Source organism: Lactuca virosa, chromosome 1, assembly GCF_052849685.1.
Source record: "Lactuca virosa cultivar CGN04683 chromosome 1, Lactuca_virosa_CGN04683_v6, whole genome shotgun sequence".
In the NCBI taxonomy this organism is placed as follows: domain Eukaryota; kingdom Viridiplantae; phylum Streptophyta; class Magnoliopsida; order Asterales; family Asteraceae; genus Lactuca; species Lactuca virosa.
In genome coordinates, this window is record NC_136426.1 from 95,555,511 (window position 1) to 95,627,599 (window position 72,089).

A 72,089-nucleotide genomic window follows, 5' to 3' on the forward strand; every position below is an offset into this window, starting at 1 on the left:
CCCGAATCCTCATCTGATGATACCCCGACCGAAGATCAATCTTAGAAAACCACGACGCCCCCTGCAGTTGATTGAACAAATCATCGATCCTTGGCAACGGATAATCGATGCACATCATGTGCACATCATGTGCGATCATGTGCGATCCATTAGTTTATTCAGCTCCCTATAATCGATGCACATCATGTGCGATCCATCCTTCTTTTTCACGAAGAGAATCGGTGCTCTCCACGGGGAACTGCTCGGACGAATGAACCCTTGGTCTAGCAGCTCCTGGAGCTGCGTGGATAGCTCCTGCATCTCCGGCGGTGCCAACCGGTAGGGTACCTTTGCTATCGGAGCGGCACCTGGCACCAAGTCAATGCGAAACTCCACCTGCCTCTCCGGAGGCACTCCTAGTAACTCTTCGGGGAAGACGTCCCGAAAATCCTGTACTACCGGCACACTGCCCACATCCGTCACGGTATCTACTCTCGTATCCGAGACATAAGCCAGAAACCTCGTGCAACCCTGCTATAAAAACCTCGTAGCCCTCGCTGCCGAATAGAGGGCCGGTCCATGCGAGGCCCTCTCGCCCTGAATAACCAGTTCTTCCCCACTTGGGGTTCGAACCCTGACCAACCGGCGCTCATAATCGATCATGGCCCCGTGGGCCCCCAACCAACCCATCCCGACAATCACTTTCAACCCTCGCAATGGTATCAGAACTAGATCAACACGGAACCTCTCGCCTAATACATTCAGTACACAGTCTCGATATACCCTCGCAGCACTAACGGTGCGGTTGTCTGTAATCTCCACCTCGAGCGGGGAATACAAGGTCCCTGGCGCGTCTCCGAACTTCTTGCTAAGCACAAGTGATACAAATGATCGGGTAGCACCCGAATCAAATAGGACGTGAGCAGACACACCATTGACCAAAAAGGTCCCTATACAAGCATACAGTACACATAAGTCATACAATTAATAATAATAGAGAATAATAGATACGTACCAGCCACGACATCTGATGCTGCCCGAGCCTCCTCGGTGGTCAGCTGAAATGTGCGACTCTTTACTGCCGTAACATCCGCCTTGGCAGGGCGGCCATCGTTGATCCTCAATGTGGAAGGCGTAGGTGCTGCCACTGCTCCTCCCCCTCCTTGCAACCTCGGACAATCGGCCCGCTTGTGGCCGGTCTGGTTGCAATGGAAGCAAATCAAGCCCTTCTTAGGGCAATCCCTGATCACATGGCCTGATTGGCCACAAGCATAGCATCCTGAGCCCGTCCCCCAGCAAGCCCCACTGTGCGGTTTACCGCACTTGGCGCACCGGCCACGGCCCTGTTGGCCCCTGCTGGAAGTGTCTGAGGTCTTAGGCTTTTTAGCCTGACCTATCGCTGCATGTGCCTGCTCAGGCTTCCGCTTGGTGCGGAAGTCCAACTCCATTTCCCGCTAACGGGCCTTCTCCACCATCTCATTCAGGGTTTTGCACCCTATAAAGCTCACAAACTCACGTATATCATGATGGGTTTTAGGTAAAACAAATAAACTAGAAAACAATTCCTAAGTTCACATGCAACCTACTTTGGATCTATGTTTTAACTATTGAACATACAACTTTGAATTGCAAAATAAGAACCCTAGAGGAGAGAGGCTAATTTCGAAATTAACAAACTAGGGTTTAGGGTTTACATACCTTTCAATTGTTATAGCAAACAATTGACAATCCTCTTGATCTTGGTCTTGATCTTCTTGGAAGCTTTAGCACCACAAGTGTAATGCCTCTAATGGAATCACACCCAATGACTAGCAAGAAGGAAAGTAGAAGAGAGAGGGGAGAGGGAGTATGCAAAATCTCGGCCTTAGAGTTTCTTCAAAAGAAAGAGTACACAAAATGTGAGCCAGGAGGCTCCTTAAATAGTTGAGGGAACTAGGGTTTAGGGAAAACCCTAGTTATCCTTTGCTTAGGGCCTAAGCAAGACCCAAGGCCTTATCTTGGAGCCCTTGGACGAATTCTCTAGGGTTTCCCCTAGGGTTTTCGTCCACCCCCTTCCAAGGGGGTTCTGGAACCTTCCACTCAACTATTAGATAATTGCAAACTAGTCCCTGCACCTTATAATTAATTCTTTTAACCCCAAAATCAATTCTGATTAATTTCTGGCTAACAATTAATTAAACATAATGATTTCTAATTAATATATTAATCCATTAACATATTAATAAATCATTTATATTAATTTATTAATCTTATAAATTAATATCTCTCCTTTCATAATTTCCTTGTCCAGTTGCTAGGTTGAGGGCAACCCAAAAGGACTGTGCTGCTATCAATTCAAGTACATACCAATTATAGTTATGGGCTTAGACACCTAATCTAACAGTCTCCCACTTGGATAAGTCTGTAACTATAATTGCTAGTATGCCTTCTAAATTTGACCAGCAAATTGTAGCTTCCAAAAAGCTGATGCCGAACTCTGACCCAGTCAGTTACGTGTCCTAAGATAAGTGATCATATAACCCTTCGTTCTGCTTGATATCCCCAGACAAAAGACATGGAATGTAATCAATCTGTTTGTCCAGAATCTATGTTTCCCGATTCCTGATTTGTGATGATGTAGGACTTCTAATTGAACACATCAATTTAGTCCTGGCTGGGCCCAGCACATAAGTCAACACCAAATCATCGAGGGGCCCACAGATATCGCTTTTCCTGTTAGGGCAAAAGGAACGAATAAACGTTGACTCATATGCTTGTATCTTTTACTCATCAAATTATGCATGACAATACGTTTTATAACACCAAGTTACTGATGCGTTTTCGTATCACCAATGCACAACCGACTTGTAAATTACAACTCATATATCTTCGTTTCAAGATTATAAGATATTATCGTCTCAGTATTACTCGTGATGAATTCCATGAAGTAATACTCTGAGCGAGGGTTTATCCAATACTCAAATCTCAATTTCTGAGTACTCATGAACGTTGCAGCAATTCTATTGCCATGTCTATCCTTAGACAATCTGCAATCCAATTCATGACAGTCTTAATTCACTACTTACTTCCAAGAGTACGAGCGACTGTGGAGTTTGAATAATCTCATTATTCAGGAAGTAAAACATGCAAAAATGAAACACAATAATAAACAATTGACAAAAGGCAGTAGCCAAACTTATAAATAATACTTTATTATTTAATCACCAAAAGTCAATTACATTTACTTTGTTACAAGTTTCAAAAACTAATCTAACTACTAAAACTAATATCATCTTTCAGTCCTATGCTTCGAGCATGCTGAATATGCTTAGCCCTACTCAGACCCTTTGTGAGAGGATCTGCTGGGTTATCTTCAGATGACACCCTCTTTACTATAAGATGGCCTTCTTCTACTCTATGTCTGATGAAATGGTACTTTCTGTCGATATGTCTGGTCTTACCATGATCTCTCGGTTCCTTTGTCAAGGCAACAGCTCCTTCATTATCGCAGAACAGTTCCATAGGCTCCTGGATGGTTGGAACAACTCCGAGATCCCCGATGAAGTTCCTCAACCAAGCTGCTTCTATCGACGCTTCACTTGCTGCTATGTACTCTGATTCACAAGTAGAATCAGCCACCGTATTTTGCTTGGAACTCTTCCAAGTAACTGCTCCTCCATTCAGTAAAAATACCCAGCCCGACTGAGAACGGAAGTTATCTCTATCCGTCTGAAAGCTGGCATCACTGTAACCATCTACTCTCAAAGTATCACTGCCACCAAGCACAAGAACCCAGTCCTTTGTCCTTCGCAAATACTTGAGTATATTCTTAACTGCTATCCAATGAGCTCTACCTGGGTTTCCCTGATAGCGACTGACCATGCTCAAAGCAAATGCCACATCAGGGCGAGTACATGTCATAGCGTACATGATCGATCCGACAGCGGAAGCATAAGGTACACGACTCATGTCATCTATTTCAACATATGTACTCGGGCATTGAGTCTTACTCAATTTGGTATTGCTCTGGATAGGTAGCTCTCCCTTCTTGGAATTTTCCATACTAAACCTCTTTAGTACCTTATCCAAGTATGTGCTCTGACTAAGTCCAATTAGTCTCTTCTTTCTATCTCTCAATATTCTAATCCCAAGAATATAGGCAGCTTCTCCAAGGTCTTTCATTGCAAAACACTTTCCAAGCCAAGACTTAACCTCTTTCAAGGTTGGAACGTCGTTACCAATGAGTAATATGTCATCGACATATAACACCAGAAAAGTTACTATACTCCCACTAGCCTTGATATACACACAAAACTCATCTTCACTTCTAGAGAAACCAAACTCTTTGACTTTCTCATGGAAGCAAAGATTCCAACTGCGAGATGCTTGTTTCAATCCATAAATGGATTTCTCAAGCTTGCACACTCTATTGGGGAACTTTGCATCAACAAAACCCTCTGGCTGACTCATGTAAACATCTTCAGCCAACTTCCCATTAAGGAAAGCAGTTTTGACATCCATCTGCCAGATTTCATAATCATGAAAGGCAGCTATGGCGAGCAATATCCTAATAGATTTAATCTTAGCTACTGGTGAGAAGGTCTCATCATAGTCAACCCCTGGGGTTTGAGTGAAACCTTTTGCAACCAGTCGAGCCTTGAATGTGTGCACATTTCCATCCATGTCTGTCTTCTTCTTGAAGATCCATTTGCACCCAACTGTCTTACGACCTGGTGTACTATCAACCAAATTCCAAACTTGGTTGTCATACATGGACTTAATCTCGCTGTCCATTGCCTCTTTCCACTTGGAAGCCTCTGGGCCTGCCATTGCTTCCTTATAAGTGACTGGTTCATCTAAGTTTACCAGTGTTCTGTCACTTATGAATGTGTCACCATCTGAAGTAATATGAAAACCATACAACTCAGGTGGCACACTCACCCTAGTGGATCTTCTAAGAGGTAATGAGTTATCGATTGGTTCAACAGGAACTGTTTCCTCTGGTTGAGTGCTAGTGTCATCTAAGGTTCCTTCATTGGCTGACTCTTGAATTTCTTCAAGGTCAATAGTGCTCCCACTGTCCTCTTTGAATATGAGCTCTCTTTCAAGAAAGACTCCTCTTCATGCTACAAAGACCATGTTTTCACTAGGCCTGTAGAACAAATATCCAAAAGACTGCTTTGGGTAACCAATGAAAACACATTTCTCACTTCTAGTTGCTAGCTTGTCGTGAGTCTCTCGTCTTACGAAAGCTTTACAACCCCAGACTTTAATATGTGCTAACGAGGGAACTTTCCCTATCCACATTTCGTGAGGTGTTTTGGCAACCTTCTTTGTAGGGACAAGATTGAGGATGTGGGCGGCTGTCTCTAAGGCATACCCCCAGAAGTGAATGGGAAGCGAAGCCCGACTCATCATAGAACGAACCATGTCTAACAAGGTTCGATTGCGCCTCTCAGCTACACCATTTAACTGTGGTGTCCTAGGAGGAGTCAATTGTGAGACTATCCCACATTCTTTCAGATAGTCGTTAAACTCGATACTAAGATACTCCCCGCCTCTATCGGATCTAAGTATCTTTATCTTTCTGCCCAATTGATTTTCGACTTCATGCTTAAACTCTTTGAACTTTTCAAAAGTTTCTGACTTATGCTTGATCAAGTAGATATATCCATATCTGCTATAATCGTCAGTGAAAGTCACATAGAATCGATTAGCATCTCTTGCAGTTGATCTGAAGGGCCCACACACATCTGTGTGTATGAGATCCAACAGACCTTCACCTCTTTCACAAGACCCTGTGAATGGTGATTTTGTCATCTTTCCCAAAAGACAAGATTCACACATATCATCTGACTTTAGGTCAAATGATTCCAACACTCCATCCTTTTGGAGTTGGGCTATGCGTTTCTTGTTAATGTGTCCAAGACGACAATGCCACAAGCATGCCTTGTCTACACTATTAGACAAGTCAATATTAAGTACACTATTTCCTAGGCTATCAACACAAGTCACTGTTTCATACACACCATTACAAGGCAAAGCTTCAAACATAAAAACACTATTCTTATAAACAGAAATTGAACCATTCAAATCATTAAAAGAATATGTAAAACCTTGTCTGAACAATGCATGAAATGAAATAATGTTTCTCGTCATCTCAGACGAATAGCAACAATTTATTAAATCTAATCTAACATCATTACTAAGCAGAAGCTGATAAACTCCGATCTTGGTTACTGGTGAAGACTTTCTGTTTCCCATGATCAGGTTTATCCTTCCTCGCTCTATCTCCTCACTTTCCTTTAGACCCTGCAAATCAGAACAGATATGAAAACCACATCCTGTATCAAGGACCCATGAACGAGAAGATAATGAGTTATTAGCAGAAATAGTGTAAATACCTGCCGAAGATGGCTTCACTTTGCCATCCTTGATATCTTGCAGATATTGTGGGCAAGATCTCTTCCAATGCCCCTTTTGGTTGCAGTAAAAGCAAACTGCCTCTTTTGGATCAGAAACATGGGGAGTGGAACCATTGGGCTTAGCCTTTGGGCCATTACTAGATGACCCAGCTTGAGCCTTGCTCTTCCAGTTTTGCTTGGGAGGACCTTTCCTCTTTTTCCCCTTTCCCTGTCCAATAGCCAAAACAGGGGCACTCGTAGGTGTGGAGGGTATACTTTTACCCTTCATCCCTGCCTCAGCTGTCTGCAACAAGTTGTGCAATTGGGCCAAGGTCTGCTCAGTATTGTTCAAATGGTAAGTTAGAATAAACTGACCATAACATTCAGGAAGTGAGTTCAAGACCATGTCAATGGCCAATTCCTCATCAAAGTGAATATTGAGCTTGACCAAACGCTCTATGTAGCGTTGCATTCTTTGCACATGTGACACAACCGACTCCCCATCTTTCATCTTGCAAGCCATGAGTGACTTGACTACTTCGAACTTTTCTTGACGAGCTCGCTTATGGTACTTTTCCATAAGGTCCTTGTTCATCTCGAAAGGCCAGTAGTCCTCATAGTACCTCTGCAGTTCCGGGGACATAGTTGCCACCATGATGCATGCCACTTTGGTAGCATCATCGTAATGTTTCTTGTAGGCAGCAAGATCTTCAGGAGTAGCTTCATTCTCATCAAGCTCTTTGAGCTCCTTTTCAAGAACATATTCTTTGTTCTCGAAACGAAGAGCCATCTTGATGTTGCGCATCCAATCGTTATAGTTTGAGCCATCCATAACGACTTTGGAGCAGATATTGAGCAAAGAGAAGTTTTGGTTGGAGGAGGACGAAGCAGAAGTGTTTCCAGGAGTAGACATCTGAAAAAAAAAAGTTTTAGTTAGATTTCGAGATACCTTAATAGAATAACCCAAAGATATAATATCAAGGTTAGGATCCAACTATGAAGATTCACAACTCAGAAATGGGATGCCGAGATCCAAGTGCAAATTTCATAAAGGTAGGTGAATGACGATTCACCAATTCCACCATCAGACGAAACAAACGAAGTGAAATTCCTAATTCTTTTGAGATACATTGAAACTATTCAATGGCATGTTTTGATCTCAGATTATGCTCTTCTATTTGTGACTGGGATGCCGAGGATCACAAACAAGATGTGAATAACCATGCAAATGTGCTTGGTAACCTCATTGTCTTTATCATTAACTATTGATGTGCTGGTAAACCACACACGCTCCATCAAAATGACAATTGTGAGATACCCATTACTACTCTTTATTAGTGCCTTTTAGTGTGCTGGTTAACCACACATGCTCCACTAACGACCAATAAAGCATAATGTGCAATTTCATGGATTAGCATACTTTTCACATTTTTCCTAAAGTAACTAGAGTTGGGATTTTGAAAATAATGTTCTAGTACTTTCTTTAATATCATTATACTTTTAATGAGAAGTAGTTGTCCTATCAAATCCGTTCTGCTAACGACCATCCACTAATCAAGGAAGCGGTGGGTGAGAGTGGACACCCATTCAACTACCATTTTATAGGCAGTTTCCTTATACCCCCCCTTATAGATTAGCTTCGTGAATGAGGCATACTAGCGATTTGACTGACCATATTCTTATACATATATAATATTAAACTTTTAATTATAATATATATATAAGGTGTGTTTTAAAACATTTTAAAACTTCAAGGGTTTATAAATTTCGAAATTTAAGCTATTAAATTTAAATTTAAATAAACCAATTAACTAGATTTAATATTTATCTTTTAATTAACTATTAATCAAATTATTAAATCTTGTAAGGATTATCTAATTAAATTAATCCATTAATTTAATCCTAATCCTTATCCCTCTAAATTTCGAAAAATAGGGTAAGGATAATTATCCAATTAATCTAATTAAGTAACAATTATCCAAAAACAAGAAACCCTAGTTATCCTCTTAGCATATTTCGAAATTCATAAGGGAGGAGGCTAGGGTTTTCAAAACCCTAACCCTAATTTCGATTAGGGTTCTTTGGAGGCTAGGGTTTTCGAAAAAACCCTTTGATCCAAAACCCTAGAAATCGAAAAATTGGCCTTTAGGGTTTAATAGCTATAAACCCTAATTTGCAATTCAACAATTGTAGCAATTCAATTTAAAACAACAATGGCTCTGATACCACTGATGGGTTTTAGGTAAAACAAATAAACTAGAAAACAATTCCTAAGTTCACATGCAACCTACTTTGGATCTATGTTTTAACTATTGAACATACAACTTTGAATTGCAAAATAAGAACCCTAGAGGAGAGAGGCTAATTTCGAAATTAACAAACTAGGGTTTAGGGTTTACATACCTTTCAATTGTTATAGCAAACAATTGACAATCCTCTTGATCTTGGTCTTGATCTTCTTGGAAGCTTTAGCACCACAAGTGTAATGCCTCTAATGGAATCACACCCAATGACTAGCAAGAAGGAAAGTAGAAGAGAGAGGGGAGAGGGAGTATGCAAAATCTCGGCCTTAGAGTTTCTTCAAAAGAAAGAGTACACAAAATGTGAGCCAGGAGGCTCCTTAAATAGTTGAGGGAACTAGGGTTTAGGGAAAACCCTAGTTATCCTTTGCTTAGGGCCTAAGCAAGACCCAAGGCCTTATCTTGGAGCCCTTGGACGAATTCTCTAGGGTTTCCCCTAGGGTTTTCGTCCACCCCCTTCCAAGGGGGTTCTGGAACCTTCCACTCAACTATTAGATAATTGCAAACTAGTCCCTGCACCTTATAATTAATTCTTTTAACCCCAAAATCAATTCTGATTAATTTCTGGCTAACAATTAATTAAACATAATGATTTCTAATTAATATATTAATCCATTAACATATTAATAAATCATTTATATTAATTTATTAATCTTATAAATTAATATCTCTCCTTTCATAATTTCCTTGTCCAGTTGCTAGGTTGAGGGCAACCCAAAAGGACTGTGCTGCTATCAATTCAAGTACATACCAATTATAGTTATGGGCTTAGACACCTAATCCAACATATCATCCCTCAGCATGGAATGATATCTCGTCCGCCTCATATCCTCGTCCGTAGCGTACTGTGGGATCAACAAAGCTCGCTCTCGAAACTTGGCGGTGATCTCCGCCACAGTCTCGGTGGTCTGCTGAAGGTCATGAAACTCCCTCACAAGTCGTTGCACCTCAATAGGTGGTGCAAACTCCGCATTAAAACGCCGAACGAACTCAGCCCACGTCATCTTAGCCACACCAGCGGCTCCCACCTGGCTGGTCACCTCACTCCACCAATCTCGGGCTCTGTCTCTCAGCATACATGAAGCAAATCCAACCTTTGCCGCATCCGGGCAAGAACTCGTGCGCTGGGCGTTCTCAATGTCTGCCACCCAACGTCTGCTGACAATGGGGTCCCTGACCCCCGAGAAACTTCGGAGCCCCACACGTCTTGAACTCCCGGAACGAGGGAGTTCGGGCCCCTATCTGACCCGTTGCCAATTCAGCCCTGAAAGATCTGAGTCTCTCCTCCATAATCTCCATCATGCCTTCCTTGACCGTCCCAAAAATGATTAGGGTCACGTCAAGGATGCCCCTGGTAACCTCGGTTGCAATGAGTTCGTGCAACCTCCCATCGATGGCATCAATAGTGTCCCCTGACCCCGCCCCAGATCCAGACCCCGATCCTGATCCTCCTGCTCCAAATCGTTTCATCACCATGTTGGACTGAAATATCATAAATTACAATGATCATGATTTCCATATAAGGGATCTTCCTACACTGGTCCTCCTTGAAATCGTCAGATCTAGCATTGGTTCGGGTACAGGTCCTGTGCTTTCAGTAGTACGGGCCCAATACTACCTTCCACACCTACCTGTACCTTTCCCGATGCCCTATCTGACAACCTCAAATTGTCCTAAAATCAAACCATATTCCATAAACTGCCGCATATATCGAATCTCAGGCCGCCCTAAGATCTATTCTAATCACATCCATCAAACCAATCCCGACAGGTTGCCTTTATGCATGCAAATTATACACAGAAAAGGATCAAATAGACTTTCGAATAAAAGATTCTACCCTAGGACCACAACCAAACAAGGAACAGGAAATAAGGCCAAATCAATCATTCTGAGGCTATAAGCTCCTAACCGTATACAATTTTAAAAGCATACACATAGCAAGTTTCATGCAATCAACAAGCTCAATTATCAATATAGCATGTCTAACTTATTGAGGAACTACTTACTTGGCTCGGCTGATCACGCGCGTTACACTCTCATCTTTTCATTTCCTTTTGAAAACCCTTTTTAATTTACTTTTTGAAAACGATTTTACCATTTCCTTAGTTTGAGTCATGACACACTCGAGAGTGTGCCCGAATCCCTCAAACCAAGGCTCTAATACCAACATAATTGTTTCCAAATCAGTATTCATTACAACTTATTTAATTCATCAGAGTGTCCCAAAAATATATCGGTAAAAAGATATAGAGTGCACGCCGCGCCATCACGCCTTGCCCTTGCCCTTGGGCTCAGATATATGGGCATTCTCGAAGGGGCATGACATCTAGTTTAACTATTCTATGTTACATTATGGTTTTCAAAATAAAAATTAGTTTCCGCATTTTTACTATGAATATGTTAACGTGACATGAAAAAATGATTTCATGGTTTAGTAATGAATATGAATGAAACCTTTTGGTAAAACCTATACTCTGATTTTCAAAATTTCATGAAAAAATGATTTCATTATTTATATAACTTATAATTTTCACCTATATGTATAATTTATGATTATTTATAATTTTAAAATTTTGTTAGCGGGATAATAGACTTATAAAGAAGTTGGAGTTGCATCAGATGAGAGCCGTGCTGAATGGTGGTCTTTTAGCTCCGCATGAATTGAATGGTATGTTTTAACTACTGGGCATGTTCACATGACACCTTCTCTAACATCGTCACCTCTCAACGTGCCTACCAATGAGCCTCCACAAAAGAAGGCACGAACAAATATTGGCAAAGGTTCATATGCATCTGACCCACTACCACCACCACCACTCACTACACCATCAAATGATAAGGATCAAATTATTATTAATTGCAATTATAATTGAAATACCAATTAAAAGTTGGAAGATGTTTTTTCTCTTATGTTTTATCCTTTGGTTGAAACAAAGATTGCTTGGTATATTAAATAAAGAAGTTTTGTGGAGACCGCGACATGGTAAAGGATGCACCAAGTGTAACGACCCAAAATTTTCAAGAAATTTTCGTTTTTAATTAATAAAATACATTTGCATAATCCATGAGATCCCAACATAATTGTTTACAAATGAGTATTCATTACAACTTATTTAATTCATCAGAGTGTCCCAAAAACATATCGGTAAAAAGAGATAGAGTGCACGCCGCGCCATCACGCCTTGCCCTTTCCCTTGGGCTCAGATGTACCTGAAACAATTCCACAAACTGTAAGCGAATGCTTAGTGAGTTCCCCAGAGCATACCACACATACAATTCAATTATCACATATCATATTAGCCCTAAGGCCACATACACCACATAAGTCATGCATACAACTGATAAGGATGTCGTGGGCTCGTCCCCAAGGTCTTACTCCAGGATGTCATGGGCTCTCCGCATGGTCTTACACCTAGGTGCCATGGGCTCTCCCATGGTCTTTGATAGGAAAGCCATGGGCTCTCCCCATGGTCTTACATCCGAGTGCCATGGGCTCTCCCATGGTCTTCCATACAACATAACACATATAACAAAGCATATCTCCTAGTTCATATCAACTATCATGCCACATAACACAACTTTAACTAGAACACTACACATCATAGAATGGGCCGGCCTTGGTGCCTTAGACCCATTGGTATGGTGAGGAGACTCACCTCAGGTAACTCGGACGAACTCGAAATACTGATCTAGCCTCCGCCTGATCACAGAAAATAATTATCTCAAATTAATACGGCTCTCAAAGGCTAGACTAGCCCCTCCCTATATTCTCTCAGAAGGGTAAAAGACCATTTTACCCCTCCAATAGCCCAAAGGTCCAAATGTTGACTTAACCATAAAAGTCAACGGAAGTCAACCCTCCGGAGTACGCGGCACGTACCAGCTCTGTACGATGGGCGTACTCGAAGGCTTCACAAAATCGAGGAGCTCGACCCTCTACGCTGCACGTACTGGGATTACGCCCAACGTAAGTCCCAGTTTCACACTCCTCATGATTTTGGTCTTAAACGGTTAAGACATAAGCTCATATTTCAGATCTGGTCATTCTAATACCTCCTAATCCATAAAGTCAAAACCTTTAAGCCTTTGTATGGCTGTAAAGGTCACCAATCACTCCAAACACCTTTCCTCTTTCCTCATTAAGCCCTTATATCATGCATGACTTAATCTTAACGTCCAAGATTGGATTTTTATGGATCTAAAACACAATATACACTGAAATGAGGCAGATCTAGGTCCATGGAGTCCTTTTGCTCATAAAGTCTCCACATTTGGGACTTAAACCCTAAAAATGCTCCTAGATGATGTTCATAACAAAGAGAGACCAAGTTTGAAGCTTTTTACCTCTGTGAGAAGCTCTTTACTTAGCTTAGCTCAGATCTGGAAGCTTGGACTCCAATCTTTCTTCTTCAAGGCCTTCTCTTCTTCTTCACAAGCACACAAGAACACTTTCAAGCTTAATCACACACACACACAGCTTAGAACGAAGGTTAGGCTCACTTAGGGTTTCACTCTCTGGAAATGGTGGCTGGGATGGAAGCCATAGCATTCCTTTATGATTCATGTTTCCAAATCTAGGTTTCTTTGCCTTGTTCTTCATGTTTGGGTTAGTTGGTGTGGTTAGAATCCATAAAGTTGACAACTTTATGGATCCTTGATGTCTCTTGTGATTATATGTCCTAGATTTGAAGAAGGATTGAGTTTTGAATCCTTACATGAGGTTTTGACCTCATTTTCTTCATTTTTGACCTAGCTAGAGTTTAAAACATGCATGTCTATAAACTATCGACTTTTATGATTCATTGGGTGTGAGAAACCCTTCTAGAAAGTATGGATAAGTAGCTTGAAGGATTTAGAGCTTAATACATTAAGAAGGTCATAACAGTTCGCATAACGTGGAGGATTGGCCTCCACGACATGACGACAGACAGTCTCCGCGACTGTTTTGTCCTGAGGCCAACACGACGTGGCAGAAGCTTGGCTACGGTGTGGCGACCGACTGTGAGACTTTTGAATGTTGACTTTGACTTTGACCGTTGACTTTTGACAAAGTTTGGGGTTGTAGTTTAAGGATTAGTCCCTAGTTGGTGTATAGGTGACATGTAGTACCAGTTTTGGATTCGCAAGAGCTGTGTTGTTATCTGCTAGACTACGAGGTAAGTTTTATCACTATACTTTGTACTGTAGTATATATCATTGTGTGTAAGATGTTGGTATGTTGTAGTGATCTGTTAGATTGGTAGATCTGTATAATTACATGTGTTTGTTGATTATTGTTTATTTGTTTACATATGTCGATATATTGTGGTCGGTTGGGTTGAGGCGGTCCTGCTTTGTGTTGTAGGCCAAGATACCCATGCGGTCCAGTCTACTGTAGGCCTCGCAAGACGGTCCAATTAGACTGTAGGCCCAAGGGAGCGGTCCAACTACTGTAGGCCTTGCAAGGCGGTCCAGTAGACTGTAGGTACTTCAGATGATCGGGGCAAGGCGAAAGTGTGATCGTACACATCCATCTGATGATTTATGTTGAAGGATGATATTGACACTTCGATTTTTATGGTTTTGTTTTGAAACAGTGGTTGATTACTTTATGGGTTTATGAAAATGTCTTTTGAAAAATGAAAACTTTTTGCTATGGTTTTTGGGACGTTACAATGATTTTTGTATAGGTGTTTTCTCTTTTTTTTTACCAAAAGTTGACTTGGCGGGAAGAAATGATTTAATTTTACTTATTATAAACATGTTACTTTTATTAACCATTTGACTTGGAAAAAAAATTGATACTCATTTTTTACTGATGTGACTATCGAAACAATTACTTGAAATTATTTGCTACGAACTATTTGTTTGGTTATATCTATTTAATTGTATAAATTGTAAATTTATTATAACAAAAAGATTTTAGATAAACTATAAAAACTTTTTAAATTGAAGGGTATTAATGAAAATTTTAAACAAACTATAAAATTTTTGTTAATTATGCATCTAAATTGTCATGTGGAATGATGAAAATAACCATTTACCTATGTTTCCAACTAGTTATATGCCTCATTTGTGATCTACGATTAATTCAATGATAAAAACCAATTAGATTTAAAGTTCATAATCACAAACAAAGTAGCCATACTCACGAACAATTTCTTATCAACTTCCAAGCTCTAATGGATATTACACACAAAAATTAACCTTTAAAAAGCTAATGCATCTATCAAACAAAATATAACTGCATCGACCAAAATCGATCAAAATAATATATACATACATAATATCAATGTCATAATTGTAGTTTATCTTAGCTAAATTGTAGTTAATCTAGTCACAAATTATTTACCAAGTAAAGACACCTTAATAATCATAGAAACTACTTGATTCTTAAGCCAAATTATAGTTTATTTTAGCCACAAATCCAAGTTCATAATTGCATATGAACACATAAATATCATAATTCATACCTCCCATATTAATGATCAAAGAGCAGACAATGACGATAGTAGAAGAGACAACCTAATCTCGTAAAGACAAATCGACCTCCCATTCTAGTGGGAAATTGAAGACATGTATTCATTGGTGGGGTATGGAGGCGTCAAAGTAATTATGGGTATGAAAGATACCGACGAGGGTTGTAACGCCCCATTTCTGGTATGTGATTTAAATAAAGTAATTTTATTTTCTTAAGGGGGGTACTCGACGAGTCAGTAGCCCGACTCGTCGAGTAGAGACAGGATTTGTGCGCGATTTAAGTTGGCGACTCGGCGAGTCCATATTCCCGGACTCGGCGAGTCTGCCAGTCTGGATGAAACCCTAATTTCAAGGGTTTGCACCCTATTTAAACATCTTATGTGCCCCAAGACCAGCCTCCCTCACCCACAAATAGTACCATACGAAACCCTAGCCGTTCTTAAGCATTTTTGGAGCATTTTCTCACTTGTGAAGGTTTTAGTGCATCTTGGGGATTTGGGGAAGAAGAGATAAGAGAAGTATTCAAGGGGAGCAAGTAGATCCGGACTTCTGGTTGCATTTCAGTCCCCTTTGAGGTATCAAGCTCGAATCTTTGCTTATTATCAATTAGATCTCTTGAGAAGTTTGCTTTTGAGCCCTTTCTAGACTTTAAGGTCGAATTAAGAGTTAATATGATGAATGGACTTCAGATCTAAGCTTTCCAGAGCCTCTTAAGCTCAAGGTTGCCACCTTTATTGAGCCAAGTTTCCATTCCAAGCTTAGATCTCTTCCTTTAGCTTATTTTGGGTATTTGAGCTTCATATTAGCATGCATGCACATAAAGTTAGAAACTTTACGTGAAAAACCAGCCCTAGGAGCCCAGATCTATGAATGGAATGCACTGGATTCGAGCAGAATCGACTGTTTAGTAATGACATGCATGGGACTCGGCGAGTCGTTCTTCAGACTCGACGAGTCGAGTCGCGAGTCCCCGATTTTCCCCATTTGAGAGTTTAAGGTGGAATCAGTGAGTAGGTAATGGACTCGGTGAGTTAAGGCTCAGATCTAGTAGTGGAGGGACTCGACGAGTTGTTCATACAACTCGGCGAGTCAAGGACTGATCTCATTCATAGGAAGAAGGAGGACTCGATGAGTTGTTCATACAACTCGGCGAGTAGATGAAGATGAACTAGATGTTAGTATCGAAGAAGAACTCGTCGAGCCTTTGCTAAACTCGACGAGTAGAAGCGGGTAGGGAATTAGAAAGGATGATAGGGACTCGGCGAGTTGGCGGCCCAACTCGGCGAGTCCGGTCAACTGGAAGTTGACTTTGACCAAGATGTTGACTTTGACCAGGGGTAAAATAGCCATTTTACCCTGAGAGTAGTTATCCATATCTGATTTAGTGTTTATGGGATTTGGAGTCGGGGAGTTCCGGAGCAGCAGTCAGACAGTTTCAGATTTAGTAACTCAGCAGCCAACATTACGAGGTGAGTTCTCTTTCGGTAGGAACGGGTCTACGGCACCAAGGTCGGCCCGTAGTATGAGATGATAGTAGTTGAGTGTGGGCGGGGCCCGTATCCTATCTTAGCAAATTGTGGGCGAGGCCCGTATCTCCTAGTAGTAGTTGATTATGATGTATGAACATTACATTAGCTTTACATGTTGTCGGTGTGATACTTGTATGATGGGTTTAGCAGTTGAGTGTGGGTGAGGCCCGTATCTCATCATATCCGAGTGTGGGCGAGGCCCATATCTCGAAGTAGTTGAGCATGGGCGAGGCCTGTACCTCAGAGATAGCGGAGTGTGGGCGGGGCCCGTATCTTCTAGATAGTGGAGTGTGGGCGAGGCCCGTATCTCCTAGATAGCAGAATGTGGGCGGGACCCGTATCTCCCAGTTAGCGGAGTGTGGGCGGGGCCTGTATCTCCACGAGTGTGAGCGAGGCCCGTATCTCCTAGTTACATGCTATGTGTAGAGGGTATGTGGTAGATTGGGGAGACTCACTAAGCTTCGTGCTTACGGTTTTCAGTTTTGGTTTCAGGTACTTCCACTGGCACTGGGAAGGGCTCGGGATGATCGCATGGCACACACCATAGTCTTCAGCCTGGAAGTTAGACTCTGATATTTAGATATGAGATTTTGATTTGAGACAGACACTATGATGTTTTATGATACACGATTATGATTTTACTTATGATTTTGGATGGTTGATGGTTTTAATAATGTTTTAAAAACGAAATTTTTGGGTTGTATTTCTGGGATGTTTCAAGGGTAACACTTGGAAATTATTCCAGTCAGCAACATTTGGAAGCTGACAGAATCAGAGGCATTGATTTGGATTGAGGTCAGACCTCCAGCAAAAGGCATATCAAACATGACTTACTTATTTGGTTTCCAAATTGAATTGATTTCTCATTTGATAATTTTCATAATCAAATAATGTTAACTTTGAGTTTGTTTTTTTATAATTAAATTATATAATCATGATATTTATCTAATCTTAAGTTTTACAAAAATATTTTATACAACTATTTTATGTTCATTCATTCTTTTGATGCGTCAGGACAAAAAAAATTGATTTTTGCATGATTTGCCAAAAAATCGATTGCGATGGGAAATAACGGAGTCGTTGTGTGTGTCTCCTTCGTCTTGTGTCTACTTTGACACTACCACCGACGACACCATATTTCTTATCATTTCTTCTTTCTGCTCTCATTTCTTCCTTCTGTCTCTTATTTCTCCTTCTATTTTCTCTTTCATTTCTTCTCTATCTACTCTCCTTTCTCCTACATTTCTATATGTATTAGCGCCTGCATGAACTAAGACATTGTGCAGCTTAATGAATCATCGGGAGAAGAAAAACAAGAAGAACAAAGGGAGAAAGAGCAACCGATCAAATTTGAAATCCAAGCATCCTGGAAGCCAAAACCATACCATCAATGACGATGTTGATTCTTCATCAAATTTCACGAAGGATACATCGATTTTCGGCACAGTGATGGTAAGTGAAATTACTTATTTTCTTTTAGAATTTTTAATAGTCATAGAAATTTGAACCATTTCATACAGATACAATGTCCCGAACCTGACTCGTTTTGAAAAATATTGCTTATTAGCACATTCGTTATTCCAAGAATTAACATACTCATTCAGATCCTAAAGTGTTGCTTCTTTTTGCGCTTAAGTGGTTATGAGGTTACTACATGTGACATCCCCTTAATACTTAAATCTTGATTATAAGACTATAATCAATTCTCATAAATTGAAGTATTTATTCCTTCAAAATCCAAGCATCCTAAAAGCCAAAACCCTACCATCGACGACGTTGATTCTTCATCAAATTTCACAAAGGATGCACCGATTTTCGGCACGGTGATGGTAAGTTAAATTACTTATTTTATTTTAGAACCTATAATAGTCATATGAATTTGAACCATTTCATACAGATACAATGTCCCGAATGTCCTGAATCTGACTCGTTTTGAAAAATATTGCCCATTAGCCCATTCGTTATTCCAAGAATTAGCCTACTCATTCAGATCCTAAAGTGTTGTTTCTTTTTAGGCTTAAGTGGTTATGAGGTTACTACATGTGACATCCCCTTAATACTTAAATCTTATTATAATACTATAACCAATTATCATAAATTGAAGTATTTATTCCTTTGAATATATATATATATATATATATATATATATATATATATATATAATATTTTATTAAGTTATTTATTCATCAAATAATCATTACGGAACCCTTTTTCCATTATTATAACTTTTGTCTATTTTTCTTAAAAATTAGGGTTTATTCTCTTAAAACAATATATTTTATAAAACTTTTAACATCATTATAACAACTTAATGTTATTAATACCATTTCAAGGAAAAACCATAAAAATTCATTTTAAAGATGTAAGTGCGTATAATGTCATAAACTTGACTCTTTAAGCTCATCGTGCGACACTTAGTCCTTAAACTAAGTCAGCCTAACTCGAACCACCACACAAAATCAAGAAAATGAAGAAAGTAACTCAAAACTCGAAAACTCTTTATTGCTCTAGAGAACTCACACTCAATTACAAGGTGGGGAGAAATGAAATGTGAGATCCCTATATATACATGAGGCAAGAAGCTATTAGGAACTATGTGGCATCTTTTAGAATGTTTCTAAAAGATGACTCTCCATGGGCCTTCTATGATGTTCTTAGAGGATTTCTTGAATCTTTCTAGAAAAGACTATTCTAAAGCAAATTAAAATAAGTGGGAAGTATATCTAAATAAGGCATGTCGTTACAATAAGTTATATAAAAGCTACACACTAAATCACCCCTTAAAATACACACAAAACCATAATTTGTGCTTAAATATCATTTTTTGTATTTTATTCATTTTTAAATGAATACCAACTTATCCATGAGTACTTTCCCAAGTAAATGATCAATTTTTACATAAATTATATATACTTGATTATTTTCAAAGTATACTCAAATCACTTATAAACCAAGTGTGTCCAAAATGTACAATACATCTTTTTTGATAAAAAATACATTTTCGGGTTATTTTACCTTTCCATTTGAGCCCAAATTATAAAAATATGTTTATATTATGTATTAACTTCATTTTTATAGAAAACATATGTATTTATTGCATAAATACATTTGTAGAGTTGTAACGTCCTAAAAATACAGGCCAAAAATTTCATTTTAAATCAATGTTTTGGAAAAACATTAGTGAATAAACATCGCCTGATCATATCATTTCATAAACATAATTCGTGTCTGAAATCCAACATATAAAAACAACCATAATGTCAGAGTACAAAATCCCAGAATAACTCATGATGCGGAAAACAATGTGTGTGTATGATGTGCCGCTACCGCGCCAGCTCCTTCCCCTTCGATGAAGAGGTACCTGAAAACAAAACTGTAAACTGTAAGCACAAAGCTTAGTGAGTTCCCCCATCGTCCACATACCATACAATCATATAGCATACATACTGTCAGGCATTTCTGGGGTGCCCGACCTACCCGGTACGGCCATTCTGGGGTGCCGACCTACCCGTACGACCATTCTGGGGTGCCGATCTACCCATGCGGCCATTCTGGGGTGCCGTCCTACCCGTGTCAAGCCATTATGGGGTGCTGACCTACCCATGTCGAGCCATTCTGGGGTGCTGACTACCCTTCGGTCCTAACAACCAAACCTCGGGGACTATTTCACCCCCTACTACTACTATCACATATATCATAGTATAATCTACTGTCAGACATATCTGGGGTGTCCGACCTACCCTTCGGTCCTAACAACCGAATCTCGGGGACTATTCCCCCTCCTACTACCTCTAGCTCATATAACGTATCATGCTAGCTGCTAAACATATCATAACATACTGTTAGGCATATCTGGGGTGCCTAACCTACCCTTCGGTCCTAACAACCGAACTCTATCACTATCACATGTCATATCACGCTAGCATATAACATATCAGGTAGTAGCAACACAGATGAATATCACAGAGACAAACATCTAACATACAATCCCTACTGGTGGGCCGGCATTGTGGCCGTAGACCCACCGCTACTGGAAGATAACTCACCTCGTAGTAGCTGTTGATCTGTGCGGGAACTCTCTATCTGCTGCTACTCCGGAAATCCTCCGGCTATAAATCCCACAAAACCCATCATCAGAGTCTGATATCTACTCTTTGGGTAAAATGACCATTTTACCCCTGATCAAGTCAAGTCAAAGTCAAAGTCAACTTCCAGTTGACCTGACTCGCCGAGCTGGGCCTCCAACTCGTCGAGTCCTTATCCATTCGATTGTCCTCACTCCCGTCCCTACTCGTCGAGTTAGGCATTGACTCGACGAGTTCTCCTTCTATTCAAATATCCAATGGTCCTTCCTCGACTCGCCGAGTTGTATGAACAACTCGTCGAGTTCATCTTCATCTGATGAACACTCTGGTCTGTGACTCGCTGAGTTGTATGAGCAACTCGTCGAGTCTGTTCTTGAGGCAAGAAGATTGCCTTGGACTCGCCGAGTCAGGGCATTGACTCGCCGAGTCCCTCCATTACTGAGTCTGGCTTCCGACTCACTGAGTCCACCTATGGTTCACTGCTCTACTCAGCATACTCGAAAGGGGAAAATCGGGGACTCGCAACTCGACTCGCCGAGTCCGAAGAATGACTCGCCGAGTCGTAAACATGCAACCACTATATACTCGATTCTGCTTGAATCCAGTGCATTCCATCCATAGATCTGGGTTCTTAGGGCTCGATTAACACGTAAAGTTTCCAACTTTACGTGTATATAAGCATCAATGAAGGTTAAAAGGCTCAAAATGCACTAAAAGAGTAGATCTAGGGCTTTCATGCAATATGGCTCCATAAAGGTATTAGATCTAGGCTTCTGGGACTCAAACATAGCTAGATCCGAAGGCTATTCATCTCAAGGTGTCCTCTATGCTACTACCAAGCCAAGAAATGGTTCAAGAATAGCTTTAATGGTGTTCCAATGGGGATTTAAGCATAGAAACAGAAAAGGGTCGAGTTATACTTCACTAAACTCTGAAATGGACTCCAGGCCTTTGTTCTTCTCCTTCTTCTTTGGTCCTTCCTTCCTTCTCTTCTACAAAACTTCAAGGAAAACACACAAAACACTCAAATCACCAAGGGAAGGGTTAGGGTTTCGTGAGGGACGTTCTGGTTGTGAATGGGGGCCGACATGAGGCACAAAAGGATGTTTAAATAGGGTGAAAACCCTTGAAATTAGGGTTTCATCCAGACTGGCGGACTCGCCGAGTCCAGAATATGGACTCGTCGAGTCGCCAACTTAAACGTGCTCAATATCCCGACTCTACTCGGCGAGTCGGGCCTACAACTCGCCGAGTCCAAGGCTAAAAATGCAAGATGCTTAGATCAATCTTACGTACCAGGAACCAGGTGCTACAAATCTCCCCCACTTATTTTAGACTTCGTCCTCGAAGTCTGCCGCTTGCTCCTGGAAAAGCTCTGGATAGTGTTCCCTCATCTCTTCTACCGGCTCCCAAGTCCACTCCGAACCCTTCCGGTGCTGCCATTGCACCTTTACTAGCTCCACCCTCTTGTTCCTCAGATCCTTCGACTTCCGATCGAGGATCGCTACTGGCCGCTCAATGTAATTCAGGCTGTCATCAACCTGAATATCCTCTAAAGGCACCACCGCTGAGTCGTCCACTAGGTACTTCCGCAGCTGGGAGACGTGGAAGGTGCTGTGGATCTGACTGAGTTCGGCTGGCAGATCCAGCCTGTACGCTACCTTGCCCACCCGGGCCAGAACCCTGAAGGGTCCAATGTACCTGGGGCCCAACTTTCCCCGTTTCCTTAATCGAATGACACCCTTCCATGGTGACACCTTCAGGAGAACCATATCCCCGACCTGGAACTCCAGGTCTGATCGGCGCTTGTCGGCATAAATTTTCTGCCGACTCTGTGCAGTCTGAAGCCTGCTCCGAACCTGTTGAATCCTCTTGGTCGTCTTGAGCACCACTTCGGTGCTCCCCATGACCCTCTGGCCTACCTCACCCCAACATATTGGGGTCCTGCACCTCCTCCCGTACAACATCTCGAAGGGAGGACGATCAATACTCGCGTGGTAGCTGTTGTTGTATGAGAACTCAGCTAGAGGAAGATAGGTATCCCAGCTACCACCGAAGTCTAGCACGCACGCCCGCAACATGTCCTCCAGAGTCTGGATGGTCCGCTCACTCTGACCATTGGTCTGCGGGTGAAAAGCGGTGCTAAAATGCAGACGAGTACCCAGCTCGTCATGGAACTTCTTCCAAAACCTGGAAGTAAACCGTACATCTCTGTCTGAAATCACGGAGACTGGCACTCCGTGCCGCGCCACCACCTCTCGGATGTAGATATCGGCCAACTTCTCTGCCGAGATACTCTCCTGGATCGGGATAAAGTGGGCACTCTTGGTCAATCGATCCACGATGACCCATATAGAATCTACTCCCCGCGCGGTCCTGGGAAGCTTGGTGATAAAATCCATCGTAATATCTTCCCATTTCCACAGCGGAATATCCAACGGCTGCATCTTGCCGTGTGGTCTCTGATGCTCGGGCTTGACCTTCCTGCAGGTCAAGCATCGCTCTACATACCATGCCACATCCCGCTTCATGCAGGGCCACCAATAGTCCAGACGAAGATCCCTATACATCTTCGTCGCCCCGGGATGAATGGAGAATCGGGATTTGTGCGCCTCCTCCATCAGAACCTGGCGCACGCCTCCGAGGTATGGAACCCACACCCTGCGGTGTAATGTCAATAATCCCCTGCTATCATAGTCGAAGGAGGAAACCTGACCCACTATACGCTCACTCTTCCGATGTTCCACCTTCATGGCCTCCTGTTGGGCCTCCCGAATCCGCTCCAATAGCGGAGTCACCACTGTCATCCGCTTGCAGATACCTCTGATCGGCGCCGCCTTGCGGCTAAGCGCATCGGCCACCACGTTGGCCTTCCCCGGATGGTAAAGGATCTCGCAGTCGTAATCCTTCACCACGTCCAACCACCGACGCTGCCTCATGTTCAGATTCGGCTGATCCATGAGGTACCTCAAGCTCTTGTGGTCCGTGTAAATCGTACAACGAACCCCATAGAGGTAATGACGCCAAATCTTGAGGTCGAACACAACAGCCCCCAGCTCCAAATCATGCGTCGGGTAGTTCGCCTCGTGAGGCTTCAGCTGCCTCGACGCGTAGGCGATGACATGCCCTCTCTGCATCAATACTGCGCCCAAACCTAAGATGGACGCATCGCAGTACACAACAAAATCCTCCATGCCCTCTGGCAGGGCTAAGATTGGCGCCTCGCACAATCTCTGTCTCAGTGTCTCGAACGCTGCCTGCTGCTCAGGCCCCCAACGAAAGACCACGGCCTTCCTCGTTAGCCTGGTCAGGGGTAATGCTATCTTGGAGAAATCCTGGATGAATCTCCGATAGTAGCCAGCTAATCCCAGGAAACTCCGAATCTCAGATGGAGACTTCGGAACCTCCCATCTCATCACGGCCTCTACCTTGGCCGGATCCACCGAAATCCCGTTCTGGTTGACAAGGTGCCCAAGAAACTGCACCTCGCGCAACCAGAACTCACACTTGGAGAACTTGGCATACAGGTTCTCCCTCCTCAAGGTCTCTAGAACCTCTCGCAGATGCTCCTCGTGCTTCTCCTGCGTCTTGGAGTAAACCAAGATATCATCAATAAACACTATCATAGACCGGTCTAACATCGGTCTGCACACGCGGTTCATGAGGTCCATGAACGCGGCAGGAGCATTGGTGAGCCCGAAAGGCATCACCACGAACTCATAGTGGCCATAACGCGTCCGAAATGTCGTCTTCTGCACATCCTCATCTCTGACCCTCATCTGATGATACCCTGAACGCAAATCAATCTTGGAGAACCAAGATGCTCCCTGTAGCTGGTCAAAGAGGTCGTCAATCCTCGGGAGTGGGTAACGGTTTTTCACCGTTACCTTGTTGAACTCCCGGTAATCTATACACATACGGTGCGACCCGTCCTTCTTCTTCACAAACAGAATCGGGGCTCCCCAAGGCGAACTACTCGGCCTGATAAATCCCTTGTCTAGAAGCTCCTGCAGCTGCGTAGACAACTCCTGCATCTCAGGAGGAGCCAACCGATATGGTGCCTTGGCTATCGGAGCCGCACCTGGGACTAGGTCGATCCTAAACTCCACCTGTCGTTCTGGAGGTATCCCAGGCAGCTCCTCGGGGAATACGTCCGCGAACTCTCGTACTACGGGCACATCGCCCACCGTCGCCTTACCCGCCTCACGGGTATCCATAACATACGCGACATAACCTGCGCAACCCTGCTGAAGGTAACGCCAAGCTCTCGCTGCTGAACACAAGGCTGGTCCTCGCCGTGGCCTCTCGCTCTGAATCACTAACTCTTCCCCAACTGGGGTCCGGACTCGCACTAGCTGTTGTGCCCAATCTATCACCGCCCCATTGGGGCTGAGCCAATCCATGCCTATAATCACCTTGTTCCCACGCAACGGAATGGGAACCAAGTCTACCAAGTAGCGCTCCTCAAATAATCTCAGCACACAATCTCTGAAGACCTCAGATGTTCGCACTGACCGGTCGTCCGCAATCTCGACCTCTAGAGGGCAATCCAACGTGCCCGAAGACTCGGAAAACTTCTTGCTAAGCGCAAGAGAAACAAATGATCGGGTAGCACCCCAAAATCAAACAATACCTGAACTGGGATACCGTTCACATGGAACGATCCTAAACAGAGCACATATCAATATCATAATCATCACATAAATAAATCAGAGGGAAAAAATCATACCCGTCACCACATCGGGTGCGGCGCGTGCCTCCTCGGTCGTCAACTGAAAAGCCCGGCTCCTCACCACTGGAGCCTCTGCCTTGCCCTGCCGGCCATCTGTAATCCGCAGGGTCGCTGGGGCTGGCGCCTTCACTGGCGCTGCTGCTGTCAACTGGGGGCAATTGGCCTTCTTGTGGCCCCTCTGGTTGCAGTAGAAACACAGCAACTCTGACGTCTGTAACACAGGTGCAGGGGTGGTACAATCCCTGCTGAAGTTCCCCGTCTTGCCGTACTTATAGCAGCCCGACGATCCCAACCTACATGCCCCCTCATGTGGCCTGCCGCATTTCCTGCAGCGGCCTGATCCTGACTGGCCTTTCGGCCTACCATCTAATCCCTTGGGCTTCTTCCCCGAAGCCCCAGTCACCTGTCCCTCCTCTACCTTCCTCTTCCGGATGTGCTCCAGATCTATCTCCCTCTCCCTCGCCCTGGCAATCATAGAATCCAGGGTAGGGCAAGCTGAAAAACTGACATGCTCCCGAATGTCGGCTCGCAGCATGTCGTGGTAGCGGGTCCTCCTCATATCCTCGTCACCCGCATACTGGGGCACCAGTAACGCCCTCTCCCGGAACTTGGCGGTGATCTCCGCCACAGTCTCCGTCGTCTGTCTCATGTCCAAAAACTCTCTGGCTAACTGTTGGAGCTCCACCGCAGGTGCGAACTTCGCTCTGAACCGGGTCACAAAGTCCGGCCATGTCATAGCCTCAACAGTCGAGGCTCCCAATGAGTCACCAACAGACTCCCACCAGTCTCTAGCTCTGTCTCTCAAACACCCTGCTGCATATCTCACCTTCGACCCCTCGGGGCAGAAGCTGGTCAGCTGCGCAGACTCAATGTCTGCGATCCATCGTCTGGCCACAATGGGGTCCTTCGCCCCATGGAAATCCGTCGCACCGCTGCTCCTGAAGTCCTTGAAGGACAGTGTGCGAGATCCTGACTGGCCAGATGCCATGTCACTCCTGAACGCCCTGAGGCGGTCCTCCATCAGCTCAACTATCCCTTCCTTGATCGACCCGAAAATGATGGGGGTCGACTCAAGGATGCCTCTGGTGATCTCTGACGCGATGAACTCGCGTAGCCTCTCATCCACTGGTTCGGAACCCGAACCCGAACCCGATCCCTCTCCCGAACTGCCAACTGCTGGCCTCGAACGTAGTACCACCATTCTGCAATACATAACGACAACTGTCAGTTGTACTGATACATCTAGAGGGATCACATCTACTGCAAGGTCCCTGGTCTCGCCTCAGCCTTCCTCAATTCAAGTACGGATCCTCTGCTTTCAGTAGTACGGGCCCATACTACCTTCCACATCTATCCGTACTTTCCTCAAGGACTGCCTCGACTCCACCAAGTCCCTTCTACTACTACTGCTGATCTCATGCTACTCTCGTCCTGGGCTTGCCCTAGGAAATCGCCATCCCACTCTCTGCCATCAGCTGCGTAAGAAGCCCCTGCTTTCTTCCCCTAACTAGCTCGTGGATACTATTACATATTACTCCGACTAGATAATTCTTCGAATGAGAGGTCCTACCCTACAACGGTTGGACTCAAACAAGAGCTGCGAAATAGGGCTAGACCCAACCTTATGAAATTATTTAGTCCTTGCAATATGTAACTTAACATATCCGTTTACTAGTTAGTGAAAGACAACTAGAACTCCTAAAGCACATAGCAAGCAGCATTCGGGCATTGAGTACACATAATCAAGTATATACTACTCTGGCTATCATACTGACTGATCTGTACTAGCATACAATGCTAAGCTCATACTATCAAGCATAACCTAAACAGGCTATCCTACTACTGTCTACTCAATACTAGCATGTAATTCTCATAAAGTTGAAACACATAAAGCAGGCACATAAGGCATCATTCCTAGATCCTTAGTCCTATTCTAGCATGCTGTTCTACTGAAACTGCTAAAACATAACATAAACTTGTATGGGTACTCTGGGGAAAACTTACTTGAGCTCGGCCGGTCGCGCACATCACACAATTCGTTCTCTCTCAAAACTCTTGTACTTATCCTTTAGAAATTCATTTCTTTAAAAAAATCTTTTAATCCCTCGATTTGAGTCCAGACACCCCCGAAGGTGTGTCCGAATCCCTCAAACCAGGGCTCTGATACCAGCTTGTAACGTCCCAAAAATACAAGCCAAAAATTTCATTTTAAAATCAATGTTTTGGAAAAGCATTAGTGAATAAACATCGCCTGATCATATCATTTCATAAACATAATTCGTGTCTGAAATCCAACATATAAAAACAACCATAATGTCAGAGTATAAAATCCCAGAATAACTCATGATGCGGAAAACAATGTGTGTGTATGATGTGCCGCTACCGCGCCAGCTCCTTCCCCTTCGATGAAGAGGTACCTGAAAACAAAACTGTAAACTGTAAGCACAAAGCTTAGTGGGTTCCCCCATCGTCCACATACCATACAATCATATAGCATACATACTGTCAGGCATTTCTACGGTGCCCGACCTACCCGGTACGGCCATTCTGGGGTGCCGACCTACCCGTACAGCCATTCTGGGGTGCCGATCTACCCATGCGGCCATTCTGGGGTGCCGTCCTACCCGTGTCAAGCCATTCTGGGGTGCTGACCTACCCATGTCGAGCCATTCTGGGGTGCTGACTACCCTTCGGTCCTAACAACCGAACCTCGGGGACTATTTCACCCCCTACTACTACTATCACATATATCATAGTATAATCTACTGTCAGACATATCTGGGGTGTCCGACTTACCCTTCGGTCCTAACAACCGAATCTCGGGGACTATTCCCCCTCCTACTACCTCTAGCTCATATAACGTATCATGCTAGCTGCTAAACATATCATAACATACTGTTAGGCATATCTGGGGTGCCTAACCTACCCTTCGGTCCTAACAACCGAACTCTATCACTATCACATGTCATATCACGCTAGCATATAACATATCAGGTAGTAGCAACACAGATGAATATCACAGAGACAAACATCTAACATACGATCCCTACTGGTGGGCCGGCATTGTGGTCGTAGACCCACCGCTACTGGAAGGTAACTCACCTCGTAGTAGCTGCTGATCTGTGCGGGAACTCTCTATCTGCTGCTGCTCCGGAAATCCTCCGGCTATAAATCCCACAAAACCCATCATCAGAGTCTGATATCTACTCTTTGGGTAAAATGACCATTTTACCCCTGATCAAGTCAAGTCAAAGTCAAAGTCAACTTCCAGTTGACCTGACTCGCCGAGTTGGGCCTCCAACTCGTCGAGTCCTTATCCATTCGATTGTCCTCACTCCCGTCCCTACTCGTCGAGTTAGGCATTGACTCGACGAGTTCTCCTTCTATTCAAATATCCAATGGTCCTTCCTCGACTCGCCGAGTTGTATGAACAACTCGTCGAGTTCATCTTCATCTGATGAACACTCTGGTCTGTGACTCGCCGAGTTGTATGAGCAACTCGTCGAGTCTGTTCTTGAGGCAAGAAGATTGCCTTGGACTCGCCGAGTCAGGGCATTGACTCGCCGAGTCCCTCCATTACTGAGTCTGGCTTCCGACTCACTGAGTCCACCTATGGTTCACTGCTCTACTTAGCATACTCGAAAGGGGGAAAATCGGGAACTCGCAACTCGACTCGCCGAGTCCGAAGAACGACTCGCCGAGTCGTAAACATGCAACCACTATATACTCGATTCTGCTTGAATCCAGTGCATTCCATCCATAGATCTAGGTTCTTAGGGCTCGATTAACACGTAAAGTTTCCAACTTTACGTGTATATAAGCATCAATGAAGGTTAAAAGGCTTAAAATGCACTAAAAGAGTAGATCTAGGGCTTTCATGCAATATGGCTCCATAAAGGTATTAGATCTAGGCTTCTGGGACTCAAACATAGCTAGATCCGAAGGCTATTCATCTCAAGGTGTCCTCTATGCTACTACCAAGCCAAGAAATGGTTCAAGAATAGCTTTAATGGTGTTCCAATGGGGATTTAAGCATAGAAACAGAAAAGGGTCGAGTTATACCTCACTAAACTCTGAAATGGACTCCAGGCCTTTGTTCTTCTCCTTCTTCTTTGGTCCTTCCTTCCTTCTCTTCTACAAAACTTCAAGGAAAACACACAAAACACTCAAATCACCAAGGGAAGGGTTAGGGTTTCGTGAGGGACGTTCTGGTTGTGAATGGGGGCCGACATGAGGCACAAAAGGATGTTTAAATAGGGTGCAAACCCTTGAAATTAGGGTTTCATCCAGACTGGCAGACTCGCCGAGTCCAGAATATGGACTCGTCGAGTCGCCAACTTAAACGTGCTCAATATCCCGACTCTACTCGGCGAGTCGGGCCTACAACTCGCCGAGTCCAAGGCTAAAAATGCAAGATGCTTAGATCAATCTTACGTACCAGGAACCAGGTGCTACAAGAGTATTCCTGAGACGTCGTAAAAAATCGTATTTGTATAAAAATACAATTTTGAGTTATTTACTCCAGTTATATTTACCCAAACTCATAAGTAAGTATTTCATTATGTATAAACCTTATTTTTATATGGTCAACATGCATGCATTGATTGTTTTATGAAATATTAAAGACTAAACTGCACAAATAGTCCCTGTGGTTTACTCAAAATTGCTACTTTGGTTCAAACAAGTTTGGACTAGCACCAGAGGTCCAAAGTTTTTATTTTGTTGCGAGTTTGGTCAAATTTGCTTTTAATTTTCTTATAATGACGATTTTACCCTTAATTTTTTCTTTTTTAGTTTTTTATTTATTTAAAAACTTTTCTGATTAAAAGAAAAATAAAAAAGAAATTACTTTTCTCTCTCTCTCTCTCTCACTCTCAATTTATACGAAGTTTCAATGAAATTAATACCACTGCAACCACAAACAATATGAAGCTTATAACCTCAAAAATATATAATTTTCAAAGCATTATAACCAGAAGAAGTCCTATAAAACATACGAAAATTAGTACTTCAAGAACACCATTCATTTGCTTATTTCTCCTCTTGCTCGTGCTATTGTTTGAAGCATTATCATGTCCGTTGAAACTGTCTACTCCATCACCAAATCGATTTGCAGCTTCTGGTTTCGAATGGAAGAAAGATGATGATGGAGAAAAAGATGTTTTCGATGATAACAAGAGGAAGGAATCGGAGCTAGGGTTTGTTCTAGATCTTCATAGAAGCGAGGGTTTTTGCAGTGGATCTCTATAGCAACGACGGTGATGGATTTCAGATTGACGGTGAGATAGATAGATCTGAAGCGGAGGCGAAACCCTAATTGGATCTTCATAGCAGCGGCGACGAAACCCTAATCGGAGCTAGGGTTCGTTGTGGCTCCGACGACCTCAATCTTCATATCTAGCCTTCTTCGACTTTTCTAGGACTACCGTTACCATACCGACTAGTTAATCCGATGAAGGCTCTGAAAAGCAACATCTTTCTCTTCAACGATCTCGCCTTCGCCAACGCCTTTGACGACGAAGGATACCTTATCTGCCGATAATGGAAGAAGAAACCCAAAAATTGAGAAGATGAAACCCAGAAATTGGGCTGGAGAAGATGAAACCCAGAAATAGATTTCTCCCAAAAATTGATTCACAACAAATATTTTGAACACAAAAAATCGATTTTGAAAGACGATGGTCACTGTAGAAAGACAAAGGAAGGTTGTTGGTGGGTTTAGGTTGCAGGGAGGAAGAATAAGGGGAATGGGAGTGTATTTTTGATTGTATATGCTCTTGAACGATTGTCTAGGGGTGTAGAGAGAGAGAGGGGGGGGGGGGTGGGACCCTTTGTAATTAAATTAAAAAAAACAGTAAAGGAAAAAAAGAAAAGGAGAAAACAAATAGAAAGGGGCAAATCCGTCATTTGAAGAATTTTTAAAGTGGTTTGGACTAAACTCGCAACAAAATGAAAACTTTTGACCTGTGTGCTAGTCCAAAACTTTTTTGGACCAAAGTGGCAATTTTGAGCAAACCACAGGGACTGTTTGTGCAGTTTAGTCAATATTAAAACATATTTGTACTTATAAAGAGTAGTAGGATATGCTTTGTAAGTATTCAGTACAAAGCATAATGATCACAAACCAACTGCTTTTTGATTTTGATCATTCAGAAGTGTTTGAGCAAGTTTGAAACTACCATAAGGTATTATACCTCCATACTTGAAACAAAAACTTATTAGAAACTCTTGTACCTGTCCAAGATAAGGGAAACTAGTTAGAACATAACTTTGAAGATTTTTGAATATTTTATGGTCTTAATACTGAAATCAAGTATAGTTTCGATATAAGCTTGATTCTTGTATCCAAACCAACAAGAATTGAACAAAGGATGATTTTAAACTTAATCATACCTTATGAAGATCAAATCGTTGTTAGAAGCACTCGAGCTTTCAAGACCTTCACATTCTTTTTCTCTCTAGAGTTTCTCTGGAATTGCTTGGTTAATCCTTCTACAACACTTGGAGATTTATTTGGATGGTTGGAGGGAAGTCTTAATGACGTATGATCCTTAAACTCCAAAATCTCTCTCTCTCTCTCTCTCTCTCTCTCTCAATTGTACGCATAAGTGCATAAACTCTTTTTTCTCTTGTTTTTACTAGCAAATAGTTTCGTATACATTAAACATTAATTAAGATCTCTATAAAATATAAGCTCTAAATTCTTAACCATTTAATTTATCACATTATCATCATAAGGTTCTTACTCTTGTTTGAGGTGGTGTCCATCATAAGGTGGCACTGAAACATAACCTTCAAATACATACCCAATAGCCTTAGCCATCATATCCCGTGAACAGGTCACCCATGCCCTATGCAGCTTCATTGTTGCTTCACACTCTTACTCTCTTTACGGGTTAATTTATACCATGGTCTTGCATAGTACGTAACTCCTTTGTAATTGGTAATTTGTAACTCCTTTGTAATTGGTAATTTGTCCAAATACCTTGTGCAAATATATCTATATGCATACACTACTTATATTTTTTCACAATACAGTTATCTTGAGACATCTAGATCTAATTCTTAAAACTTGCATTCATCAATATGATGACATTTCATATGAATATGTATACTTGATGCGCCTCTGGGTAGACCTGTCAATGGGGCGGGTTTGGAGCGAATCACCATTGATCCAAACCCATTAAAAAAAATAAAAACATGACCCGCCCCGCTCCAATAACCCTCAGGGTCTTGAATAGTCGAATCCATACCCGTATCCACCGAATCAACGAATACCCGACCCATTAACCCGACCCTTTTATAATATTAAATTTTCGTAATTTTTATGTGTTCCACAAAGTAATATTTCTCAAAAGGATAAAATATCTACTTAAACAAGATGTATATTAATTAATACTCAAAGTCCAATATAATAAAAATCACATTTTACTTAGACATCGAGTTGTATATATATATATATATATATATATATATATATATATATATATATATATATATATATATATATATATATATATATATATATATAAAATGAGGCGGGTCATAAGTGGAGCGGATCGACCATGATCCATACCCGACCCATTTGCTAAAAGGGTAAACGGGTATGGATCGTAAACGGGTAAACGAATCAAAAATTAAAATCTAAAGCCGGTAAATTCTTACGGGTTTGGAGCGAATCATGGTCAAAACCCGCCCCATTGACAGGTCTACCTCCGGGTCCGTCCTCCATGGAACAGAGTGACTCCTTTGAAGTAAGCATACCTTGAGACACAAACAATTCGTAAGTTGATGACCGGGAGGTGTTCCTAGGCCAACGCTCCGATAAAGTCAAAGATGATTTTAGGGTAACGTATTGTAAATTATATCTAGTTAATGGCGAGATGATAGCGTACCTTGTGAAATGGTTTTAGTCGTTTATTTATAGCCAATATGCAAGGATAATGACCTCTTCCTCCACCGAGCAGGTCTGAGGTCTTGTCGCATTAATAGTTTGATACTCGAAGGTACATCGATGTGTACATTGTAGCCATCTAATTAAGAGCTATTCGTTGGAGGTCAAAAGATATGTCAAAAGTCAATCATAATATAATATTACTATGAGTTCCAATGCTCTTTGGTACTATTACGACATCATGTACTTTGGTCGTTATCTATGTGGATCGGCATATATGCATTGTTCGGCACATATATGGTTCGGTACTTATGTATGGCTCGGTACATGTACCCTATTAATACTCAAACAATTGTACCATTAAACGATATATCATTAAAAGTTTTATATATATAAACAAAACATAAGAATGCAATGCCAAAAGAAGGTGCAAAAAATCATCCAAATCTACGGTAGTTTGATGCCAATCAAAAGTTTATAGTTTCAGAAAAACTAATTAATTAATATACATATAAGTGATTTTTCTCTCTCAGTTGACTGCCACCCCAGCAGATAAGATACTGGGATGACTAATAGTCTCTTGACTGGCAGTGGTGGTAGACACTTGGGTCTTTGAAAGCTTCAACACCTGCACAGCTTCCTCCACCTTAGCAGCCAAAGACTCCGGCGACTCCAAAAGCAGAAGCAGTTCGGAATTGTCCATTTCCAACAGCATTCCGGTGATCTTTGCAGCAAGATCCGGCTGTAATATTTTAACCACCAACAACAAAAAAGAGTTGAGTTAACCATATCTAGATTTATATATATTACAAGTCAAATGTTTACCAGAGATTCTTATATATGTATACCTTGTGTTGGTTGACGAGGGGGTAGAGACGTTCCCCTAGCATCTGTTTTTGAATCTCTGGGGAAGCAGCGGCAAGCATACTGCTCAACATCTCTGCTCCCTCGCCAGAATTTGAAGGTGAAGAAGAAGATATTGTTATTCCTTTGTTCATGTCACGTGCACTACGTCCGTTTGGTGCATACTTCACCTGTCCTGTCCTCTGCATGCATATATAATTTGATAATTACCACAATTTGTTGAAGAAAAAACTAAATCATTATCACTATATATTATTATAAAGTAGCAAATGAAGTAGATGAAGACCTGTTGATTGCTAGGTGATTCCTTTGAAGTCTGATGATTAGGATTAGGCTGTTGCAAATGTGGCACATATGGAAGAGTATGACCACCCTGTGGCGGCGGCTGCTGCTGCTGCACATGTCCGTTCATCCTCCCTCTATTTTGTCTATGCGGTCTTACACTGTTAGAAATCTGAAAAAAAAAAAAATTTAATGCATCGAAGCATTATGCCTTTTACTATTGTTCCTTATCGTAAAGCATGTTGAGGAATACGCTTAGTGATCATCACCTAATGACAACAATTAGATAATTAAGGATGATCCATGTGAAAGAAACCCTAGAGAACTTACAAAAGTAGGGTATGGAGATGGCTGAAAAGTGGGTCTTGTTGGGGGTGCAAAAGCATTAGCCCTAAATCCTGGCCTGATTGCCATAGGTTGATACATGAGCCCTGGTTGTGGAGGTACTTGTGAAATGATACCAGAAGGAGCTGTATAGTAATAGGGAGAATAGCCACTAGGGATCATAGAAGATGGGCCCACAAGTCCAGCCATTCTTTGTGCATAATGAATCTGTAATTGTGCTTGTCTCTCTTCTTTCCTTTGAGCAATAGCTACATACAATGGCTTTCGATGGAACATGTATCCTGTAATAAAGCATCATTCAAGAAATATATCAATAAATAAAAGAAAGCAATGATCATTGAGCAATTGTCATTGGTAATTTAGGTAATTGATCACCATGTAAGGTATTCACAGCCTTGGTTGCTTCGTCTGGTGTAGAGAAGCAGACAAATCCAAATCCTTTGCTAAGTCCTTTGTCATCACACATTAATTTTGCAGATGTGATTGTGCCACACTGACTGAAGTGTTCTTGCAGCTCATTTTCTGTGACATCATCATCAATATTCTTCACATAAACATTTGAACCCTGAAATTAAAAAGTACTGATCAATTTCGGATGAAAAGGTTAGGGATTCAGAAGGCCATCTCTTATATATTCAACTCTACTTGATAGTTTGTCATATGAGTATTCATGACTATAAAGTTTTAACTTTTAACTTTTACAAATCATTTATTCTTTAAAAAATTTATTTAATCATATGTGTACATCTACATCACTTTAAAAAATCTTAGTAGTAATTAAATTACATCTTAAATTGACTAAAAATATGATAATTTAAATAGTATATATGATACCAAAATAAGAATTACTTTAAATTATTGGCAAAAAAATAATTTTAAAATTGGGTGTCTTGATTCGGCGAACCTTGCCAAATGGGTACGACTCCTTTTGGTTTTCTAGCATTAAAGCAATTCACAATCTATCACTTATTGATGGAAAAATATTTGCGAAAAAAATCAGTAAAAGGTGTTTGGCTTAGCAATTTTCAAGGTGATTTTATCCGAAAGCCTGTTGTGATGGTCCTTGATGGTTATATTCTTTTTTCAGTTGGAGTCATTGTGCGATTTCATGCCATTTGGACCTTTTTACCCCAGCTTGGTTGCTTCTGGTGTGTCGTTGTTCTGGGAATGGTTAGTTGTTGTTGTGTAGAATTTTAGTTAATGATATTGCTTGGAGATTCAAATTGATTGTGAAGGCGTGTTTCTCATGTTTTTTTTATAGCTTGGCTATTGTCTTCATTGATCTCAATTTGGTTTTTTGTGTCGGAGGCTTGTATTTGTTGTAGCTATCTCTTGAAAAAAAAAAAAAAAAAAAAAAAAAAACTGGTATTTTGACTATTTTGGCCCTGGCTGTATGTATTGGGTTTTTTTAGTCTTGGTTGTTGGCAAGGTGGGTTGTCGCTGTATGCCTGTATCAGTGTTGATTGTGGGAGTTCTTTTGTTCTTTTTGTGTGTTTTTTTTTTGTTTTCATCTTTCTTCTATACTTATGTATTGCTTGTCTCCCGACTGGCTTTTATTTCTAATTTATTGATTGTCGTTCAAAAACCCAAACTTCAAAAGTTAAACATGATGAAGTACACAAAAAGTATTTTTTTTCATAATTTTAAAAGTATATTTTACAAGTTTTTATAGGGTGTTATTATAAGTATCCTTTAGTCACATAAAATTCTAAATCATAAGGGTACACAAACACTGTTTCACTCATATGAGGTACAGGAAGCAGTTTGGGGGTATGTATAAAATTTATTTATAATGAATCAAAAACCATAAAATTTGATATATTTTTATATGTTTTCAATAAACACATTATCTAACAAATAGTTATTATAATTGAAATGAAAAAAAAAAAAAAAAAAAAAAAAAAAAGCATGCCCATTCATGCTCTGCCACATGTCCAGATATGTTTGTAAAAGTTGGTTTGCCATCCAACCTCTTGTTTAATCATTTAGGGCATGTTCAAAAAACTAGTTGGTGACCGGTAGAGTTTTGTTAAATACAATTTGATGCATCTTTTGGATTTGGAGCGTTCTATTTAAGCTAAACGCTAAAAGTATGGCGTGCCAAACGAAACTTTTTGTTCAAAACCAAATGTTTTGTTAAACCCTAGAAACTCTTAAACACTCACAAACAATCTGTATCAAACACGCCCTTAATCAGTTGTGAATTTTATTTATTTAATTTTTTTATTATTTTCTTCATGCAGTTGGTAGCTAAACACATTAATAAACATAGACTAATGTGACCTATAAATAATCTTGGTAAGACAAAACTTTACCGCATTTATATACTTTGAGGTTTTGTTTTATTTAGTCTCTGTTTGAAGAGAGCTTCTTTTATAGTTTATTTGTTTTATTTTATTTAAAACTTATTATCATTATAACTAATAATAGCTTATTTGTTTTGTTCCTGTTGAGAACTTAATATATATTGAGTGGTCAATGTACTTCTATGTTTATTATATTTAACCCCTTCATCTTTTAATATTACTTTATTTTTGAAATAAAATTTATAATTATTATATAATATTTTCAATCTTTAATTTTTTTTATAATTATGACGTATTAATTTTTTCCTATTTTACATTTAAAAAACAAAGACCATGTATACTTTTATTTTTACTTTCCTTTGTTAATGACATTCAATGTCTAGAAAATATGATGTTTGTTAAAAATGACTAAATAAATGTGGAAGATTTTATAGACCATTTTAAGAAGATAAAAAATTTATTAGATAAAATAAAGATAAAAAATACTGGAAGATGTAACCAGGTGATTTCATAATAGGTAAAAGTTAATAGAATGATGAGGTGCCAATAATTTTAAATGATAGTATAGATTAACTATTGAAGATGCTCTTATGTCAGACAAAAAAAATTGATGAACAGACTTTTAATATGAAGATGCTATTAACTGAAATCTAATTGATAAAGTCCATTTGATTAAATTGAGGTCTTATTTTCATGTTCAATTACATCCACTATGCATAAATTTTAAGGTAGGGGATGAACAAAATAAATGTTGGAACCAAACCGAACTAGAACCACATGTGAATCGGTTATGCAATTTTGTTCGATCCTTGGTTTCGTTTCTTACAGGTATGAGGTATGACTGCAAAGTATCGGGTATTACGAATATGGAATTGAAATACCTTCATAACTTTTTTAGCATTTTTTATGAGTTCTTTTTTCCAGCATTTAGTTAATTATCTTGTCTCCATTTTAGGCTCAAGAACCATCTTTTATAAAAAATTTGTATGAGATCGGAATGAAAACCCAAACCCACCACACACCAACACCACTAATTTAAAATCATACCTTAAAATAAATCAAATTAACAAATGATAGAGGAAGCATGTCGTTGTGGCCGCAGGTGTAGGGGAGAGGAAGAAATGGATTCCATGTTATTGCAGAGAGAGAGAGAGAGTAATCGTCACCTTCTATATGGCGTTGCCGAAGGCAAGAGAGATAGTTAACAATGATGGAAAAGATGTGGTCTCCTTTCGCCAGGCGGTAGTTCTATGGCAAATGGAGATGCCAAGAGGGGAAAGAAGAGTTAGGCGTTTGAGGTATCTATCAATGGGTTGGAAGGTTCTTTTCTCTGTTTTCAATAACTTATAAAAATGGTCCTTGGGTTACCAATAATGTCATAAACCACATGTGAAATTTTTGGAAACCATTGGAATGAACCATGTTACAAATTCAAAAGTTTGACTAAAACTGCATATAAGTATAAACCACAAGGAGCAATACTATAACTTAGAGCATCCACAATAGGGTTTTAATAGGTTTTAATAGGAGTTGAATGGATGATGATTATGATTGAACAGAGGTTGAAAGGAGTGTGGGTGATGACATGGAGGAGATTGGAAGAGTTGTATGATCATTAAGTAGTTGAATGAAATTAATCTTTTTCTTTTTCAATTAAATTTCAAACCAAATATATATGTAATCATATTTTCATATTATTTTATATTTTCATATTATTATTTTTATTAAAACAAAAATAAAACTAACCATATTTTGATATTATATTAGTTAGGTTTCGTGTTTTTTAATTAATATATTTTTAGGCATTAAATGTTTTACGTTTCATAAGTTTTAATTAATGTGTTTTTAAGCATTGTATTTTTTTAACTATTATATCTTTTATTTTTAAATATATAATTATGTTTAAAAATATAATGATGATGATATGGAATCCCATTAAACATTGTTGGGTTTAATGGAATGTTGATGTAAACAAGTAAAGTTAAATAAAAAATAAAATGATGATGTGGCTAGAGTTCAATGTAGTCTTAAATTAATTAAGAATGCCAAATGGTAAAGTGCCTTGGAGATGCTAACTCTCCCATTTATTCATATCAACATCATCCCTTTCTCTCCTTCATTTAACTCTTATTAATCATGCATTGGGATGCACTAACAACTAAAACAAATTTTTAACTATTCATACCTGATATTTTGCTATTTGTTCTTTCCTCGTGTCCTCAAACTGACGCCTCAAAATTTGTTCTCTTTCAGCTTTCTTTTGAGCCCTCGCAACATATAAAGCCTTTGAACCTGAACTCACAACAAATACCTCAGGCTAAAATAACGCTAGCAAGTTGCCTATAAAAAACAAACAAATACCCACAAACATAATCATATATACCAAGATTCAGCCCGTTCATATCTTCCACAGCCTTCTTAGCATCATCTGGATTATCAAAGTTCACAAAACCAAAGCCCCTTGAAACACCATTGTCATCTCTTGATATAACCAAGCTCACAATTTTTCCAAATTTTGAGAAAGTTTGATCAAGAATGTCTTCTGAAATATCTAAATCAAGATTCTTGATGTATAGATTTGTATACTTAGCATCAGGAGTAGGTAATATTCGATCACTTTTCTTCACGAACTTCCCTACATATCTATGACAAGTAATGGAAAATAAATAAATTAAATACTTTATTTTGATCAAGAACTAATACATTTTCAAATTCTAAATGTAATGCAAAGTATTGGTGTTGATTAACTAGAATTAGACATACATCTGTTTGCCTCCAATACTAGTGCCATTAAGTTTCTCAATAGCAACATTTGCACATTCCACGGAATCAAACTGAACAAATCCGTACCCTTTGCTCTTACCATCTTCATGTGTAACCACTTTACAAGACAATATATTACCAAATGATTTGAACATTTCTTGAAGTTGTACATTATCAACCGACTCATTTAAATTCTGCAAAACCAAATACAAGATTGATTAATTAAATTCAAAACACCAAACACATAATTAATTAACAATAATACTTTTCAAAATTACCTTGACAAACACGTTGCCAATGCCACTTCTTCTCACATCAGGATCACGGTGGGACCATGTTACCCTTATCATTTTTCCATACAACATGGTGTTGTTTTTAGACTCGATAGCATGCATTGCTGCTCAAGTTAAATGACATCAAAAATTCAAAATCAGTAAATGATACTAAGTGATCGAACTACTTTATAAGAAAAAAGGGTTAGAATTGCAAAAGATCATTTATAAAGGTTGTTCATATTCCTATATGTATAATCGAAGTCCTTAACGATATCCCAAACAATGCACTCCATGCAACCATAACAGTTTTGCATTCATGTTGATAATTAAGTCAATTACTTATATATATACTCGAGATATATGTAGAATGGTGTTAAAAAAACAACCAATAAAGATCGATCTTTGTATGTAAAAATAGGATAATCAACACACAAATCGAACGATCAGAAAATCACTCACTTTCTATTTAACGAAGGATTGTTTGTAGACAAATGAAATATATCATCAACTATTAATTAATCTCCCACAGATGATAGTATACACGCCTGAAATTCTCACGATTTTCTAGAGTTATGCATGCATGTTGCAATACACTTGTTTATAGAGGTCATAATCCAAACGTCGACCGACGACTTCATATTCATAAAAGGTACATAAAATATAGTTTGTAATTCTCTTCATAATATACGAAACGTTCTTTAGCATTCTAAAAGTTACAAAACGCACTCAAAATTTATCCAAATCGAAACGCAAACAAAGATCAATAAATTAAAAAAACTATCACTCGCCAACAAAAGATTTCTGAATTCAAAAATCAACAAAAACCGCTGTGAAAACAAATCAGGCAATTGAGATGATTAAAAACGTAAAAACTATAAACGATTTTGTTTTTGATCGATCGGATATATATGCAATATACATACCATCTTGAGGAGATAGAAAGTTAACGTATCCGTAACAGAGAGAGCGAGCGGTGGATGAGTCTTTACAAACGCGTACAGACGTGATGCTCTTATACTCGGAGAAGGCGTCGCTAAGTTGCACATTGTCGATCTGCGGATGCAAGTCCCCTACATACAACGACGCCGGTGGCGGTGTTGTCGTCGAAGGCGTAGGTGGTGGTGGTGTGGCCGCCATTGTTGAATCCCACTGGAGAATTGTAAATTTTCCGATGACAAGGTTAGAGAGAAAGAGAGAATGGGAGAGAAAAAGAAAGAAAGAGAGAGATGGGGGAAACCCAACTACCTAAGTGGCGTTTCGGTGATGGAATTAAATTTGGGGACTAAATATGGAGAGAGGAAAACTTATTTCCTTCAAATGAAGCGTTTTTTAGGGGATGTTTATTAATTAAATTTAATTTTAATAAATATAATATATTTTGTTTATAATTGTAATGGATTTTGCATGGGATTAGCTGGTTATCGTTTCTGAATTCCGATATGCGCTATATCCCCTCACTCTCGACTAAGCGGCGCGTGGTTAACACTTTGAGTAAATTATATATTACTTTGGTTTGCATGATATATGCATTGTTTTTGTATTTTTTATTTTTTTAAGGGATAATGACTTAAAAAGGTAACATAGTTTTATGTTGTATACAAATTAAGTAAAAAACATAAGTCACTAATTAAACGTGTATAAAAAAAACATAAATAACTAAATATATACAAAAATAAACATAAGTAACTAAATATATATACAACCTAAATTATGCTACCCTTTTAGTGGATTATTTAAATGAGAGGTGATATTTCAATGGTTTTGTTTTATTCACTTAAAAACAAAATGTTCGACTTTTATACCACGAATTTAATTACGAAAAAATCACGATAAGGATATAAAAATCAAAACACTTTGTTTTTAAATGGTCACACAACCACATTTTAGTTTAGTTTAATCAAATTATCTATATCATAAAACAACAAAAACAACTACTATACTTTAGATAGCATTAGAATAGACAAAAAAAAATTATGTAAATGGCATCATGTTACTCTTTTCTTACAAATTCATTTCATTCAAGAAAGATTAAAGATAAAATTTAAGCCTCTAAGTCGCCCAAATGAGCCAAAAAGTTGTCCCTAAGGAGCAAAATGGAGGCTAGCCGATCACCTGAATAAAAACCAGCCAACCCAATGGACATGTGAAACAAAAAAATAACGAGACTATTTCCCAACTACTAGGCTTCATGTCACCATAATAAAAAAGACCAAAATGACCCTACTAATATATGCACCAAAAGAGCTTCAAGACTTGTAAACCCTAACAAAATGCCCGCACTCCACTGTGCTGCATTCATGTACTCGTTCTTGTTGGACTTTATTGAGACATTTACATCAGCCGAACCTGAATAAGAAGACATACCAAATAAGTTTATAAATTAAAACAACATAAACGAAATTACTAAGCCTCAAGGGTAAAATAGTCGCTTCATAAAAAGGGACTATTATCATGCTTACAGTCGTAATCAGTCCATCCGATTCGATTCCTCGATAAATCATAAACAAAGATCTTATCTTTTAGAACAAGATCTGCATTATATCAATACATCATACGATATAAATTAAGGCCTCAAGGGTAAAATAGTAATTCCATTGCTATATGTTAACCGACCTCCAAGAACAGTTATCCCATTGCTCGATTTTTGAAAGGCAATGCATTGTGGAATACCACCATCCTGTAGAAAATCCATTCAACTATTATTAAAGTGTGCTACTTTATTATACCATCCTACTTTCATTTTTTCCCAATTACAAAGTTGTACTTTCACTTTTTCATATCAAGAGACTATACTCTAAAGAATCTACCCAATTATAGCCTTGTACTTTTCCTTTCTCCTTATTAGGACACAATATTTTGAAATTTTTACCAAATTATAGTAGTAGAAATTCGGTAGATTTTTCAAGGCTTAACATGAAATGAAAGTAGAATGTTATAATAAACAAATCAATGGAAGTACATTGCTATTTCTTTCATTTAACGCTATCTTATATTTAACCGAAATCATGAATTTTTTCCCAAATAAAAAAGGAAATATTGCAATTATTTTGTAACAAGAATATAAACTCACAATAGGGTCTCCTGGCACAAGGTAGTTTTCAGCTTTTAGAATCATGGATGCACTGCCTGCAAAGTTTAATGAAACCTTGGGAAATATCTCGGTTGTACTGTTTAAAAAAATAAAAATAATAATTACTTATATGTCTCAGATGGGAAGGTAGATTAACCATTTAAAAAAATAATAATAAATAAATGTTTGGAAACTACCTCGACGCCATTAAATAACATTGGCCTCCATTTAAAAGGACCGGAGTCGCTAATTCCGACACAATAACCGTAATCTGCAGTCAATAAGTTAGACAGGACAGAACAGTTGTACTGCGTTTGACATTGATAGGACAGAACAGAACAGATTGTACTGTGTTTAAACTTTGATGTGGTGTCAATGAGACAAAATCACAAAAATTGCTATTTTTTGTTCCACCCAAAAAGATGGGACTGGGATTCACTCACGATCTCTTGTATTTGCAAAAGACAAAAATGCCCTCCTCGTGTGCATTATAAAAAAATATGCGAGAAGAAATTTATAGTAATTTGAAAGAAAAACTAACCGCATCAACAAAAGGATCAAATGCTTGTGGGACAAGATATGTCAATGTTGTTCCCGTATCAACAATGGTTCCTTGATTGTCAGATGTCACAAAAACCGTAGGGTCAATAGCCAATAACTGCTCACCAACCACAATACTTTGAAGATCAAGATTATAATGAGGCCTGAAAAATAACAAAATTACGATATTACCCCTCTTGTGTTTTCTTCTTTTTGTTTCGCAACCATGGTATCTGTGACACTTTTGACCAACTAGTTTTATTTACAACTTTACATGGCCATTGAAAGATGAAAATGACTTAAATGCCCTTCATTTGACTCTACCCTCATGCAATTTGATGGTAATTAAGTAATTTAAGCAAATAATAATACGTACTGTGATGGGACAAGGGGACTATAAACCATGGTCGGAGCCAAAATCTCACCAAGAACAAGTTTGCCCCCACCAGCTCCATCTCCACGTAAGCAATGGGAGAATACTTTTGGTGTAATTCCTTGAGCAGATAATTGTGATACAACAGATAGATCGTGTTGCCCAAATCCAAAAATCCCATCCATTGCTTTATCTGATTTCGTTAAGCCACCAGATTGATACGTACTACACCTGTCACCAAAAAAAAAACGTAATTGTTAGAAAATTGATTGACATTTTCATATGGGTATTGATATGTATAAGCATAGAATGTATAAAAATTGAATCTTGCAAAAAAGCGCACCCAAATGTAATAGAAGCTGATGAATTGGTAATGGTGGAAGGGTCGACGACTGTGTCAAAATATAAAAAATCTGTAACGTAATGACCAGATGTCCCGCTATCGTCTGCATAATGAAACTGGTAACCACATTGATCGGTTTGATCTGAACATGATGTATCGGCAGTTTTGAAATTGGAAGAACATATGGAGTCTGAACATGAAACCAGAGAAGCAGTTGAAGAGGTTGTAGAATCGAAGAAATTGAGGGGAATCTGAAATCGGAAACAAGGTGAATTAGCATTTAATAAGTGTTGTGATGAAATTCAACGATTTTTAGAAGAGCTAGAAATGGAAACGTACACCAAATCCACTCAATTCCGGACAATCAATGCAAGAACTGCAGGTAACCCATAAGATGTCACTTCCGGTATCAATCTGTACATTGAATTCTCTTGGTGGAGACCCTAATTTCACTTTTGTGAAGTACAACCTGCAAAATGAAAGAATTTATGATATGGGCATATCGAAAGGGGTGACCTTACAGTATGCTATTTAATGCAAGACCAGTGAAATTTGCCCAAAAATGGTGAAATTTTGGAAATCAAACTTCGTGGGAATAATTTGGTACAGAGAATGAGAAACAAACAAACGAACACATCATACGGATTGACCCAAGAACAAAGAACGACAAAGTTTCATAGAATAAATAATTGAATAGAGATTAAAATCACAAAAAAGTACAGTAAACACAGACAGAGAGGGGAAATCTAGGGTCAAAATGTGCTGAATTCAAGTCTAGAAGGAGGGATTACGAACGCATAAAACACTGACAAACATAAAAGTGAAATGTTTTAAGCCGCTTTAGTTGTATTTTTGAAAAGGAAAAGTTGATATGAAATTATGATAACCGGAAGAATTTCCTTTTTGGGATTTGATTAAATTACCCGCCGTAGTAAGGATCAGAGGTACCGGAGACGGTGAAGTCGACAACGCCGCCGGCGAAGCCTTGCAGGATTCGGGCGTGTCTGACACGGTCACGTGCCTTGAGGATTTCCAGCTCAACCGTCTTGTTCGCCGGAAAAGCCCTCACCAAAGTTAGAACCGTCGTCGAATAGTCACCACCGCCACCATACGCCACCGAAGCAACCGTACCCGCCACCAACAAGACGATCAATAGCACAACGCCAGTTTTCACCGGCATTTTTATAATGAATTAACCCCAAATGCTTCCTTTTTGCAAATTTCTTATGCAACGATAACCATATAGATCAGTATATTTAGAAATTTTATGGGCGTTTACTTGAATCGAATTAGAACAGCGTTTGCTTACAGCATTCCTGGAGAGAGAGAGAGAGAGAGAGAGAGAGAGAGAGAGACCGGAATGTGTAATACTTGCAGAAGTCTTGCGGAAGTCGTCTATATTTTAGTCGTGTGTCGGATGAGTGTCTTTTCTCATGTTGTATTTTATTTTTTTAAACATTTGTTAAATATTTAAATTATCAATATTTTTTCAAATTACGTTACCTTTGATGATTAATATATTGAGGGAACCAATATTCCTTTGATCCAAAGTTTATTTAGTCCCTTGTAGTATGGCTCAATCTTATCTCATCAAGCCATGTATGATGTAACAAAAGTAGTCCAAGTAAACACACTCAACCACTTTTTATGGTTTTCCCAATAGATTGAATAAGACTATCATCCATTGCTCATCAACTCCTTGGCCCATATCAACTTGACGGCTTTTTGCCAATAATTGCCTCTAACTATCATCGTTATTGCGAGGTGCGATAGTTTATGAATTATGCCTTGATCATCAAGAGTTGTATCTTGTTTTGTTTTACTTTTGTCTTCAAGAAAAACTTGAAACACCCTCGCTACGTTAGTTTAAAAAATGAATTATAAAATCATTTTATTTTTAAAAGGTTTTAAATCCAAAGTCTAAAATAAAGTTTTTTTTGTTTGAAAAGCAAGGTAATTGTCGATCACAAAGTTCAAATATAACCGAACAATATGTGGCCTTTAAAATGTAATTGTTATCTTATAAGCAATTCCTAATCTTTAATCTTAGTACAAGTTAAAATACTGAGAAATTAAGAAATGTAACAAATATAAATGTTTTTTTAAGAAAATAATCATTTTTTTCTCAGTTTTTGAAAAATAATCACTTTGTCTAGAATATCTAATTTCGGATTATTGTTTATATTCCAAAGGTTTTTTTTCAATTATTTTTTCAACAAATTTCTCCATTTGTATCCGAAATGTTTATTTTGAAGTCTTAAATATCACCGTTTTTCAATTAAATGACTGATTTTATGCACTAATATCGTATTTCGAATTATTCCATAATTATTCATCGGATTTCGAACTTGTTCTTTAAATTCCAGAGTTTTTTTTATCGAAATCCGAAATATCAATCTGGAATCCAAAACGTCAGTTCGACATGTACCTTTTTTGTCAGAAAAATTGTTTTTGTTGGTCCATAATGCTTATTTTGGACCAAATAGTTATTTTTGCTATTTTTTATATTTTTCTTTGAATGCATATTAAAATGCGGTCATATTGCATAATTTCCTATAATCTATACAATGGAGGTATATAACTTAGACTAGTGGGTGTAGGCAACTAATTAAGGTGTGTTATCACACCTAAGAGGGGCGGGTGTGGACAACGCCCGTATGGCGTTATCCGATGTGGCAGCGCCATAACGGGGGAACACCCCCCCTCCCGTTATTAGATGTTATGTTATCTCGCGCGATGGTGGTAACGTATCTTAATGCGTAAAAAATCGACCGTTTGCAAATTCAAACCGTTTAAAAACGGTAACTTTAATAAAAAAAATTACTAATTACATTTTCATTTATATATATACCTCATTCTTTTTACTACACATATTTCTCTATATCTATCTATATTTTCTATATCACTCAAAACACAAACACAAAAATCAACCAACTATGGATGAATTTGATCTGGCCCATCCGTACAATGATGATAACCACGAAGACGATTTGTTCGTGAGTATGATGTACCGGTATTACACAGACAGCCTACTACAGCCAGATCCAGCTCCACTACTCACGCGACGTGCGGCGTTAAATAGAGATCGTGAGGAAGGGCATCGGCGGCTAGTTAACGATTACTTTGCGGAAAATTGTGTCTACCAGCCAAGCGATTTCAAAAGAAGATTTCGTTTGCGAAAAAATGTCTTTGAAAGGATAGTCAACGCTATGGAAGCAAGGTATCGTTTGATTCAACTTTTATAATTTACAAAATGTCACTTTTAGATAAATAAATACAATTTTTACATGTTTAATATTTAATTAGGTATGAATTTTTCCAAATGAGATATGATGCTAGAGGCAAACGAGGCTTCACAGGGTTGCAAAAATGTGTTGCTGCAATTAAACTTATGGCAATGGGGGAGTCGCCCGATTCTGTTGACGATTATATGAGAATGTCTGAGAGGACCGCACGAGAAAGTTTGTATTTATTGGCAAGAGGTGTTGTCGAAACCTTCGGTGACCAATACTTGCGCAAACCTTCGTTGCATGATATGCAACAACTATATGCGACGCATGAAGAAAGACATGGTTTTCCGGGTATGCTTGGGAGCATTGACTGCACACACTGAAAATGGAGAAATTGCCCCGTGGCGTGGAAATGCCAGTATTCGAGCGGTCATCATAGAGCGCCTTCGTTGGTATTAGAGGCTGTTGCTTCACAAGATTTATGGATTTGGCATGCTTTTTTCGGGGTTGCGGGTTCTAACAACGACGTCAACATTCTCAATCAATCACCAATATTTGACGATCTTTTGTCAGGAAAAGCACCGGATGCTCCTTTCACAGTGAATGTAAATGAATATAAGTTTGGGTATTACCTTACATACGGAATATATCCACAATATTCCACGTTTGTGAAGGCGTTTCGACACCCAATAGATCCAAGGGACAAATATTTCAAGAGACGACAAGAAGGAGCACGTAAGGACGTTGAACGTGCTTTTGGGGTTTTGAAATCAAAATGGCACATAGTTGAACATGCGGCGAGACCTTATGAGTTAGATACTCTACGATATATCATGTATGCATGTATCATAATGCATAACATGGTTGTCGAAGATAAAGGACGCAATATTGCAACGTATTCGCCTACGGAGCCAAGATATGTGCAATTTCAACCGGGGACATCGAAATATTTACATAGAGTGGTTGATATTCAAGATCAGCGAAAACACAAGCAACTCCGTGAAGACTTGGCGGATTACATTTATGTTGGTCACGAAGATGAAGATGAATAGTTTTAGGCCAAAAAATGTAGGTTTTATCATCTTTTTTTTTTCTGGCTTTTTAGGTTTTTAAATGTTTTTGTGTTTTGTTGTAATTTTTTTAATGTTGTTTTTAATTTAAGTTTTATTAAAATTTTATTTTTACTTTTCAAATATAAATAAATAAAAAAAAAACAAATTCGAAATATAGAAAAAAAACATAAAAAAAAATAAAATAGAAAATAGAAAATAATTGGTGTTATCACATGTTATTAGATGTTGCTCATTTCCACCTTGGGTGTTATAACACCAAATTGTGAGTAGGATGATGAGTTGGACAATTTGGCTGTGATAACATGTAATAACATGTTGCCCACACCTAGTAGTCTAAAAGGTATCACATCATATGTCATGTCAAAATGGTGTTATAACACCAAATGGAGGAAATAGACAACTTGTTATAACATTTTTAACTTTTTATGTCATCATTTCTTTTTTTCTTTTTTTTTCGGTTTTTTTTCTTTTTCTCTTTTTTATTTATTTTTTATTGTTTTTTTCAATATATTTTTTTAATCACATTGGATTAATAAAAAAAACAAAACAAAACATGCAATTTAATTAACTCCTAGATTAGCCATAGCATTAAAATTAAAAAAGACATTCAAAAAAAAATAAGCAATTGTCCTAAAAACTAAAAACCGATCAACTAGTCATCTAAATATTGTCTTTCGATTTTCTCCTTCATCTTCCGGAGCATTAGCGCTTCTTGTGGTCACATATTTGCTTCGCTAGCCTGGAGAATTGTTAAATCATTCGCTATTTGATCTTTTTCCTCTTACTTACGAAGAAACTCCAAGTGTTCACGTTGCACATCAACCTTTTGTTGGGCGATCAAACTGTGTTGGTCGAACTTTGTTTTCATATATGCTAACTCTTGTGTCCTTCTATCAATTTCGTCTGCATGACATTGAGCACGTTTCGCTTTGTCGCGTCAGATCGGTCGGCGTGGGGGGATATTTTCGATGTCGTCGGGGATACCATTTGTGTCTGCGTTGAGCTCGACGTTCGTTCGTGCGTCGGAAACGTCAAACGAACTAGAATTGCGAGATCTCTTTGAATGTGCCTCTCCTGATGTTAGCGTCTTATTCCATTTTGGATCTAGCCTAACAATCTCCCATATTTTTTCAAACTCGAAAGAGTGCCCCATTTCCACTTGATATTGTTCCCTCGCGGCTTTGTAAACATCAAAATCATTCACACCACTTTGCTTTTATGATTCTAGTCTCATGAAAATCTCATTAAACTTGGTGCACCGGCGACTGATCGAAGTCCACTTGCTGCTAAGCATATCGATATTGCGATATGGATGTTTCTTCATAACCGTGTGGAATTTGTCGAGCACAACTTCCTAAAACTCAACTCTTCGCATATCATTTCCTACGGTTGAATTCTTTGAAGTCCCGTACCATGTCACCGCCAAAGCAAACTCCTCATCTGGTGTCCACGATAGTGGAGGTTCTTCTTTCGTATCCACGACTGCCTTCCCTTTCCTTCTCCCTTTTCCTTTCACTATCCCTTTCCGACTGCCTCCCCGCTTGTGTTTCAGGAACAGTTTCTGGTGGTGGTTGTGTGGTTGTTTGTTGCATGGAAGTGAAGGCACTGAAAAGGTTTTGTTGAAGATTTGGGTTTTGTTGCATGTAAGGGGATGTTAAAATTGCATTGGGGTGAATTTGAGTTGAGCAGGTTCATATAACTTCCGTATTGTGTGAAACCCATCAGGATGGATGTGTTTGTGTTTGGAGGCGGGGTGTTCGGGTTTTGCTCCATATTTGGTTGAAAGGAAAAGTGTTTTTTTTAGTTGAAAATCAAATGAAGATAAGAAAAGATTCTGTGGTTAAAGTTTTATGTTTGTATGTGTATTTATATGTAAAAAAAAGTTAATTTTTTTTTTTTACAAATTAGCCGTTCTCCAACAGTCAAAAAATCGACCGTTAACCGCGTTATGATACGTTATGGGGACAACGAAGGGTAACATGGAGGCTCATAACGGACGAAAACGAAATGGGTGACGGTGTTTCGCCGTTACCATGGCATTGAGGGGTGTCCACATCAGAAAAACGGATGTGGCGTTGCCCGCACCATTTAGTCTAAGAATACATAGCAATCTTGGACCAGAAATTTAGTCAAACATATAAAACCAGTCTTTATATTTTTAATACATTATTAAGAAAGGCAAATATCTTAGGCCATGGCCTACCTTGGTACTCACTAAGAAAAAAATTATAAAAGTAATTAATTAATTATGAAAAAACAAAAAATAAGTTGTATTTATGGATTAGTAGGAAGACCGATATATATATAAGGAATGTAAATCTTCTTTAATAAATGAATGTTTTTTTTTCCATTTGTCACACTCTCATTCAATTTGTCAAATGTCATTTTATGGTTATTTTGAATTAATTTTTTTTCCACATGTCATTTTATGATAGTATGACAAGTGGCAAAAAACATTCATTTATTAGAGATGATTTGTTTAAATTTAAAAGATAAAAAACATTTTCATTATAATAAATCATTATTTTTCTTATTTTCTTATAAATTAAAAATTCTCAAATATTTTGACATTTATATTTAATATTTTTTTTTAAATTAACTCATGTAATACATGAGCCTCACAACTAGTATATAACTAACAAGAAACGAGGGAATTATCATAATATCAAAACTAATTTTAAGAGAATTAGGATTTTAAGATATGAAACAAATACCGATGGGTTTTGATAAGCTAAAAACAATTTTTTTCTTAATTACGGAAATTAGGCACGATTTTAAAATAACTATTATTTGAAGATCATTTTAAAACAAACCATCAATGATGCAATTATATGGGTTAGAAATATTATAAAAATCATAAGATATTTAGATGATATTTAGATGACAACCTTTGTGAACTATGATCTCACTTTGGCAATTTAGGAATTGATGAAGATGGCAAAATGTGATGTGTCCAACTTATAAAGCATTATCTCTCATATATACAAGTTTGATCTAGTGAAATCCAAGGGGTCCAAAAACTTTTACATGACTTATTAAATGATATCATAAAATTTAATAGCTAGTTTTAACTATCTTGAAATATTATTTTCATAAAATAATAATTATTTGTAACACCTTATTTTCCGTTTAATTATTTAATAAGGGAATATAGTTATAAATACAATCAAATAATTAAGAAATGTGTAATTGAGGGATTTGTAATCATTTTTCCGAAAGAATGATTGAAATTATTAACTTTAAAACCTTATGATGCAAAGATTTTGTTTTATGGGGACTAAAACTATAATTATGGCAAACTTGGGGCTAAACTGGAAATTTGGAAATTACAACCATGTGATCGACGGGTTAGAGGCTTGAATTGGACCTCTCTTGTGGCCCTTTTTCAAATAATTATTCCAAATATTTTGTGAAACATCATAGAAAATTTTTCATTTTTAATCATTAGGTCCATACAAATAATCAGAGTCAGTTGTATTTTACAAATCATAGTAAAACATTAATAATCAATGCGGAAAATATCATCAGGGGATCTTGTGCGGTCAAGACGGACCCTTTCCGTTGGAACTGGAAGTACCTGAAAATGTTAAACCACAAATCGTAAGCACAAAACTTAATGAGTTCCCCAAGATACCACATATCATACATACATTGCCATGGGCCATCCCCATGGTCTTGCATACAAGTGTCATGGGCTACTCGCCATGGTCTTTTCCCTAAAATGTCATGAGTTGCCCTTATTGTCTTATCATTCAGGTGTCATGGGCTACCCCCATGGTCTTTCCTTAAAATGTCATGGGATGCCCCCATGGTTTAACATCCAAGTGTCATGGGTTACCTCCATGGTCTTTCATACAAATACCACGGGCTATCCTCAGGGTCTTCCATGCAAGTATCATAAAGACAAATAGCATCCTACATAACACAATCCATTAGTGTAACACCCAGTCATCAGGTATTTTCCTTTTAGACTCAAAGTATAAATTTGTTGCAAAAATGGTCCTTAAGCCATGCGTAGCTAGGGCGTACGCATGGAGTAGTTCATTAAAAGAGCGTGGATGCATATGAGTATGCATGGCGTACTCATAGGATACGCAGGGCGTATTAGGCTGATGAGAAAACCCTAATTTTGAGGGGTTGAGCCATATTTAAGCAGCCTTAACTCTCATAATCCCTTCCACCTTCAGACTTCATCCTCCCAAAACGACCCCTTGCAAAATCTAGTGTTCATTTGTGAGTTTTTGAGCCATTTGTGTATTTTGTGTCCATCCTCGAAGGAAGAAGATCTTTGGAGTGCATTTGGAAAGCTTCAAGCATTGTAGATTTGGAATTTTCACCTCTCAAGCAACCTCTAGAAGATATCCAACGACTGCGTCTTTCTGTGAGGTCTCTGGTGCTCGGCTTTGACCTTCCTGCAGGTCAAGAACATCTTGACAGACCAGGCTACATCCCACTTCATGCAGGGCCACCAGTAATCAGGACGAAGATCTCTATACATCTTCGTCGCCCCGGGATGGATGGAAAATCTGGAATTGTGCGCCTCCTCCATCAGGATTTGGCGCACATCGCCCGCGTACGGAACCCACACTATGCGATGGAGTGTCAACAGCCCGCGGCTATCATAGTCGAAGGAGGAAATTTGACCCATGATATGCTCACTCTTCCGGTGCTCCTCCTTCATAGCCTCCTGTTGGGCCTCCCAGATTTGCTCCAAAAGCGGAGTCACTACTATCATCCTTAGGTAGATGTCTCTGATCGGGGCTGCGAATGCCTTGCAGCTAAGTGCATCGGCCACAACATTGACCTTCCCCGGGTGGTAGAGGATCTCACAATCGTAATCCTTCACCACGTCCAACCACCGTCGTTGTCTCATATTCAGATTTGGCTGGTCCATCAGGTACCTCAAACTCTTGTGATCCGTGTAAATGGTACAACGGACCACATAGAGGTAGTTCTGCCAAATCTTGAGGGCTAAAACAACCGCCCCCAACTCCAGGTCGTGCGTCAGGTAGTTCGCCTCGTGAGGCTTCAACTGCCTCGAGGCGTAAGCGATGACGTGCCTTCTCCGCATCAACATTGCGCCCAAGCCCGAGATAGAGGCATCACATTACATTACGAAATCCTCAACACCCTATGTCAGGGCTAAGATCGGCGCCTCGCACAACCTTTGCCTCAAAGTATCGAGCGTTGCCTGCTGCTCAGGCCCCCAGCGAAAGACAACGGCCTTCTTCTTCAGTCGGGTTAGGGGTACCGCAATCTTGGAGAAATCCTGAATGAACCTCCGATAATAGCCAGCTAAACCGAGGAAGCTCTAAATCTCAGATGGATACTTCGGAACTTCCCATCTTATCACGACCTCCACCTTGGCCAGGTCGACCAGAATATTGTTCTGGTTGACAAGGTACCCCAGAAACTGCACCTCGCTCAACCAGAACTTGCACTTGGAGAACTTGGCGTACAAGCTCTCCCTCCTCAATGTGTCCAACACCTCTCGGAAGTGCTCCTCGTGATGCTCCTACATCTTGGAGTAAACAAATATGTCATCAATAAAGACTATCACAGAACGGTCCAGCATCAGTCTGCATACGCGGTTCATGAGGTCCATGAACACGATAGGTGCATTGGTAAGCCCAAAGGGTATCACCACGAACTCGTAATGACCATAACGAGTCCGGAAAGCAGTCTTCTGTACATCCTCATCTCTGAATCTCATCTGGTTATAGCGTGAACGCAAATCGATCTTGGAAAACCAAGATGCCCCCTGAAGTTGGTCGAAGATATCGTCAATCATCAGGAGTGGGTAACAGTTCTTCACCGTTACCTTAGTCTATACACATCTGATGTGCCCCGTCATTCTTCTTCATAAACAGAATCGGGAATCCCCAAGGCGAACTGCTCGGCCTGATAAATCCTTTGTCCAACAGCTCCTACAGATGTGTGGCCAACTCATGTATCTCAGGAGGAGCCAACCGATATGGTGCCTTGGCTATCGGAGCCGCACCCGGAACTAGGTCAATTATGAACTCCACCTGCCTCTCCGGAGGTATCCTGGGCAACTCCTCCGGGAACACATCCGGATACTCCCGCACAACTGGCACATCATTCACAGTCGCCTTACCCCCTTCCCGGGTATCCATAACATAGGCGACATAACCTGCACAACCATGTTGAAGGTAGCGCCTAGCTCTTGCTACTGAACATAAATTCGGGCCATGCTGCGGCCTTTCACCATGAATCACCAACTCTCCCCCACTTGGGGTCCTGACACGAACCAACTGTTGCTCATAGTCGATCACCGCCCCATTAGGGCTCAACAAATCCATGCCTATGATGAACTTGTTCTCACGTAAAGGAATGGGAACCAAATCCACGAGGTAACGCTCGTCATACATCCTCAGGTGTAACCCCCGTAGATCCGGGCTAGTCAATTTAGAGACAAATAGCATCAACAATGAGTTTTTGATGGAAGATTATTTGGAAGGATTAATCTTAACCAAGTTATAGTTAGGGGTGTAAACGAGCCGAGCCGAGCCCGAGCCTGAACAAGCTCGAGCTTGGCTCGTTTAATTTTGAGGAAGCTCGAGCTCGAGCTCGAACTCGATTCGAGCCTTATAATGAGGCTCGAGCTCGGCTCGTGAACAATTTAGTGGGCTCGCGAGCCTAATCGAGCCTAAACGAGCCTATATATATATATATATATATATATATATATATATATATATATATATATATATATATGTGTGTGTGTGTGTGTGTATGTATGTATGTATGTATGTGTATATATATATAGGATCGTTTAAGCTCGTTTTGGATCGTGAGCCCATGAACTGAAGCTCGGTTCGAGCTCGTTTAATAAACGAGCCTCGTATTTAGGCTCGAGCTCGGCTCAGGCTCGTTTAATTCGATCTCGAGTCGAGCTTTTAACGAGTCGATCCCGAGTAGCTCACGAGTAGCTCGACTCACTTACACCCCTAGTTATAGTATATGTTACAAGGGTTCCATACATATAAAGACGCCGGAATCCGAGTTATAACGAAGAAGTTATGGCCCGTCGAAGTTTTACGGCAAAACCGGCACGACACCGGGAGACGTAAATAGTGAATTTACAATAGAAGACTTTTTAGCCTTAGTGATCTAAACAAAAGTTGTAGTATACATTAAACCGAGAACATACAAAAAAAGAACGCCCAGATCTGACTTCGTATGAGGAAGTTATGAATTTTCTAAGATTTGACATAGCAGTGCACGACCCGAAACTCGAATTTTAGTTCGAGCGGTTTTTGGCCTACGCGACCTAAATGAGAGTTGAAGATCTCATTAATAGGAACACAACGATAAAACGACAGACGAAAACGGAGTCCGTATGAAGGAGTTACGAATTTTTCGCGGTTATTAACAGTATAATCTCCTCCTACTGTTAAATTTAAGATTTATCGAGAATTAGCCAACAGAGTCAAAATGAAAGTTGTAGATCTTGTTTTTACCTATGCGTGGATATAAAGAACGTCGAAAAAGGAGCTCGTATGCGAAAGTTACGCGGTTTAGAAGTCGACAGGGTGCTGCTGCAAAAGGGGTGACGTGGCACAATGTAGGTCACAAACGTTTTGCCACCAGAGAGCTGACATGTGGCATGGACTCGACGAGTTGGAGGTTGACTCGGCGAGTCGAGCTGCCAGGAAGCCTATAAATAGTGTCACACCCCCGAACGAGACGGCGGAAACGTCCGGGGGCTTGCACGCCTTCATCTTGTAATATCATCATAATTGTATATAATTGAAACAAGACAACACCATCATCATACATATCAAAATACAACCAGCATTGTTTACATCAAATATAATATCATAAATTATATGTCATAATGTTTAATGTATGACGATGACAAAAATATAACAAATTCCACATTTCCTGCTGACCTTTCTGCTTAACGATTCCGTGAGAATACAAGTTATTTTGAAAACGTCAACATATATAATGTTGGTGAGTTCATAAGCATAATTGAATGAAAAGTTTTGATTTATTTGTAAAACACCAGAAAATCCGATATTTCATGTATAATAGTATGATAGTAATGTGTCAAAATCAAGTATTACTGCATGTGTGTTTTCCGTTTTTGAAAGGTATATAAAATGTAATTCGAATAAAATATTGTATTTCTGTAGTAAGTTAAAGGCATTGTTTAACTGTGTATTTCCCCAGAAAATCCTATATTTTCTGTTTATAAAAGTATTGTGGTCTAAACCCTAAGACCGAATATCAGTGTATGTATGTTATTGTTTCAACAAGATTTTACAGATGTTCCATAAAATTATGTTGGAAAGGATCTCTAAGGGAGCCGTTTTAACCATACTTGATTTTTGACGAATTCGCCTGTCGTGGCGTTCTTAGGCGCCGATTTGATTTACGGTAAGGTTTGTCACCCTAGACTGGCCTAGTCTAGCTATAGCGAACAGCTCATGTGTGGGGAGTCACCCCGTATAGATCTATACACAAACTCTCGCTCTCCCTCCAGGAGACTCTGGTTATAACTACAGGCTATGATCGTACACTCTAGAGGTGTCAACCGACATGTCTCACTAGCATCATTGACTGAGTTTACGCGAATATTGTATTATGTTATATAATGTTTACTTGTATGTTTCATGCTTGAAAAACCCCAATGAGTATGCATATGAATGTATAAGGCCCAACAAACATGCAAAAGGACAACTAAGGCCCACTAAGCATGTGATGTATAGTCTAGGCCCAATAAGCATGTAAATGGACCACAAAGGCCCAATAAACATGTAATGAATATATTAGGCCCAATAAACATGTAAATGGACCATAAGGCCCAATAAACATGTAATGGAAATATTAGGCCCAATAGACGTGTAATCGATGTTTTTTGTCCGTTTGTCTTTTCGTTGTATGTCTTAGTTCATTTGTTTACCGAAATAACATAAAATGCCTAATTTTTGTAATAATGTCATTTTTGGCCCATTAAATCTAAACTTTACGATTTTGGCACATTTTGGCAAAATTGACGCTTTAGGTCCCTTAAGACCAAAAGTTTACATTTATGGGTTTATTTCAAATAAATTGACATTTTTAGCCTTCCTTTGTTAAAAATAACATTTTTGGCCCAATATCATGAAATTGACATCTTTGGCGCAATTATATATAACTTGATATTTTTTGCCCAAATATATATAAAATATTATTTTTGGCCCATTTTTATAAAGATTTACAGATTCAACCCATTTTTGATAGAAATGACATTTTCGGCCCAAGTTTTAAAAATATAACATTTTAGGCTCAAATTCAAATAAAGTGGCATTTTCAGCCCATAAAACCGTAGATTTACATATTTGGCTCAAATTTATGTTATATGACAAATTTAATCCATAAAAATCGAGATTTTACAATTTAGGCCGAAGAAAAACCGTAAGGGCCCAAATCAAGGCCCATTATGCAAAAATTTACACTTTTGGCCCTTTGGTAATTATGACTATCATAAAGACCCATTTTTATGCAAATATGACTCTTTTAGTCCTTGTAAAACCGTAAATGACATAAAAGTCTCAACTTTTTGTTTATTTGTCAAAGATGGCCCGTTTTCAAGATTTTATTTAGTTTCTTATGAATCTTCACATGTTTAACACATTTATCTTTATAGTAAGTTGTATGAAGTGTTTTAGTTTTCGAAAATCACAACTTTTGGTTAGAATTTTCGAGATCTATAGTGTTTCATCACATAATCACAACTTAAATCAAGTAAAACACACATAACATGCATAAATACATAGATATACCACATATACAAATTGAATTCTCCCACAAAACATGTTTAAAACCGAAAACAAGGGGTATGAACTCACATTGCTTTGTTTTTCTCGGTTTGATGAAGAGATGGAAGGAGATGATGTGATTCTCGGTCCTAGCAAGCTCCTTGAAATGATTTTTGAACTTAGATGGTTCTAGTGAAGTATGATTCACGGTTTGGAGCAAATGAGTAATAAGTTTTAACAAAATTATGAAGTTAAACTTGCTTGAGTAAGAGTAGATTACCAATTATGGATGAGGACTTGATGCAAACTTCTTAAAAGCACCCACCAATGGTCACGAAATTTTAAGGAGTAGAGAGGAGTTCTTGAGAGAGTCTTGAAAGTGTTTGAAAGGAAATGGAAGGTGGTGGGAGGGTGTGTTCGACCGAGTGTAATAAGAATAGAGGGAAAAGAGATGAGAGATTGAGATGTGATAGGTGCTTAGAGACATGAGACTAGTTGTTTATTTGAAGGGTAATTAGCATAGAAAACCGCTAGGTAATTATGAGGTGGCACCTTAAATATCCTCCCATTTGTTTTTTTACAAGGTTGGGCCGAGAATGGGCTAAGAAGAAATGGAAATGGAATGGTTTGGGCCCATTCTTAGTTTTGTTCGATTTTTTATAAAGCTTAGTAATATTTTTTGGCTCATTGGGCCTTTATGAAGGTTCTCGGCCCAATGAAACCCATTTAGAAGGGTTTACGGCCCAATATGGCAAATGAAATCATTTATGGCCCAACAAAGCCCATTAGAGATAAGATGCATTATTCTAGGCTCACATGATCCAAAATGCTAAAATCTTATGATTGTGGGTCCAATTAGCCCAATTAGGGTTTCTAGACCCAAAATAGTCAAGTTGAAGGTTTATTGATTTATTAAGCCCAATAAGAGAATCCTAGTTCATATTAAACTTGAACCGGGATTTTTAGGGCTTTCAACCCTTGGTTGACTGTATAAGATGCTTTGTATAAGGTTTTGCATTTTACTTGAGGACATTGATTAAGTTTGTTGTCATTGAATGAGCATAGTGTATAATATCAAATTAGGGTTACAAGTATCACAGTGGATGGTGTTTACATGAGACTAGAATTTCCTAGCTAAAATGCTAGTTGTGACAAATAGAGGTGCCAGGTTCCCTTCATTCTCCACACCATCCAACTTCACTTTCTCTCTCTACTTTCTCTTTCTAGCCTCCCTTAAGCCCCCTAAAGTCTAGGAAAACCCCTAGCACCCGAAAGAAGCCCCGAGGCTCCCGAAGCCCCGAGAAAAGAGCCCTTTGGATCATAAACTCTGCTCCGGCGGAGCCCGGTTTTAGAGAAAACCCGTTGTTTCGTCGAAGGAAAATAGAATCGTTAGAAGCGAAGCGCTGCCCGAGTTTGGAATCATCACTTTAACAAGTGAGGGCATAGTCCCTTTCATGAACATGATTTTAATACAAGTATTGATTGAAGTATTAAATATATGTTTATGTGGGAGTTATTTGATGTTGCCTGAAATACGTGTTAAAGAACATACCTGATTATATATGATGATTTAGGATAAAGAGTAAACCTAAATTAAATATGAGGAATATTGGGTAGTATCTTCTTACGAGTACGAGTGAGTTATACTCAGAGAATATGGAATGGGCACAATTATTGATCCGAGAGTATGGAATGGGCACAATTATTGATCCGAGAACATGGATTAGATCTGGGAGTAAGAGGTAAAATTTAAGGTCCGAGAGTATGGATAGTCTCGTTGTGAGGATTGACGGGGTGGGGTAAGAGTTGATTATAAATATGGGGAAATTGTATATTTTGTGAGTTCTAAATTATATATATGATATAACATTGTGGGATTGAAATCCCTATGTACTCACCAGGTTTCCCAACCTGACCCACTCAAGCTTATTTGTATCACAGGTGTCGATATGAAGTTACATTACACTGAGAGATTAAAGAGATGTAGATCACTAGTGTAAATAAATGTAAGTTCTGTTTATGCTTATGTTTCTGTATTGACGATGACATCCCAAATGTTTTAAAATGAATAACATACATTTCTTAGGAAATGCTTTGATAACGTATTTATCATGTTTTTCTGGGAACAAATTCCGCAACACTTTTATTAAACGAGGTACTCTGATTTTTATAAAGCATAAACAAAATCGGTCTTTTTTGGCCGTGAAAATGGGGATGTCACATCAGGACACAATCTCTGTAAACCTCTGATGCCCGGACGGATAGGTCGTCCGCAATCTCGACCTCTAAAGGACAATCCAACATGCCTAAAGACTCAACAAACCTCTTGCTGAGTGCAAGAGATGCGAATGATCGGGTATCCCCCGAGTCAAATAACACCTATATTGGGATGTCGTTCACAAGGAACGATCCTAAACAAAACACATAGAATATAAATATCAAAACTGACATATAATAAGAGTTGGGGAGAAGAAACATACCTGTCACCACATCTGGTGTGGCACGCGCCTCTTCGGCGGTCAGCTGGAAGGCTCGGATCCTCACCACTGGAACATCTGACTTGCACTGTCGGCCATCTGTGATCCGCAGGGTCGCTGGATCTGGCGCCGCCACTGGCACTCCTGATACCAATCTCGGGCAGTTGGCCTTTATATGGCCCTTCTGATTGCAATGAAAGCAAATCAGGTCTGACGTCTGAATGGTGGGGGTAGGGGCAGTACAGTCCCTGCCAAAGTGCCCAAGCTTGCCACACTTATAGCAACCCGATCCCCTAATCTGCAAACTCCTTCATGCGTCTTGCCGCATTTCCTATAGCGGCTCCGGCCCTGCTGGCCCTTCGACCTCGAGTCGAATCCCTTGGGCTTCTTCCCAGAAACACCAGTCGTCTTCCCAGTCTCCGCCTTACTTTTCCTGATGTGCTCTATATCAATCTTCCTCTCTCTCTCTCTCTCTCTCTCTCTCTCTCTCTCTCTCGCCCTGGCTATCATTGTTGGATATAGTGTCTAAGTCCATAACTTTATTTGGTATGTACTTGACCCGACCCGGCATGGTCCATTTGGGTTGCATGGCATTGCAATACTTGGATAGACTAAATGAGAGAAAGGACACTTGTGATTATTAATATATTAAAAGTTCTAATATATTAATAATAATATTATTTAATTAGTATTGATCAAATATTAATCTAGTATTAATTTGGTGATCAAAGTGATACTAATTAAATACATAGGGTTGATTATGACAATCATCAATTCTTTTATGGTGGATTAATGATCCATGGTTTATGGGTTTGGTTATAACCATTTGGAGCTCCATGGATATGGGAGTTACAAACCCATGGATCATGAGAAATGAAGAGTCATGACAATTAAGGGCATTCATGTGTAAACCCTAATTGTGACAACACTATAAAAGGGACCCTTTGGCTAGCAAAATCGGGACTAGAGAGTTCTTGTGAGGGCATAACCGATTTTGGGTGTAAGAAGTATTCTCTCAAGTTATTCCAAGTTTTGTGGTGTTGTGTGAAGCATTTGAGGCACAACATTTGGGGTGCTAGGCTCACAAAGTCTTGAAGGAATCCAAGCAACAACAAGGTATGTATTTCTACTAGTCTTTATGTTTTATGTAATCCCCATGCCATGCTAGTTAGGAAATAACCTTGAAAAAGAAATTTGCATGTATATAGAGAAAACATAGATTCAAGGTTATTAGGGTTGCATGTACACTTAGGAAGTGTTAGAATGCTTAAAACCCATCAGTGGTATCAGAGCCTAGGATTGTTTTTGTATACTTGATGCAAAACTGCTTAAAAAATCGAAAATTCTGCACTCTGACGAATGGACTCGCCGAGTTCATGGGGAGGACTCGCCGAGTCCATGAACAAATTCATCCTACTCGACGAGTAGAATCATGCACTCGACGAGTAGGAGCGTGCTGGGCAGTTTTTCGAGTTTTGTTGCTGGAAATGGATTAAAATCATTATCCCAATCTGTTTTGGACTTGTAAAATCTGTTTTTCAAAATGATATTGATTATGTTAACCCATTTTACATGACTTTTATCAATTTTCAAGTATTGTATATGTTTATATGATTTATTAAAATTGCTTGACATGAATTTGTGTTCTTATGAGTTTTAGAAGATCATAGGAATTATGTGTAACCTCCATGTGTGTTTAATTCATGATCTTAATTGCAATGACGGTGTCCATAACTTGTCCTCAAGTTATGGATAACCAAAAGTCACTTCTTTAAATTGTGATTAAAGAACTAAAGAGGTTTCATAAAATGAAGAGTCTTCAATTTTATGAACCATTAAAACTCATAAGTTACAAATTGAAGAGACTTGGAATAGTTTCAAATCTTGCCCTCAAGTTTTGGAATTTGAAAAGTCTTACACTTTAATACTTTAATTCCAAATTAAACCTTAGATTTTTAAAAGTTTAAAAATCAACACTTATACTATTATTATAATCTTATTTATATAGATATGTATAAGAATAAGTCACACTTACCGCAAGTAGGCCTCATTCACGAAGCCGGTCTATAACGGGGGTATAAGGTTGTTGCCTATAAAATGGCAACTTAATGGGTGTCCACTCTCACCCACCGCTTCCTTGACTGGTGGAGGGTCGTTAGCCGAACGGGTAGGACAAGACTTTAATTCTCATTAAAAGTATAATGAATTATAAAGTAACTATACATTATTAATTCCCAATCTTAGTTACTTTAGGAAAATGTGAAATAGGTGCTAACCCATAAAATTACACTTTGTACCTTACCAAGTCGTTAGTGGAGTGTGTGTGGTTAATCGGCACACTAACAAGGACTAGTAAGTGTGGCAAAGGGTAACTTGACTTTATTATAGATCGGTGGAGCATGTGTGGTTAACCGGCACATCGATTAGGTAATATAGTTAAGGGTACCAAGTCAATTTGTATGGTTATTCACACCTTGTTTGTGATCCTCGGCATCCCAGTCACAAACTTGAGAGGGCACAATCGAGATTCAAACATGCCATTGAAAAGTTCAATGTATCTCAAAAGATCTAGGAGTTTCAAATCCAATAAAACCTAATAATAAAATATTTCGTTCTTATGGTGGAAATTGGTAAATCGTCATTTACCTACCTTCAAATATTTTATAGCTTGGATTACGGCATCCCTCTTCCAACTATAAATAGTTTGTTGGATCATAGCCTTAATATTTCATTTAGGTGACTTATTAAGGACTCTTAATCTAATGAAACTTGTTTTCTTTTCTTTCAGATGTCTTCCAACAATGCTTCTGGCTCAAACCCAACAGGCTCCTTTTCCCTTATGAACTTGTGTGGGAAATCACTTTTGATGGATCCAACTTCAATGAATGGATCAGAAACATCAGGATGATTACCCGCTATGAGGACAAGGAGTATGTCCTCGATAGGGAGCTTAAGGTTGTAAATGAAGCCACTACTCCTGAAGAGTTTGCGGAGTTTGTTGCACATGAAAAGGATGCTACTAAAGTAACATGCATCATGATGGCCACCATGACTCCTGAACTTCAAAAATCCTATGAAGATTTCTACCCCTATGAGATGCACCTGGATCTGATGGAAAGGTACCATCAGAGCACGCGTCAGGAGAGGTATGAAATCATCTCCTCCACGATAACAACCAGAATGAAAGATGGTGAACCCATCACCGGTCACATGCAGAAGATGCAAAGGTTCGTTGACCGGTTATTGAAGCTTAATGTGGACTTTCCTGAAGAAATGGCGATTCATATCATTCTCCATTCCTTACCTCCATGTTATGATCAGTTTCGTATGACTTATCATATGAACAAGGAGGAAGTCACACTGAGTAAACTTCAAGGACTTTTAAGGATAGCTGAAAATGGCCTTAAGAGTAAAGCGGTTGTTACTTCTACTTCTACTCCTTCAGCAACCCCTGTTCTTGCGATTGGGCAGGGAAAGGGTAAGAAGAGGAAAACCCCTTCGAAGGGTACCAAGGGTAAGCCCCTTGATGGTTCCTCTTCTAGTGGGACAAAGAAAGGTCTCATTACTCCTTCCTCAAACCCAAAGGAAGCACAATGCTTCTATTGTCAAGAAAAGGGGCACTGGAAGCGAAGCTGCCCCAAATACTTGCAAGATGTAAAGGATGGGAAAGTTAAACCCACCCATGCATGTATTTATACAATATTGTCTAATAACTCATCTAATGCTAATTCTTGGGTGCTTGATACAGGTTGTGGTATTCACATTTGTACTGATTTGCAGGGCCTAAGAAGAAGTGAGCAAGTGGAGCACGGGAAGATAAACTTAGTCATGGGCAACAGGAAAGCTTCACCTGTCACCAAGATAGGAGTTTATTCTTTATTGCTAAATAATGGGTTAATGTTAGATTTGAATAAATGTTGTTACTCGCCTGAAATGGCGAGAAATATTATTTCCTTTCATGGCTTGTACAAACAAGGGTTTACATTTTTATTTGATAATAATAATGGTGCTATTAATGTTTATTACAATGATGTATTTTACTTTAAAGCATTACCTTGTGATGGTGTATATGAAGCTGTGAATGTTGTAGACAATCTAGGGAATAATGTGTTGTATATTGATTCTTCGAATAGCTTGGATAAAGCATCCTTGTGGCATTGTCGTCTTGGACATGTCAACAAGAAGCGCATAGGCCAACTCCAAAAGGCTGGAGTCTTGGAATCATTTGACCTAAAGTCGGATGATAGTTGCGAGTCTTGTTTACTTGGAAAAATGACAAAATCACCCTTCATAGGAACTTGTGATAGGGGTGAAGGTTTGTTGGACCTGGTACACACAGATGTGTGTGGGCCCTTCAGAGTTGCTACAAGGGATGCTAATCGCTATTATGTGACTTTTACTGATGATTACAGCAGATATGGATATATCTACTTAATCAAGCATAAGTCAGAAACCTTTGAAAAGTTCAAAGAGTTTAAGCAGGAAGTAGAGAATCAATTGGGCAGGAACATCAAGATGCTCCGATCCGATCGGGGAGGAGAGTATCTTAGCATTGAGTTCCTTGACTATCTTAAGGAATGTGGGATTGTCTCACAGTTGACACCTCCCAGAACACCACAGTTGAATGGTGTAGCTGAGAGGCGCAATCAAACCTTGTTGGATATGGTTCGTTCCATGATGAGTCGAGCTTCGTTACCAATCTCTTTCTGGGGGTATGCCTTAGAGACTGCCGCCCATATCCTTAATCTAGTCCCTACTAAAAAGGTTGCCAAAACACCTCACGAGATGTGGACTGGGAAAGTTCCCAATTTAGACCACATCAAGATTTGGGGTTGCGAAGCTTTCGTGAGGCGTGAGACTCATGATAAGCTTGAACCTCGAAGTGAGAGGTGTATTTTCATTGGCTACCCACAGAGATCCTTTGGTTACCTCTTTTACAGACCCAGTGATAACGTGGTCTTTGTAGCAAGATGAGGAGTCTTTCGTGAGAGAGAATTTATAAGCCAAGGGGACAGTGGGAGGCAAATTGACCTTGAAGAGCTTCAAGAGTCAAGCAGTGAAGGAACCTCAAATACTATCGACCAACCTGAGGAGGAAACTCCTGTTGATCCGATAGATGAGTCTGTACCTCCGAGACGTTCCACTAGGGTGAGGAACACACCTGATTTTTATTATGGTTATCACATCACCACTGAAGGTGATACATTTATTAGTGATAGTACATTAATAGATTTAGATGAACCTAATAATTACAGGGAAGCCATGGCAGACCCTGAGTCTGCTAAATGGAAGGAGGCTATGGACAGCGAGATTCAGTCCATGTATGACAATCAAGTGTGGAACTTGGTTGACAATGTACCAGGTCGTAAGACAGTTGGGTGCAAATGGATCTTCAAGAAGAAGACCGACATGGATGGGAAGGTACACACTTACAAAGCGCAACTGGTTGCGAAGGGCTTTACTCAAACTCCGGGAGTTGACTATGATGAGACCTTCTCACCAGTAGCGAAGATTAAGTCTATTAGGGTTTTGCTAGCTATAGCTGCATTTCATGATTATGAAATATGGCAAATGGATGTCAAAACCGCTTTCCTTAATGGAAAGTTGGCTGAGGATGTCTACATGGCTCAGCCAGAGGGTTTTGTCGATCCAAAATACCCTAATAGAGTGTGTAAGCTTGAGAAATCCATTTTTGGATTGAAACAAGCATCTCGCAGATGGAATCTTTGCTTTGATAAGAAAGTCAAAGAGTTTGGCTTTTCTAGGAGTGAGGATGAGTCTTGTGTGTATGTCAGGGCTAGTGGGAGTATAGTCAGCTTTTTGGTGTTGTATGTGGATGACATACTTCTCATAGGAAATGACATCCCAACTTTGCAGGAGGTTAAGTCCTGGCTTGGGAAGTGTTTCGCTATGAAGGACCTTGGGGAAGCTGCCTATATCCTAGGGATAATGATATTGAGAGATAGGAGTAAGAGACTAATTGGACTTATTCAGAGTACTTATGTGGATAAGGTACTGAAGAGGTTCAGTATGCAAGATTCCAAGAAAGGAGAATTACCAATCCAGAGTAATGCCAAGCTAAGTAAGACTCAGATCCCGAGTACAGAGACTGATATAGCTGAGATGAGTCATATACCATATGCTTCCGCGGTGGGCTCAATCATGTATGCTATGACTTGTACTCGCCCTGATGTGGCCTTTGCTTTGAGCATGGTCAGTAGATATCAAGGGAACCCTGGCAAGGCTCACTGGACTGCGGTAAAGAACATTATCAAGTATCTACGGAGGACTAAGGACTGGGTCCTTACCCTCGGAGGCAGTGATGACTTGAGAGTGGAAGGATATAGCGATGCTAGCTTTCAGACTGATAGGGATAATTTCCGCTCTCAGTCAGGCTAGGTCTTTATCCTTAATGGAGGGGCAATTACTTGGAAAAGTTCCAAGCAGGAGACAGTAGCTGATTCTACTTGTGAATCAGAGTACATAGCAGCGAGTGAAGCAGCAAAGGAGGCGATATGGCTAAAGAACTTCATTGGAGACCTTCGAGTTGTACCAACTATAAAGGAGCCAATGGAAATTTTCTGTGACAGCGAAAGTGCAGTTGCTTTGGCTAAGGAACCAAGAGATCACAGGAGATCTAGGCACATTGACAGAAAATACCATTTCATCAGACATCGAATAGAAGAAGGACTCCTCGTGGCTAAGAGGGTATCATCAGATGAGAACCCAGCAGATCCCCTCACGAAGGGACTGAGTAGGGTTAAGCATTTACAGCATGCGAGGCGCATCGGGCTGAAGGATGATATTAGTTTCAATAATTAGATTTCTGAAACTTGTAAAATGTAATTGACATTTTGATGATTAAATAAAAGTTGTTATTTATTTATGAGTAAAGTGTTACTATCTTATGTTAATCGTTTACTATGGTTTCAATTTTGCATGTTTTGACTTCCAGAATAATTATGTTTTATTCGAACTCTCCACAGTCGGTCATATGTCGGAAGTAGATATGAATCAAGACTGTCATGAATCTGGTTTGTATGATATGTCTAAAGGGTATTAGACATAGCAATAGTTGCTACAACATTCATGGGTGCTCATAAGTCCTAGGTATTGGATTAAACCCACGCTCACTTGCATCACTTCATGGAATTTATCTCGAGTGATCGTGAGACGGTAATATCATATAAATCTTTAAACCTAGAGATATGAGTTGTTGACTATGAGTTGGTTATTCATTGATTGTACGAAAACGCATTGGTAACTCGATGTTATAAAACGTGCTTTTGTGCATAATTTAACAAATAGTCAGTACAAGCATATGTGTCGAAGTTTATCTGTTCCTTCTAGAAATAGAAGCGATATCTGGGCCCCTCGATGATTTGGTTTTGACTTATGTACCGGGCCCGGTCAGAACCTAATTGATGTGTTCAATTTAGTTCTATGTCGAAACAAATCAGAGATCGAGAAACAAATGTTGGACAATAAGTAAGACCATGTTCCATGTGTTTGTCTGGCTGATATCTTGAGAGCAGAGGATTATATGATCACTTATCTTAAATGGCGTATCATTATTATCTCAGTTCCGAGAGACTTTGAAAGAGCTACGATTGCTAGTCGGATCCTGAAGTCATATCTGCAAATATAGTTATTAGACTTATCCAAGTGGGAGACTGTTGGATATAGTATCTAAGTCCATAACTTTATTTGGTATGTACTTGACCCGACCCGGCATGGTCCATTTGGGTTGCATGGCATTGCAATACTTGGATAAACTAAATGAGAGAAAGGACACTTGTGATTATTAATATATTATAAGTTCTAATATAATAATAATAATATTATTTAATTAGTATTGATCAAATATTAATCTAGTATTAATTTGGTGATCAAAGTGATACTAATTAAATACATAGGGTTGATTATGACAATCATCAATTCTTTTATGGTGGATTAATGATCCATGGTTTATGGGTTTGGTTATAACCATTTGGAGCTCCATGGATATGGGAGTTACAAACCCATGGATCATGAGAAATGAAGAGTCATGACAATTAAGGGCATTCATGTGTAAACCCTAATTGTGACAACACTATAAAAGGGACCCTTTGGCTAGCAAAATCGGGACTAGAGAGTTCTTGTGAGGGCATAACCGATTTTGGATGTAAGAAGTATTCTCTTAAGTTATTCCAAGTTTTGTGGTGTTGTGTGAAGCATTTGAGGCACAACATTTGGGGTGCTAGGCTCACAAAGTCTTGAAGGAATCCAAGCAACAACAAGGTATGTATTTCTACTAGTCTTTATGTTTTATGTAATCCCCATGCCATGCTAGTTAGGAAATAACCTTGAAAAAGAAATTTGCATGTATATAGAGAAAACATAGATTCAAGGTTATTAGGGTTGCATGTACACTTAGGAAGTGTTAGAATGCTTAAAACCCATCAATCATGACATCCAAAGTCGGGCATGCCGAGTAGCTGACATATTTCCGAATGTCAACTCCCAACATATCATGGTACTGGGTTTTCTTCATCTCCTCATCACCCGCGTACCGAGGCACCAGTAAGGCCCTCTCCCTGAACTTGGCGGTAATCTCCGCCACTGACTCAGTAGTCTGTCTCATATCCAAGAACTCCATGGCTAGCTGCTGAATCTCCACATCTGGCACAAACTCAGCCCAAAATCTGGTCGCAAAGTCCGACTAGGTCATAACCTCAATAGTTGGGGCTCCCAACGTGTCACTGACTGCCTCCCACCAGTCTCTAGCCCGCTCTCTCAAACAAACAGCAGTAAACCTGACCTTCTACCCCTCAGGGCAGAAGCTCGTCACCTGCGCAGACTCAATGTCCGCAATCCATCGTCTCGCCACAATGGGGTCCTTCACCCTGCTGAAGTCTGGCGCTCCGCATCCCCTGAAATCCTTAAAGGAGAGTGTGCGAGTCCCTGACTGGCCAGATGCCATGTCACTCCTAAATGCCCTAAGGCGATCCTCCATCAGCTCGATGATACCCTCCTTGATCGACCAGAAAATCATCGGGGTCGCCTCAAGGATGCCTCTCGTAATCTCGGATACAATGAAATTGCGCAATCCGTCATCAACTAGCTCGGAACCTTTACCCGAACCTGACCCAAACCCTGAACCTCCTGCTCCGTGACATGTCATCACCATTCTGAAACAAACCACACAATCATCAGAGTCATACATTATATCGAGAGACCTCATGCTCACTACAAGTTCCCTGGTTTAATCTCATCTCTCCTTGACTCGAGTACGAATCCTCTGTTTTCCGTAATACGGGCTCATACTACCTTCCATATCTATCCGTACTTTCCTCAAGGATTGCTTTGACCTCACCAATTCCCTTTCACTACTACTGCTCTTCGCGCTAATCTCATCCTAGGCTTACCCTATGGTAATCTCCGACCCACTCTCCGCCATCAGCTTCATAAGAAGTCTCTGCTATCTCTCCCTAACTAGCTCGTGAATACCATTACATATTACTAAGACCATATAAATCTTCGAATGAGAGGTCCTACCCTAAAACGGTTGGACTCGGACAAGAGTTGCGAAATAGGGCTAGACCTAAGCTTCTGAAATTATTTAGTCCTCGTAATATGTAACTTAACGTATTCGTTTACTAGTTAGTTAAAGATAAATAGGACTCCTAAAAGCACAAAGCAAACAACATTCGAGCATTGAGTAACCAAAACCAAGCATATCCTAATCAGGCTATTATATCACTGACTAGTCAGTACTATCATGCAGTTCAATAAGCACATACAGCAGGCACATAAGCCATCTTCCTAGATCCTTAGCCCTAATCTAGCATGCAATTCTCATACACATATAGTAGGCATATAAGGCATCCTTCCTAGATCCTTAGCCCTAATCTAGCATGCATTTCTCATAATCATATCATATATCATAGCAAACACGTATGGGTATTTTGGGAAAACTTACTTTCGGTCGAGTGTACGCATCACACTGCTTGTTCTTTCTCAAAATCCTTAATTTTAATTTTTAGAAAAATTGTTTTCATTATAAAAATTTCTCAAACCCTCGATTTGAGTATAGACACCCCCGAAGGTGTGTCCGAATCCCTCAAACCAAGACTCTGATACCAACTTGTAACATCCCAAAATTCAAGACAAAAAAAAATCATTTTTAATTTAACAATTATAAACCATTTGTCTGAAAACATCCATAGTATCAACTCATATCAAAACCAATGTATCAATAGTCAAAACATGTCATGATAAAACAACATCAGAGTATAACTCCCAAAGATCTCATGTGCGGAAATCCTGGTGTGATGCGCTGCAATCATGCCGACTCCTTTCCTTTCGAAGAAGAAGTACTTGAAACCAAAATTGAAAACCGTAAGCACAAAGCTTAGTGAGTTCCCCCATCATACCACATACCATACAATAAAATACCGCCTAGCATATTCGGGTGTGGCCTACCCCTTCGGTCTCTTTCAATCGGTAACCGCCTAGCATATCAGAGTGTTGGCCTACCCCTTCGGTCTCTTTCAACCGGTAACCGCCTAGCATATTTGGGTGCTGGCTTACCCCTTCGGTCTCTTTCAACCGGTAACGGGGACTATTTCACCCCTATTACTACCACATATCATCCTAGTACACAAACACATAAGTCACATACTGCCTAGCATATCTGGGTGCTATCCCACCCCTCCTACCACTATCAAATAATATCATAGCATACTAGCACATAAAGCATAACAGATAGTGGCATACCAGACAATTATCACAAACACAATCATCTCTACTATAATCAACTACTAGTGGGTCGGCATTGGTGCCTTCGACCAACTTCTACTGGAAGGTAATTCACCTCGAATATCGGAAAGTAACTAAAATCCTCGGCTCCGATAATCAACCCAACTCAAGCTCCTATACATAAAAGATTTCCTTAATTACCCTTTCATACTCATGACCCCCCCCCCCTTAAGGGTCAACTTTTGTCAAAGGAAAAGTCAAAGTCAACATTCTGGTC

The 72,089-nt window shown here is 39.5% G+C and overlaps 3 protein-coding genes across 3 annotated transcripts; 1 reads left to right on the plus strand and 2 right to left on the minus strand.

The window, feature by feature from the left end:
* Window positions 1-33,802: 33,802 nt before the first annotated feature.
* On the minus strand, window positions 33,803-41,432 carry PAB7 (poly(A) binding protein 7). The gene is made up of 10 exons (XM_079042761.1): window positions 41,120-41,432; window positions 40,200-40,318; window positions 39,922-40,115; window positions 39,542-39,801; window positions 39,344-39,450; window positions 35,228-35,417; window positions 34,838-35,133; window positions 34,512-34,679; window positions 34,210-34,407; window positions 33,803-34,103 (listed from the first exon to the last, which is right to left on the minus strand). Exons 1-10 carry the CDS (start codon window positions 41,331-41,333, stop codon window positions 33,891-33,893), a joined length of 1,959 nt encoding a protein of 652 aa, XP_078898887.1. The 5' UTR covers window positions 41,334-41,432; the 3' UTR covers window positions 33,803-33,890.
* Window positions 41,433-42,153: 721 nt separating this feature from the next.
* LOC145151792 (aspartic proteinase 36-like) lies at window positions 42,154-45,901 on the minus strand. Its single transcript, XM_079075369.1, has 10 exons — window positions 45,446-45,901; window positions 44,862-44,991; window positions 44,523-44,773; window positions 44,183-44,410; window positions 43,808-43,970; window positions 43,464-43,537; window positions 43,267-43,363; window positions 42,810-42,873; window positions 42,656-42,727; window positions 42,154-42,542 (listed from the first exon to the last, which is right to left on the minus strand). Exons 1-10 carry the CDS (start codon window positions 45,700-45,702, stop codon window positions 42,388-42,390), a joined length of 1,491 nt encoding a protein of 496 aa, XP_078931495.1. The 5' UTR covers window positions 45,703-45,901; the 3' UTR covers window positions 42,154-42,387.
* A 1,557-nt stretch (window positions 45,902-47,458) lies between these two features.
* On the plus strand, window positions 47,459-48,804 carry LOC145117353 (uncharacterized). The gene is made up of 3 exons (XM_079053649.1): window positions 47,459-47,742; window positions 47,829-48,103; window positions 48,326-48,804. The coding sequence occupies exons 1-3, from the start codon at window positions 47,459-47,461 to the stop codon at window positions 48,802-48,804; spliced, it is 1,038 nt and encodes a 345-aa protein (XP_078909775.1).
* Window positions 48,805-72,089: the final 23,285 nt, after the last annotated feature.

What these genes read in the sequence shown, in the direction of transcription:
- PAB7 (XM_079042761.1), bottom strand. Translation starts at nt 41,333, where the DNA reads ATGGCGGCCACACCACCACCACCTACGCCTTCGACGACAACACCGCCA. An exon ending in GGCTGTGAATACCTTACATG is followed by an intron (nt 35,134 to 35,227) that starts GTGATCAATTAC and finishes GCTTTATTACAG; the next exon opens with GATACATGTTCCATCGAAAG. An exon ending in CATCTCCATACCCTACTTTT is followed by an intron (nt 34,680 to 34,837) that starts GTAAGTTCTCTA and finishes TTTTTTTTTCAG; the next exon opens with ATTTCTAACAGTGTAAGACC.
- LOC145151792 (XM_079075369.1), bottom strand. Translation starts at nt 45,702, where the DNA reads ATGCCGGTGAAAACTGGCGTTGTGCTATTGATCGTCTTGTTGGTGGCG. An exon ending in TGTTATTTAATGGCGTCGAG is followed by an intron (nt 43,364 to 43,463) that starts GTAGTTTCCAAA and finishes TTTTTTAAACAG; the next exon opens with TACAACCGAGATATTTCCCA. An exon ending in TTGTGCCAGGAGACCCTATT is followed by an intron (nt 42,874 to 43,266) that starts GTGAGTTTATAT and finishes GATTTTCTACAG; the next exon opens with GATGGTGGTATTCCACAATG.
- LOC145117353 (XM_079053649.1), top strand. Translation starts at nt 47,459, where the DNA reads ATGGATGAATTTGATCTGGCCCATCCGTACAATGATGATAACCACGAA. An exon ending in GTCAACGCTATGGAAGCAAG is followed by an intron (nt 47,743 to 47,828) that starts GTATCGTTTGAT and finishes ATATTTAATTAG; the next exon opens with GTATGAATTTTTCCAAATGA. An exon ending in AGAAAGACATGGTTTTCCGG is followed by an intron (nt 48,104 to 48,325) that starts GTATGCTTGGGA and finishes ATCTTTTGTCAG; the next exon opens with GAAAAGCACCGGATGCTCCT.